The sequence below is a fragment of the Coenobita brevimanus genome, chromosome 55, assembly GCF_032717465.1.
Source record: "Coenobita brevimanus isolate Jiangsu-jjx chromosome 55, ASM3271746v2, whole genome shotgun sequence".
In the NCBI taxonomy this organism is placed as follows: Eukaryota; Metazoa; Arthropoda; class Malacostraca; order Decapoda; family Coenobitidae; genus Coenobita; species Coenobita brevimanus.
Window position 1 is genome coordinate 34,806,176 of NC_137008.1, and position 72,089 is coordinate 34,878,264.

Genomic DNA, 72,089 nt, shown 5'->3' on the forward strand with positions numbered 1-72,089 from the left:
TAATATGCTAATTTTATGCTAAACACAATTTTCTGGAAAAATATGCTAAAATTAGCATAATTATGCTAAATCTGGTCACCCTGAATTCCCATCCATTCATATGCAGATGACTCAACACTTCATAGTTCGTTCACACTCAGACATCCATTTACAAAGTCCGATATCTCTAACTCTCACCTCAGTACAGCCATCTCTTTAAATCAAGACTTATCTACGATCAGTGAATGGGGACAAAACAACCTTGTCTCATTTAATGCTAATAAAACTGAATATATACAGTTTACTAATAGGCAGGTATTGCCAGAATCGTATATTACCTTCAGTGCTACAAATATCCCCATTTCCAAAAGTATTGAAATTCTCGGCGTCTCGCTTAGCAATGCCCTCAGCTGGACCTCTCATGTTAGATCACTTGCTAGGGCCGCCTCGGGGAGACTTGGATTATTGTACAGAGTCCGTAACTTCTTCACTGACGAGCAGTTAGCTGTAATTTATGAGTCATGTGCGCTCTCAGCTTGAATGCTGCTCACCCTTGTGGAGCGGATGTGGAGAGGTTGCATTAAAACAAGTAGACAAGATTCAGAACAAAGCTGTTAGAATTTTTAATAACCCTGCTATTACTAATAAACTACCTCCCCTACAAGTAAGAAGGAATGTTGCCTCCCTTGCGTTATTTTAGATATTTCTACAGCAAATGCTCAGACGAAGTTGCGTCCATGGTGTCACCTCTCCATACCTTCCCTACTGCTACACGGGCAGCTGGCAGCGCTCATGACTGGAATGTCACTCAGCCACACTGCAGGATTTCTGCCTAAAATACCCGCCGCCGCCAGACCACTCACCCCGCCACCCCCCACCCCACCACCAAGCCACCACCACACCACCACCCCAGAAAGACACCACGGCGGGGTTAGTGACCCAGGACAAGAGGGTCACCAGGACACCTCTGTCCAGAGCCCCTCTTCCCTACAACTGTCACAACACCAGGTGAGCGGGAAGAGGCAACGACCCTGCAGGCAGGCCAGCCTGCAGCAGGTTCGGGGTGGGGCTGATCCAGAGTCAGTCCCAGGCAACACCGCGTTACAGCCACTGTACGTACCGGGGAAGGAGCGGTCACTGTACGCCCTTCGGTTGTTTCCCCCTGTGACACCGCCATCACGGCCACCGTACGTAAAGGGGGAGGGAGTGGCCACCGTACGCCCCTCAGTCACAGCCACCTCTGGGGACGGCCTCGGGGCGTTAGTTATTGAATGCGCCCCGACTAGCAGAGAGAGGAATAGTGGAACCGCGATCACGGCCACCGTACGTGACAGGGAGGGAGTGGCCACCATACGCCCCTCATCCACTATTACCTCCTACTACGGAAGTAACGCCTCAGTTACTTCCCGAAGGGCAGGCAGGCCCACGGCTACGGCCTTAGTGCATACAAGGGTAGATAGACCCTCGGCTACGGCCTCAGTACGTACCAGAGAGGGTGCTGCCCCTGTGCACCCCTCTCCTGCCTCTTCTTCCTGCGGGAGTAACACTGCATTCACGGCCACCGTACGTGACAGGGAAGGAGCGGCCACCGTACGCCCTTCAGTTACTTCCCGGCAGGTGGGCAGGCCCACGGCTACGGCCGCAGTGAGTGCAAGGGTAAGTAGACCCTCGGCTATGGCATCAGCACGCACCGGAGAGGGCGCTGCCCCTGTGCACCCCTCTCCTGCCTTTTCCTCCTTCGGGAGCAGCACCGCATTCACGGCCACCGTACGTGATGGGGAAGGAATGGCCACCATATGCTCTTCAGCTGCGAGCCCTAGGAGTCACAAAACCGCATTCACTGCCACTGTACATGATGGGGAGGGAGCGGCCACCGTACGCCCCTCATTCGTGACTCTGAAGGCTCTCCCAGAGCAGGAGGTCCCTTGTGTGGCCGACCCCTTTCCTCTCGGCTGCGTGGGACGCCCTTTGTCTCCCCACTGGAGCAGTTCCCCAGAGGTGCAGTCGGAGTGGTGGCGTGGCTCAGTCCAAGCCCTACCACCTACCCCTGGGAGGTCCCTGTCCCTGACGGACACCCGATGGAGGCGACGCCGCAGTTCACCCCTGACGGCGCTTCTTCCCGTAGGCAGCAGCAGTCCCCAGACTCCCAGGTCTGGCCAGCAGCCCCCAGGCCCAGATAACCCAGGCTCTCTCTCTCCTCGAAGCCAGAGGCGCCAGGCCCATCTCCTGCAGCTGTTCGGCCCTAGTCCTGAGGGCCACCTCACAGGTCGTGGCCCCTGGACCGGAGGGCCTCCCTGCACCCCACCGACGCGGCCCCAGTGTGAGGGCCACCTCACAGGTCGAGGCCCCCAGATCGGAGGGCCTCCCTGCACCCCAACGACGACTACTACCCGGGCAGTGACGCCCCTATGGACAGTGCGCTGCCCCCTTCAGGAAGGCTCCCTGTAGGGCCCCTCTCTCACTCCCAGGACGCACAGCAGGTGAGACCCAAGGAAAATACAGGTACATAGTGACGCTAATAAGGCTAATACAGTGAACAATCAACGCAGTAGTGCACTGTGACAAATAACAGAGTAAAGGCCCAAGTGATATATAAGTGACTAGAGTTACACTCAGTGCCCAGTGACCCAATACCTGGCAGAACAGAAAAGACCACTAACTATATACAGGAGGACATACAGAAATCGTGGGTTAAAGTCAGAGGCGTGCGGGGTTCATCAGAAACTTGTAACCTAGTGCTACTGAGACTAAGTAACTCCCGCGAGTGTCACGACCCGCATCCTACCCACTTATGGTAATATTCATTCCACCCACTCTTGGTCACGTCCTCTCCTAGTGAAACGAACTCAGTATATAAAACGCCATCTCTGCCTAGAAATAGTATCCGGGTACTGTAATATTAGCATCAAATATTCCTGTACAAGTGAAGAGTGACCTTTTGTGTATGTAATCCTACCCATTTGTATTAAAGGCTAATTCTGTGTTTTCTGTCTCCATACATATCCAATATCTCTTTGTGTATATTGTCACAGTGTAAGAGTTAAGGTAATAGATGTGTTAAGGTGTACTGCCTGGTTTTTATGTCCTATTCCTTTGTGGGTGCTTTACTTCGGGTCCAGAAAGAGGACCCCACTCAGTCGCTGGTGTTCTTAGGACAAGAGATCGGACTAAAAACACCCAGCATAACACTGGTGTCCAGCGGTGGTTCTGGATCCGAATAAAGCACGGAGGAACGATTAAAGGAAACTTGCACAATGGCAGCCAAACGTCACATCCAATTGCCAAAATTCAACCCGGAGCAATATGACATAGATGTTTATTTGGATATGGTCAAACTCATTTTAGAAATCGGGTTCGCCTCTGACAGAGAAAAGATAGCCGTCACTCTACCTAACCTGGGGAAAATAATCGCCACTGTTGCAACAAAAGTCGTCCCAGAACTAACATGGGATCAGTTCGCCCAAATTGTGAAGCAGGCTGTTATGCCTTCCATGGGCAGAGTTGTCGCTCTCTCTCAGCTCGACGCTCTTGCCTACGACGGTAACTTGGATGACACTTTCGTCCAGGCACGGCGCCTCATCACCGTCACTTATCCCAATGCAACCACAAATACTCGGGATTTGCACACCTTCAACGCCCTGCTGAGAATTCGCCCTAGCACAGTCAGGGAGCACTTTACCATCTACGATCCCTCAGGGAATATGGATCAAGACCTACAACTCGTCCGACGCCTCCTCGCCGCCCGTCCCACACCACAACCCATACACACGGTGAGCAAATTCCCCACCACCAAAAATCAAACCACTGCCCCACCCACCCACCACGGACCCGTCTCCAATGATTCCCAGGGCTAACCCACAGAGAAAGCGCCCCAATCCCAGGGACCAGGGCAACCTCATCTCTATTAATCCCTGGAAATTCACGGCCTGCAGTCGCACCTACCTCCTGCACGACATTAGGGAACAACTCAAAGCAAGCAGACGCAGAGCCCTTACTCAGGGGCGCAGGAAGGAATCCTCTCTGGAGGACGACGCCCAGGAAGACAACGCCCCGTCCCCAGTCTACCCAGGACCAGACGACGAGGAGCACGACGACCACATCACCACTCAGCAGATGGATTTTTAGGCCCGCCCCCACACCTCCCCACGGTGGCGAGGGCCACCTCACATCACTACAGACCCCCAAATTCGCCTGAATGGGGTCAAGGCTAGACTACTGGTGGACACGGGAGCTGCCAGGTCATGCCTGTACTCTCACTTCTACTCCCGTCACATTTCCACTTTTGGCCACCTTCTCCCCACCTCAGCCAACCTCGTAGACATGGGGGATGGCCCCCTGCCTATCCGTGGGGAAACCCTGGCCCTTCGGACCGACACCCATCAACAAGTCTCCACCACTCACCCTTTCATCATATTTGACTCCACATGCTGTCAATATGACGGATACCTAGGGCTGGACCTCCTTCAAAAACTCCGCACCAAGATCGACTGTTATCAACGCCGCCTTCACTTCAGTCCAGCCCCCCCCCCCTCAGAAACAAAACAAAAAAACAAAAAAAAATGTACAACAAAACACCACCACCACCAACACCACAACCCACAAACCCCACACACACACACACCTTCCCCTAACACTCCCGTCCCCTAGCACCTCTGCACATGCAGCACCACCCCAACCTCACCCAACACACCACTCCCCCACTCCCCATCATCATCCACCCCCCCCACCTATACCAACCACCTCCCCATCTTTCCCTGCCTCGATCGCCTCCACCATCACCATCCCGCCCCATCACGAAGCTTGGGTGGAATTAAACAGACCCTCCGGTACCTCCGTCCTTTTCTCCTCAACCCTACCTACCGGACTGCTTTCCTCCTGTCTAGTATCCCCCACCTTCCTCCCCCCCCAGGTCCGAGCGATCCGTATCGCGAACCTCGCCACAACACCACTAACACTACTTAGAGGACTCATCATTGGTGACACGGAAGAAGCAAAGCCATGCCACGCACCACCTTCTCACCACCCAACCCAGCCAGACCTACCCACGCACCTATCCCTTTCCCAAACCAACAGCCTCCAACAATTACTCTTGGACTTCCAGGACCTATTCTCATCTGGCCCAACAGACCTCGGTCACACCACTTACCTCAGTCACGAGATACAGACGACCGGACTACCCATTTGCCAACCATCTCACCGCAAAAACCCTACGCAGCGAGCAGAGGAAGACCGGCAGGTCCAGGACCTTTTTTTTTTTTTTTTTTTTTATATGTGTCCGACTCTGGGCAAAGGCTCAGGACCTATTTCTTGGGGGCAGTTGCCTATTCCAAGGCCCAGTAGTCCTCCTACACCTCCACATGTCACCACTTCGGCGCTAACACCCACCGTCCATATTGAATACATGCTAGGGCTGTCTCATACAGGACTGGTGTATTGGTATTAGCGGGGGTACTTTTACGACATGTCGGCGGGTCATCTGGTAGATCAGGAAAGTCTGCTTTTAGGAAATTCAAATCTTTAAACTGTTCCCTGCCCCAGCCGAGATTCGATCCTGGGTCCATTAGGACTGCAAGCCGCCTCTCTACCGATTCAGCCACCGCTTGATGCCGGCTTTATCTCCAACTCCACCAGCCTGTGGTCCTCTCCCTTCGTACTCGTGAGAAAAAAAGACGGAACCATGCAATTCTGCATTGATTACCGCAGAGTAAATGATGTCACCATCAAGGACACCACACCCCTACCCCGAAACGACGACTCCCTCGACTCCCTGCACGGCTCCACCTGGTTCTCCACCCTCGACCTGCAATCGGGGTACTGGCAGGTCCCCGTTCACCCAGATGACAAACAAAAGACCGCCTTCTCGACCTCAAACGGGAAACACTACATATTCAATGTCCTCCTGTTAGGACTCTGTAACACCCCAGCCACGTTCTCCTGTCTGATGGAATCCGTACTAAGCGGCTTAACCTGGGAAATCTGCCTGGCCTACCTAGACGACGTCATCGTCTTCAGCCACACCTGGGCCGACCACCTCCACCGCCTCAAACAGGTGTTCCTTCGTATCCGCCAAGCAGGTCTCAAACTCAAGCCAACAAAATGCATCCTAGGCAAACGATCCGTCTCCTTCCTAGGACACGTGATCGGAGCCGAGGGCATCTCACCTGACCCCGACAAACTTGTGTGCCATTGCCGAAATCCCTGTACCACAAGACGTCCACGAAACCCAGGCCTTCCTAGGCCTTACGTCTTACTACCGACGGTTCGTGAAAGGGTTTGCAGACATAGCCAAACCACTGCATGAGCTGACAAAAAAGGGCGAACCGTTTGTCTGGACAGAAACCAGAAAGACCACATTCAACAACCTCAAATCCAAACTGATTTCAGCACCCATCATTGCTTTCCCAGACTACAACCTCCCTTTCCATCTGTATACTGACGTTTCCCTCATAGCCATAGGGGCTGTCCTTGTGCAAGTACAACACGGGCGCGAACACATCATCGCCTGCGCTAGCCGCACTCTAAATCAAGCCGAGCGAAATTACGCAGCCAGCAAACGCGAGTGCCTCGGTATAATCTGGGCTCTAGAGTACTTCTGTTCCTACATCTCCGGCACCCACGTAGTCATCATCACAGACCACAAATCACTACAATGGCTACGCCAGTCCAATACCAATAACGCCTAACTCATTCGATGGTGGGAAGCTCTCGAAGAATTCGATTTTGAAATCTCATACAGCCCAGACAAGCTTCACACTAACGCCGACGCCCTCTCCCGCCTACCCATCAAGGCCGTCTACCCAAAACCAGACCTAATTCAAATGTGGAAAGACAAACAACGCCCTACCCGGATCCCGCCACGCACATTTACCAGGCTACACCTCCATGGCGACCACCTGTACAACGCAGACGGCCACATCGTCCTCGACCCCACCTCGGCTCATGACGCTATGATACACCTCCACGCCAACAACGGCATCCACCTTGGCACCAAAAAGCTTTTACAGGCGTTCTCTGACATGTACTGGACAGCCAACCTATCCACCATTGCTAAAAACATCATCCAAACATGCCGCGCCTGTGCTTTAGAGAAAGACATCACGTGCACCCCTGGCCCCTCAGGCAAACTAACTGCACAAAAACCGTGGCAGCTGCTTTCCCTCGACGTCGTCGGCCCCCTCACACCAAAAGCAGGATACAAATATATCATCACATTCGTTGACGTCTACTCAAAATTCGTCATCGCTTGCCCTGCCAAAGACCACAATGCCGTAGCAGTAGCCGACGCCCTGGTCCGCCACGTCTTCCCTTATTTCGGCATCCCACAAGCCCTACACTCGGATAATGCCCCTGAATTCACAGGAAAAGTCTGGGAAGAACTTGCCAAAATATTCGGCTACCGCATCTCCCACTCATCCCCCTACTGGCCCCAAAGTAACAGCGTATGTGAGAAGAGTCATCGGTCCCTCCTAAAGCAAGTCAGGACCAGAATCCTGCAGACAGGCAATGACGATTGGCCCGCCCACGTCAAAATTGTTCAATGGGGGCTTAACACCTGCCCACGAGACGACGGCATAACCCCCCACGAGCGAGTATTCGGGCAATCCCCACTCTTCCTACCCCTCTGGCACCACCTATATCCTCCAACCCCTCCCTCCTCTACTGATCCCCTCCACCACCTCAAACGATGCCTCCACCACCTCCAATCCCAACAAGACCTTGCACCAGACACCAACCCCTCCAACCCCTACAAGCCGGGCAACTCAGTGGTGGTTGCACACCTGCCCATCCCCACCAAGACTTCCCCCAGGTTTGATGGCCCCTTCAAAATTATCAGGATCCCTAACCCTTACCAGGTTGTCACAGATCACCATGGACAACCGCGCACCTACCAAAACCGCCACAAGCGCCACTTCCACCCCTCCAACAAGGACCACCCTCACACCCACACGCCCTGCACCTCTCCACGCACACCTGGCCCACCGGCGTCTTCCCAGAATTACCCCCCTGATTCCTACTCCTACTCCTTCTCACCCCCACCCTCCACATCCCCCACGAGCACGCCACCTCCCACCTAACCCACACCCACCTCCCCAACCCCCCACGACGACACCAACCTCCAACCCCACAACCCCGCCCCTGACCAACCCACACCTAACCCTCTCTCTCTACCACCAGATCCTGCACCACCACCCTCACCGCCCACAACGCAACCTCCACCACACCAACTTAGCCGACCAACACCCAACATCACCACGCCACCCTCACCCATCACAGACCACCCGCACAACTGCCAAAGCACCACCCCACCCACTACGCCACCTTCCAACCCACCACGTGCAACCACTCCACCACGTGAACCCGCAGCCCGTCCACCTACACCCCCCTTACCCCACGACCATTCTCACTACACACGACACACTGCACCCCCTCCGGCTACCCCACCCGCTCCCGGCCATACCCCCTTACCCCACGACCATTCTCACTACACACGACACACTGCACCCCCTCCCGCTACCCCACCCGCCCCCGGCCATACCCCCTCACCACCACGTGCTCGCCCACCTTCACCACCAACACCCACCCTCACCACCACTACCACCAGATCGGGATGCCTTTCACGCCCACCCTCCAGGTACACCCCAACCCCACCACCCACCACCCACAAGACCCCCCACTCCCCACCTCAATCCACCCCCACCCCAAACACCACCTCCTTCACCCTACACCTCCACGAGGCAAAATGGAATCTCCCCAAATCCCAATTCCCCAAAGCACAACGCTCCTCCCACCCACCCAGACCTCATAAAAACCCCATACTCCCCTCACTCGCCAGCATCCAACTCCTACCTCCGCACCAAGCACAACCACCCGAGATGAGCATTGAACGGATCCACTGGCAGCCCCACGACCGCCTACAGGTCAGGCTCAGGAGAACATACCAGCTTCTCCGGATCCTCTGCCAGACCGACAGCCCATCCTCCCTCCGGCTTACCCTCAACCCACACCGAGAGTCGAACACCACCACCCTCCACTGGACCAACTTCCTCCGACACCTCACCCCGGCCCACCAAACATCCACCACCACAACATACCACATCCAGTCACGGGGCTGTGACTTTTTCGACATGGAGGGTGGTAAAATACCCACCGCCGCCTGACCACTCACCCCGCCACCCCCCACCCCACCACCAAGCCACCACCACACCTAGAAGACACCACGGCAGGGTTAGTGACCCAGGCAAGAGGGTCACCAGGACACCTCTGTCCAGAGCCCCTCTTCCCTGCAACTGTCACAACACCAGGTGAGCGGGAAGAGGCAACGACCCTGCAGGCAGGCCAGCCTGCAGCAGGTTTGGGGTGTGGCTGACCCAGAGTCAGTCCCAGGCAACACCGCGGTACGGCCACCGTACGTACCGGGGAAGGAGCAGTCACTGTATGCCCTTCGGTTGTTTCCCCCTGTGACACCGCCATCACAGCCACCGTATGTGAAGGGGGAGGGAGTGGCCACCGTACGCCCCTCAGTCACAGCCACCTCTGGGGACGGCCTCGGGGCCTTAGTTATTGAACGCACCCTGACTGGCAGAGAGAGGAATAGTGGAACCGCGATCACGCCCACCGTACGTGACGGGGAGGGAGTGGCCACCATACGCCCCTCATCCATTATTACCTCCTACTACGGAAGTAACGCCTCAGTTACTTCCTGATGGGCAGGCAGGCCCACGGCTACGGCCTTAGTGCATACAAGGGTAGATAGACCCTCGGCTACGGCCTTAGTGCATACAAGGGTAGATAGACCCTCGGCTACGGCCTTAGTGCATACAAGGGTAGATAGACCCTCGGCTACGGCCTCAGTACGTACTGGAGAGGGCGCTGCCCCTGTACACCCCACTCCTGCCTCTTCCTCCTGCGGGAGTAACACCGCATTCATGGCCACCGTACGTGACGGGCAAGGAGCGGCCACTGTATGCCCTTCAGTTACTTCCCAGCAGGTGGGCAGGCCCACGGCTACGGCCACACTGCGTGCAAGGGTAAGTAGACCCTCCGTTATGGCCTCAGCACGCACCAGAGAGGGCGCTGCCCCTGTGCACCCCTCTCCTGCTTTTTCGACCTTCGGGAGCAGCACCCCGTTCACGGCCACCGTACGTGACGGGGAAGGAGCGGCCACCGTACGCTCTTCAGCTGCGAGCCCTAGGAGTCACGAAACCGCGTTCATGGCCACCGTATGTGACGGGGAGGGAGCAGCCACCGTACGCCCCTCATTCGTGACTCTGAAGGCCCTCCCAGAGCAGGAGGTCCCTCGCGCGGCCGACCCCTTTCCTCTCGGCTGCGTGGGATGCCCTTTGTCTCCCCACTGGAGCAGTTCCCTGGAGGTGCTGTCAGATTGGTGGCGTGGGCCAGTCCAAGCCCTACCACCTACCCCTGGGAGGTCCCTGTCCCTGACGGACACCCGATGGAGGCGACGCCGCAGTTCACCCCTGACGGCACTTCTTCCCGTAGGCGGCCGCAGTCCCCGGACTCCCAGTTCTGGCCAGCAGCCTCCAGGCCCAGATAACCCAGGCTCCCTCTCTACTCGGAGCCAGAGGCGCCAGGCCTGCCTCCTGCAGCTGTTCGGCCCTAGTCCCGAGGGCCACCTCACAGGTTGAGGCCCCCAGACCAGAGGGCCTCCCTGCACCCCACCGATGCGGCCCCAGTGTGAGGGCCGCCTCACAGGTCGAGGCCCCCAGATCGGAGGGCCTCCCTGCACCCCAACTACGACTACCACCCGGGCAGTGACGCCTCTATGGACAGTGCGCTGCCCCCTTCAGGAGGGCTCCCCGTAGGGCCCCTCTCTCACTCCCAGGACGCGCAGCAGGTGAGACACAAGGAAAATACAGGTACACAGTGACACTAATAAGGCTAATACAGTGAACAATCAACGCAGTAGTGCACTGTGACAAATAACAGAGTAAAGGCCCAAGTGATATATAAGTGACTAGAGTTACACTCAGTGCCCAGTGACCCGATACCTGGCAGAACAGAAAAGACCACTAACTATATACAGGAGGACATATAGAAATCGTAGCTTAAAGTCAGAGGCGTGCGGGGTTCATCAGAAACTTGTGACCTAGTGCTACTGCGACTAAGTAACTCCCGCGAGTGTCGCGACCCGCATCCTACCCACTTATGGTAATATTCATTCCCCCCACTCTTGGTCACGTCCTCTCCTAGTGAAACGAACTCAGTATATAAAACGCCATCTCTGCCTAGAAATAGTATCCGGGTACTGTAATATTAGCATCAAATATTCCTGTACAAGTGAAGAGTGACCTATTGTGTGTGTAATCCTACCCATTTGTATTAAAGGCTAATTCTGTGTTTTCTGTCTCCATACATATCCAATATCTCTTTGTGTATATTGTCACGGTGTAAGAGTTAAGGTAATAGATGTGTTAAGGTGTACTGCCTGGTTTTTATGTCCTGTTCCTTTGTGGGTGCTTTACTTCGGGTCCAGAAAGAGGACCCCGCTCGGTCGCTTGTGTTCTTAGGACAAGAGGTCGGACTAAAAACACCCAGCATAACACTGCCTATCAGAGTTCTTTCATTCTCCGAGCTGCATCTCTCTGGAGCTCGCTTCGCCAGAGCTGTTTCCCTCCATACTTCAACCTATTGCTGTTCAAGTCTAACTGTTATAGATATTTTATGAACAGAGGACACCAGTAATCTGGTGCATGTTTTTTTTTTTTAATTCATTTGTTTTTCCTTCCTCTGTTCTGTTATTTACAAAAAGAAAAAAAAAAAAAAATCGGTTCTGAATTATTCGTTCTAAACGGTTTTGAGGGGTCTATCTATCTTGGTCTCCGTGCATTATATTTACTAACTCGTTATATTTCTCACTGGTCGAACGTCTGCTTGGTTACCAGGGTTGCCAGGTGCGCGCGTTTCGCGCCAGATTGGGCGACTTTGGAAGATGATTTGCGCTTAAATTTGAACGGATGCGCGTTGCGCTTTTTTGGGCGCTTTTTGAAATGACTGAGAGAGTATTGGGCGATTTTGTGTTATGGATACTATGTTCATCAAAATAATAAAAAAAGTAAGAAGACACAACGTATGCCTGATACTCGTATGACTCAGTACTCCTTGCCCTGCCTCTCCCCAAACGCATTGTGAAGCCCCAGCCAATTAGCATCTGTACCTGACCTGCCTTTCCATGACCCCAAGTGTGTGTGTGTGTGTTAGCCTTTTGTTTTAATCCTGAATCCTCCAGACTCAAGGCTACGCCTTTCTAGTGAGTGTAAATTTAGTCTTCTTAGTCTCTCTTCATATGAAAAGTTCTGAATATCAATGTATAATTTTTGTCATTCTTCACTGTGTATTTTCGAACGAATATAAGTCCATCCCTATAAGTTGCTACTACAGCGCTAATGTCCATCACTTATGTGTTGTACAATTAGCACCAGAGTCATAATGACCACCCTGTTCCTCCCCTACATCTACCTCTTTGTCTGAACGCCTCACACCCTTTACCAAGCCAGCCCATCCAACCCTGATCCCATAATTACTGACGACGCAAAGCTCTCTTTCTGCCCCATCTGCCACTCCATACCTTCTGTATTATCCTTCTCTCTCTCTCTCTCTCTCATCCAGATTGAAGTCCACTGTCTCCACTCATCCTGTTATCCCCCTACCCCTCCCTGGAGTCACAGGCGCAGCCGTCTGACCCTCTCTCACCTGACCCCACTCCTCTGGTCTGACTTTTCGACCGCCACCTACTACTACAACTACCAACACACACACACACACACACACTACGGGCTAATAATAGAAAAGAATGACAATAACTGGCTCTCACCACTCCCAAGACTGATGGAGGAGGTGTGTGTGTGTGTGTGTGTGTGTGTGTGTGTGTGTGTGTGTGTGTGTGTGTGTGTGTGTGTGTGTGTGTCATTTGCTGTCTGCGCTTTTGGGCGCGTTTTCGGGATGGATTGGGCGCCAACAGCACCCACCGACCTGGCAACAAATCATTCCGCCAATCAGTCCTTGGCAGATTAAGACAAGCTGGACTGTGACGCTTTATTTACTATCTGATCTACTTAATTTTGGAGATCTGTAAATACTATAGCTCCTAAGGGAAATTTCTCCCTCGTAGCTATGATGGTGATGATGATGGATAGCTGTGATGATGATGGTGGTGGTTGCTGTTCATAAACGACTCTCATTTGAGCAAGTGGTGTGTGGTGTGACGGGGCCATCAAGCACTTGCTCCAAAAGCAAAGCGTGGTTCAGAGATTGCTCTAATTTGGATATGCGCTGAACGTTCCCATCGGACTGCTGGGTTCTTGTATTTCTATATACGTTCATTTCCTGAACATGTTCCTACCACCTCAGTATATTTCCTCTTCATTCATTCAGCAATGTCAGACTTAGTTTCTTACAGCCTTTTCTTCAACTGAAAAGTTCTAAAACTCATGTTACAGTAGACCCTCACTTTACTAGATCCAGCTAGACTGGATAGCCTACAGTATCGGAAATTACGGGCACTCTGAAGGCCTCTGGACAACTCTGGACCTTGCATTTGAGGTATACTGACTGTTACATGGGGCGTTTGATGCAGGCCTACCGGTTTACTCCCCACATGTGGGGTAACTCAGAACGTAGTTACTAACGTTGACAGCAGTTTTCCCCACCCACTTAGGCTAGGTTGAGGAGAAGCAGTTGAAAAAGAGCAAAATGCAGTTCACTCTGCATGGCATCCTAGAGGACAAAACAAGGGAAGTTATGAAGAAAATGGAAGGCGTGAGGAAGCTGCCGCTGCTGCCCCAAGAAAAATTGGACAAACTGGTGTTTTAGTGGCACATAGAGGAGTGAGCTGAGGGTGTCCCCGTGCATGGCCTGACCAACATGCAGCACAAAGGCTTGCTACTCACCTTGGAGCCGAAGGTTTCAACTGTAGTGATTAGTGGCTATAGAGGTTTAGGAGGTGCCATGGCACCGTTAACTGAAGAGATGCTCAGCACCAATTTCAGTGTTGTGGAGCCATTTGTTCAGCATCTTCAGAAGCTGATGCAGGACAAGGGCCTGCACGAGTTACAAATTTACAATGCCAACGAAACTGAGCTCTTCTGGTGTGCTCTCCCTTTAAATACCCAGGCTTAAAGGATATATTATAATTTTAGAGATCTTTTGGAACATACATGTATATATATATATCTGTATCTGCAGTATATATATATCTATATATATTTGATACATAGATTTACATACATGTATATATATGTATATACTGTATATCCGGGTGGCAGATAGAGGAAGGCCTTGCAGATATACGAAATACCGTCTTTGACAGCACGAACCATGGGACCCCCTACAGATATACAGGGCTCCACCGAATATACTGAATATGGTAGCACAAAAATTATATCTCACCAGAAACTTTGTGGCAGGATGGCAACACTCCAGGGCATAAGACAGTGAAAGAGCATCTCTCCACTCTGGCCTGCATCAATGTTGGTGACTCTCATTGCCTACAGCTATTAATAGTGGGTAAGGACAAACGACCTAGGTCACTCAAGGACATCATGGCAAAGCTTCCTGTGGAGTACCATGGGAACAAGTCTGCCTGGTTTACCCAGGATATCCTTCATGCCTAGTTCCACCACAGCTTTGACCCTTCCATGAGGAGCACCAAGAAGCTAAGACATAGGGCCTGACAACATGAAAGCAGTGCTGCTGCTGGATATCACACCAGTCCATCCTTCCTCCACCAAACTCTCCAGCAAGGATGGCTGAATCAAGGTTTTGCTCCTGTCAGCCTATACCACTGTCCTTATCCAGACACGGAGTTATTGAGTGCAAAGAGGCACTAAAGAAACCTCTACCTGCAACAGTGCCTCATTGTGACTGAGGATGGGATGGACCAGGAAGATTATAAGGACATCAGAGGCAAGAAAACCCTGCATAACTTCAACAAATACATCATCAAGAATGCCATCTGAACTGGGCTGTGTGGAAGAAAGTGTCTCTTGCCATGTTCAAGAACAGGTGGTGTAAACTCCTCTGAACCTCCAAGGCTCTAGCACCACTCTATGATTTTGAGGGGTTTGAGCCACCAAGGATGGCAGAAATGTTGGCAGCCGCAGGGCAGGGGGAGCCTGCTGGATGAGGATGCTGAAGTTCCTGGCTACCATTACCAGACGGAAGAGAAGACTGCTGTTGAACGCAACAATACAAGCCACAGGCAAAGAAGGAAGATGAAGAGGAGGAGGAGAGTGGAGGCACCTGGACTATTTTCAGCAGCTGGCATTGCTGATGCAGACACAATCCTTACCATCATAGAGTTGATGGGCTTATTGCCCACCAGCACGAGGTGAAGTGGCTCATCCGGTTGAAGCTAACGTTGCTGCAGCAGCCAAGGAAAGTCCAGGCTACGATCTCCCAGTTTTTTATGCCTCTGCCCCATCATGCTGCCAAGAGAATCTGTACAGTCACAGACCTCCAATGTGTCAGCAGCATCAACATCCTCATCCAGCATTCACACAGCCTTAGGATTCAGCATTACAGCTTCCAGGACCACAACCCTGTGCACCTCAGGACTCTACATACTAGATGTGACACCACAGTCACTAGAACACCAGAAACCATCTTTGCCAACAACGATGATGATTGACAATTAACTCAGTCTACAGCATATAAGAAGAGTGGGAGTGTGAGCAGTCTACATCTGCTAGTGTACAATATATGGTTTCCTTCTCTTTTAACCCCAACTTGGTCCTTTCCCCTTCAGGACTGTTCAGCTGTTATAAAAGGCTATAGCAATACTATCCTAGTCATAAGACATGCTATGACATGAGTGTTAAATTATGGGCCGTTAGTATAATTTTTAGTACTAGAATACGCTATTTTACTCTTTTATTTTGCATGATGTGGATCCCACTCCATGTCGGGGGGGGTGATCAGATATACAGGATCAGCTTATTGGATTGGACTTGCCCCAACTGATCAAGTACAGTGACAGTCCGCTGTACATAACCATTCCTCTATTCTTCTATGCCTCCAGCTATCCCCAAGAAATTCCTCTCTACAATCTGAAGCCAAGAGAGTCCAAATCAGTGCCCATAATTCATCCCTACATAGAGACAATGAAACAATATTTGAGAGGCTGTTCAGTAGAAAACAAGCAGTAATTATCTTGAGCTGAGACTGGTTTCACCACAATCTTTTGAGATGCACTGAACACACCTGAGGATAAGAATAAAGCTGACTGGATGTAGTTATTGTTTCTTATAAATATGAGCACTGCTGATTTGTTAACACCAGTGCTGAAACTATTTCAAATACTCAATATTCACTGATTGTCAGTATAAGTAGCACATATTTATTTTCTTAATTTAACATTTGTTGACTCCTACAAGTGGAAGGCAAATGGGTAGTCATACTATTCAAGCAAAAATACCATCTGAATTAAACCAAACCCCAGAATGTAATTAGTGTGGGACAGATATGTGGCAGCTCATATACTACGTGGAGCAGGGCAGGCAGGGACAAGGAGATGGCTGAGCTAAGGTATAACGGGCAAGCTACAGCATGCTGGGAGCTGGGTGATGTCACTGCACAGATATGCTAAGCTTCTGTGCTCAAACTTAACTGCAAAATCAATGGGTTCTACCACACAACTGGCAAAGGGGTATTAAATGATGGTGCTGTGTAATCAATGATCAAGTAATTCTAATCGATCAATATCAATGGATCACTGTACTGCATCTATCCATTTGCATCCTCTGTCAGCTCCTCTATTTCCTCAACTTCTCTACTGTATTTACCCACACATCAGTAGTCATATTAAACTATCTTCTTGACATTCTACATCCCTTACCTTTAAGCTTGCCCACATACATTTATTTCATCATCAGTGTCTCTGTATGACTATACCATCTATGCAAATCTATCCATTTGCATCCTTTGTCAACTCCTCTATTTCCTCAACATCTGTACTGTATTTACACACACATCTGTAGTTATATTAAGCTGTCTTCATGACATTCTACATCCCTTACTCTTAAGCTTGCCCACATACACCTGTTTCATCATCAATGTCTCTGTATGGCTATACCATCTACTCAAAATCTTTTATATTCTGAATGAAGTAATTCCTTATTCTACATCTGCAAACCACGTATACTGCACCTGTCCCCTTCGCAATACCACATTTCTGTTTCACACCTTATCTTAATACAGTACTGGTTCTGATACACCTGCATTTAATCCTCTTACTGTTTTTGAGGTCAGTTTTCTGTGTCTAAACAAATCCCTCATATACAAAGAACAGGACCCTCTTCTTCCATGAGCAGCTCTACTTTCCACTTCCTCTTCATTCTACTCTCTCTTTTCTATCACTGCACCAAGGTACTTAAATTCTTTCACTAATACATTCCACTCACCAATGCATCAAACTAGGCCAAAATAAGCATACCATAGAAGACAGAAAGTACATACACTTGTTTCCAATGCAATAAATTATTTATCCCCAAATGAAGACTTCTCTAAGAAAAAGATAGTAAACAGAAGTCATCAAGTTCACTGTCAAACTCATGTCATTACCATACTATCAAATGCTTGGACTTATAAGGGGTCTTCAGACCTACTTCATACATCTATGTGTATTGTTATAATATGCATAAGTGTATGAAGTAGGTATAAAATAAAAAAAAACTGCAGTGATTTTCTTATAATATGTAAAGAAAAATATTTAACATACAGTACTTTTATGAACATAAACAGTTAATAATTCACATACATGACAGTCATAGATTATTATCACAGAAAGATACAGGATAAAAGTTCTCATATCTGACTTACATGGAGTCATGAGTTTGCTTTCTTGCAGTAATCATCAGTTCTCACTCTAATAACATCATACGTACAATACACTCAACTTTACCTAATTTCAGTTACTGAATATACTTGGCTGGATAATACCCAATGGACAAATGCTCCAATTGCTTTAAAAAAGCAACATAACTGGAGGAAAACTCAAACACAAGTACAGAACAGTATAAAGAGTTTAAAAAAATTGGAGGATTTTCAACACTAAGATAGCCCACCATATGACATGATGTACATACACAGAGTCAGATAAGAGGACCTTTTTCTTTGCTGAATAGATGAAAATTAATATGTTGTGGCTGTCTTAATAGATGCCGCATTAAGCCCAAAACAAGGCACAGATACTACATACTGCCAGAATTATTAATTTCCCCCACTGGGGGTAGGGGGGTTTCAAGAATACTCCCCTAGTATCCCTGCTTGTTGTATGAGGCAACTAAAAGGGTTGGTGGTAGGTTAGTGCCCCACCTCGTAAAAATAACTAACTAAACAAGCGAACAATTGGCTTGGGAAAAGGGAAGAGTTCCAGAGGACAGGAAGTCAGGTATAACTGCTCCTTTATACAAAAGAAAAGGGAAGAGTGAAGTATGTGGTAACCATAGGAGTATTTGCCTTCTTAGTGTGACCAGAAAAATATATGGTATCATACTCTTTGATAGGGTTAGGCATAACAGAGGAGCTAGGGGGATTTAGGAAGGGAAAATGGTGTGTAGATCAGATATTTGTTCTAAGATGTTTAGTGGAGAAGTACTGTATCTAAAGAAGGGAAAGAAAGTGTATGCTGCCTTCATGGACTTGGAGAAAGCATATGGCAGAGTAGATAGGAAAGGTATGTGGAAGGTATTAAAAATATATGGAGTGGATGGGAAATTGTTGAGTGCTGTGGAGAGTATGTATGAGGGAGCTAAGGCCACAGTCCGAGTGGATGGTGTGCTGAGTGAGTTCTTTAATCTAACTGTGGGATTGAAACAGAGATGTGTGATGCCTCCATAGCTGTTAAACAAAAAACATGGATGGAGTTGTAAAGGAGGTGCAAGGTAGGGCAATGGATGTGGGGGTGGCTCTAATGAATCTGGCTCTAATGAGGGTGAGGTGTGGAAGATTCCGGTGTTGCTGTTTGCTGATGATGCAGTATTGTTGAGTGAAGATGAATGGGAGCTGCAAGGTTTGGTGAATGAATTTGGGACAGTGTGTAAGAAGAGGAATCTGAAACTTAATGTAAACAAGAGTAAAGTTATGGTGTTTGAGAGGAATGAAGCCACAGAATGCACAGTGAGGTTGGATGGTGAGGATATGGAGAGTGTGAGCGCATTCAAGCACTTGGGTAATGTGATGAGTAAGGATGGAAGTTTGGGGGATGAAGTGCTTGAAAGGGTACAGCAGGGAAGGAAGGTTGTTGGTTCACTGAAAGTGTTGATGAGAAATAGGGAGGTGAGTATGGAAGTTATGAAGCCAATGCATGATAGTACTGTGATCCCTACCCTGACATATGGAAGCGAGGCGTGGACCTTGCTAGAGGGGAACAAGTCAAGAATGAGAGCAGTGGAAATGAGTCACCTGAGAGAAGAATGTGGAGTGACACAGAGGGGCAGGCTGACGAATGAAGAAGTGAAAGAACGTTGTGGGGTGGCTGTGGATGTGACTGAGAAAATAAGGAGAAATACACTGAGGTGGTTTGGACATGTGGAGAGAATGGAAAATGAAAGACTGACAAAGAGAGTATATGTAGGTGATGTGGGGGGGGAGGGGGAGAGGGAGGGAGAGACTAAAGATGAGGTGGAGGGAAGGAGTTGAGAGGTATGTGAGGGTGGGGGGAGTGACCTGGGGGGAGGGCAGTCAAACGGTGGGTGACAGAGCTACATGGAGGCGTTTTGTCTGCGGCCGCACTCTGCAGGATTAGGGCGTCGGGCTATAAATAGATAGATAGATTTTGCGGGCAATGCAGAATGCTCCAATATGGGTGTTTTTTCAAAATATTATGCTCTAACTTTTCTCATTCATTTACAGTGAGTCCCCTGCCTAATAATGAGGCCACAAAATACTTTGTGATGTTGTTCAAATGTATTGTGGAGTTGGCTATATATGTCAAGAGATGAAGATTTATCAGCTTTACACACATGCACGAATATTTCTTGACTTATACTTTATTGAAATACTCCCAGTGGTCACCAGCAAAAGTATTAAAAGAAAAAAGTAAGATATTCGTCAAAGAGACTGCGGTTCCCACGGACAGAGATTGCAGGTAAAAGGAAAAAATTTGGCAAAGAATCTATAATGCAGAAACTTTTCATTATCTGAGATGAAAATAATAAAATGTCTAAAGTATAAACCATTTACTACGTTGGGTGGTAACCATATAACGTAATTTTTGCGCCTGGTGGTTTAGTGGGTAATTATTGCACTCCAGTCAGATTGAGCCAGTGTAGGTTTATATCCAAGGGGTGGTTGGGGTTGATTGCTCATGTAATGCCACTCAGGGATATGTGAGGCTGGTGACTCTCATCTTAAATGTCGGGACCAACTGCCTAGCCTCGGGCTCCTATGCTCTTCATGGGGCAGTGTAGGACTGGATGATGATGATGATGATGATGATAATGATGATTATTATTTAGAGATGATATGAATAATATGGCTTATATTTCACAAATACCAACCATTATAACCACTGCTAGAATCAGTTACTTATAGAGTAAATAACAATCAGCACAGCTAAGGAGCTATATTAGTATCTGTCTTGATACGAACTCACACCATCGCAAAGTCATGGATATTGCTGTCAAGTCACATTAGCAGATTTATCCGCTGTAAAAACATACTGAATTCAGTCCCGGCTCCAGAGCTCCAAGGTGCCTGGAGTACGAGCGTTTGTCAACAGACTTTTGTCAACATTTAATATGACACACTTTATATGTGCTGTGGCTAATTGCAGGTCAGACTCGAGCAAAGATAACAAGAAGAGTGCGAGAGATGTCAGAGACTGGGCCAAGTTCCCATCTGGCAAGAGAGAACCAATGAGAAGAAAAGTGTGAGAAACATCAGAGAATACTGTACATGTGGGTGTGTTTTGATCTGCAGAACATGTCGCACCGCAGGTAGCGACTATCTAGTGAAACAACTTTTTTTTCTTTTAATGCCTTTGCTGATGACCACTGAGAGTATCTGAATAAAAGTATAAATCAAGAAATATTCACACATGTGTAAAACCAGTAAATCTTCATCTTTTGACGTATGTAGCCAACACCACAAAACATTCTACACAACATCATAAAGTAGTTTGTCAATTAGGCACAGGAACTCACCTTAAATGAATGGGAAAAATTAGTACATATTATTATTGTGAAAAAACACTGGTATGGGATAATTCTGAATTGCTCGCAAAATAAAACTGGAAATCAGAAATTCTGGCAGTATGTAGTACAGGCATCTGTGCCTTACTATAAATCCTCCTATTAGCATGCCATAGCAATATAACAATGTTTTGATATTTCTAAATGGAGATGCACAAATACAGCTCAATCCCAGACATCCGAAAACCAGCTAACCCGGATTATCAGACAACTGGGAAAACTCATGGCCTGGCAAATATGTAAATAAAACTACATGTGTGTGCCACTTTGAATGCTCACCCCTGCATGGGATAGTAAAGCATCACATAAGGCTGGGTAAAGTTGAGTGATGTGAAGTGAAGGCATTTCTGGACAAAGTTGTTTGTTAATCTCCTTCCCAAACCTCTTCCCCTTCTCTAATTCAGATACCCTCTATACCCCACAAATCACCAATCAGCTTACTGCCGCTAATCAGTAAACAAGTGCTCTTGCAATTGCGTTGTCGTGTCGTGATAGTGATTTGTATACTCCATGATTCCTAAAGTACAAACTAATCTTGAGTGCACTGTGCTCACCTTGAAACAGAAGCTGGACATATGCAACAGAATTTAAAAAGTGAACACTACAAGACATTACTAAAGAACTGAATGTAGGAAATTCCACGATTTAAGATATCAAGTCTCAGAGACCCAAGCTCAAGGACATTTTAGTGAAAAGCAAGATAATAAACCCAATGAAAAAAGGCATATTCTTCATCAGCCAAAACTGTGTGATACCGGTGCGGTTTTCTACCTAACAAACTGTCCCTAACCACCAACGAGCTTGCAATACATTATCTTACAGTATCTTCGGAAATCCATTCTGTTAAATATTATTCATTGTTTTCTTCATAAAAACATGGAAATATAAACTAAAGAAATAAATACTGAGCATTTAATAAAATGATTTTGGAAAGCAGTGTTGTACAGTAGAATTATCAAGACTCCCATACTTAAATGTGTGTGTATGGCTGAAGCCCGCCAATTTATTCCTCATATGACTGCTGTCACTTCACCCCTCACTCACCACAGCTGTTCTGCAGATGATGCACTAAATATATATGAAATGCAAGCACTGCAATTTTATTAAAAAACAAAAAAAAAAAAAAAAACTTCATTTCTATCAGCTACATTTTATCTCCTCTGCCAGCGCAAATGTGTTCTAAGACAAATTTATACGTCATCTTAAAAAGCATTTGCAAATGCATTCTAAGATAAATTGATATGTCATCTTAAAACGCAGCTGCAAATGTGTTCTGAGATGATTTCGTAGGTCATTTTAGAACACATTTGCAAATGCATTAGAAGATGAATTTATACATCATCTTAGAATGCATCTGCTTCGGCAGAGAAGATAAAATCTACCTGATAGAAATGCAAGTTTGTTTTGTTGGATAAAAATATCACTCTTGCAATTCACAGATATATGTTGCATCATCTGCAAAACAGCTGAGTGGTGAGTGAGGGGTGAAGTGACAGTGGTCAGGTGAGTGAATAAACTGGCGGGCCGCGGCTGCACACACGTGTGAATATGGGAGCCATGATAAAAAGTGTGAATATGGGAGCCATGATAATTGTACTGTACAATGCTTCTTGCCAAAATCAGTTCAATAAATGCTCAAGACTTTCTTCTGTTTAGTTTTCCATGCTTTAAGAATAACAAAAATATTTTTAACATTATGAACATACAGTACTGCACTGTGTGCGATTTGCACTACTGCAAGACAGTGCAATCACGTGAGTTATGTCTATTGAGTGTGTTTAAGAGGGGGGATTATGTTTCAAATGGAACTGTTTGTATGGCCATGGACACAAGTGGTATTGTATATAATGCAATGATATAGCCTATGTACAAGAGTATACATCGGTCAACCGTGAAAAATCGGTAACCAGGAAGGTGAATTCCCCAAGCTTTCCGGTTAACTGGGATTGTACTGTATATGACTTTCAACAAACAGTATCATGTACAGTAATTACATTTTATATATACAGTATACATATATAAATGCAGTATATATATAATCTCTGAATGAAGATTTTTTTTTTCCTGCTAATACCTTATGATTTCATTTATCTTATGACAGAGAAGCCCAGACTGCAGAACTAAGTCAATTAACATCCAGAGCCTGAGGATGTCTTTTTTTCCTTTAATGCAGCTAATGTTACATAATTATTTTATGAAGCAGCAGTTAAAAAAGAAGCATATCCCTAACTGGAAGCAATATGTTACAGTAATAGATCTAAAACTACTACTTTTCATTTTCTCAATACACTGTGCAGGAAAAGTGATTACTAAGCTCAGAAAGAAATGTCCATAGGCTGTAGTGATTTCTGTGGATGGTGAGTTACAGCTCAGGTTCTGTCAAATGAAAATGCATTTCATATTTACGCACTCCAGGGGTTAAAGCTCTCTCTCACAGAATATGGCAATGGGTAAAAGACCAATGACAATATCAATAAGGAACAATGTAAAGAATACTGTAGTAGCCATTGTTAAAGCCATCCTTCACAGAATGTAACTGTAGGTAAGTTGTTGGTTATTGTTGTTGTTCTAAAACCCTAGTCTGTCTGATCAAGCAGACCCATCAACTGCAGGCAACCAATTGCTCCTGGTACATCCCATGCAGTGAACCAATGTTCCTGGGTGACTGACAGCACCTTACCACAGCAAGATGCAGGAACTAATGCAGAGGTTTGGTTCCTGAAAGGACATCGCACTTACGTCTCTCCACCCAGTTAAAAGGGGCATCATAGTAAGCTCCACGTCCCCCTGTTTTTGGTTATATGTTTCTTGGGTTACAAGAAATGAGTAGGCTTGTCCTTGGTGTACAGCCACCTGAAGTGGAAGGAACAGTAACAAACAGTGATCAGAAAGATGGGGGAAATAGGTAGAAAGGAGAGCAGACGCAGAAATAGAATGATGGACATGATGTAAGAAGTGGGCTGCACTACATCGAGTTAGCAGATGATGGGCGCCCCCACTTACCAACAGGTAATAACAGATAATGAGAAGAATATAATATAATCTTAAAAGCAATGTTTTAAACACTCTTTTACCTTTACTGCAAAGTTTTGTTGCTGTGTGTGCAGCATTTTTAAACAGCAGAAATATCCAGATAAAGAAAACTCATGTCCAAAAACCTTCACTTTCCAAAAAAATTCTTGATGTGGTAGGGGTGTCAGTATCACTGATCTTCATACAATCAACTAATAACTGAACTTTTTTTTTTTTTTTTTTGGGGGGGGGGATATATACAAGAACAGATAATAAATTACAAATACAAGGTCTATCTATCTATCTGTCTATTGCCAGATGCCTTAATCCCATAAGGGGTGACCACAAACAAATCTCCTCCTTGTTGCCCTGTCCCCCACCATTTCACTGCCCTGACCCCGGGTCACACCTCCCTCTCTCATATACTGTACCTCTCCACTCCATCCCTCCATCTCACCCTTCCATTTCACTGCCTTGCTCCCAGCTCACCCCCCCCCCTCTTTCATATACTGTACCTCTTCACTCCATCCCTCCATCTCATCCTTGGCCTCTCCTTCCCCCTCACTCACATACACTCTCCTTGTCAGTTTCTAGCTCTCCATCCTCTCCACATGGCCAAACCACCTCAATGTGCTTCTCCTAATGCTTCCTATCACATCCACATCCACACCACAATGCTCCTTCACTTATCATTTGTCAGTTTGTCTCTCCATGTGACTTCACCATATTTACAGTTACTTATACTGCAGGCTATTTGTTACATGGCTTTCACATTAGTTACCATCAAAATTGTACTTTTCAGAAAACTCAGTTTTCCATAAAGCCTTTGGATCAAAAATTTCAGATCTGTGAGTTTGCACTGTAGTGAATACTTGTACATATCTATCTGAACTTCACTAAATCTATGGACTAAGAGTACTGTAGTAAGTACAGTTCACCAAGATGTGTTGTTGTTGTCCAGCTGCCCTGATTCCTAGTTTACAGGCTGTACAGTTGCCCAAAGAAGTGATGGCATATTATCCAGAAGATTTCAGTCAGTGATAATGCACGTAATATTCCTAATACTGTATCTTTACAAGATGAAACCTATTTTGTAAAACTGTAACAGAAAACAATAACTAAGTGCCAAAGTAGCTGTACATTTCAAAACTGGAAGAAGTAATTAATTAACTACGATAACGGGAAATCCTCAAATGGAACTACTGTACAGTCATTCATTGCCAGACGCCATGTATCCCAGACAGGGTGGCCAAGGGCTTAGAGTTTATTGTTTTACAGGGAGGGGCACTAATCCTCCACCAACCCCACTTGACACGTAGGGAGAACGTTATGCCAACAATATCTGGTGTTCCCAGGAGGTCAGCCATCCAAGTACTAACCAGACCCAACGTAGTAGCAGAAAGCAACTGTACAGTCAATCCTCGTAAATCGTGGCAATTTGGGTATGGACCACTGCCGTGATTTATGAATTCCATGATTCATGAATAATAACTCCTAAGTGAAAAATTAATTAGGGTCTGGACTTTGGCCAACTCACACCCACAGCACCCTACCTATACCTATCTAGGCACCATCAAACACAATCATACAAATTTTTAGGAATATTCAGTGCTTGTATTAAGGGATCTCACCTTAATCCTATGACAAAATTGCTTGAGTGAATGGAGTGGGGTGGTGTTGGGAAGAACTTAGAACCTCTCAGCACTTGTTCATCCCAAACTCTTTCACCAGCTTTGAAAACTTCTCTCCCCTCTCAACACGACAAATGAGCTCCAAATGTTGACTGTACGACAACTGTGGCAGCTTCTTGATGCCATACAGCTTAGAGCGCTTCATTGGGGGGTCAGGAGGGGCAATGACAGGTAGGAGGCAGGGGGAAGTTGCATAAAAAAGGCAGGTAACTCTTGTACTCCACGGCGACGATCTGTAGTGTGCGGACTGGCGGAACAAGAACAACAACAACATGGCGGCATTAGTATGCACATATGCCACCAGGGATGCGTGGTGATTGGTTATTGGGTCGCGATTTTCAGTTTGAATGCCGCAGTTTATGGTTCTCCTCGGAAAAGGCCCACTTGGGTGCCTAGATCCGTGATTTTTGTGACTTAACAGTGATTTAAGATCGCCGGCAGTCTGACGGCCACCTAGCCGTGATTTACAAATCCGTGATTTATGAACACACGATTTACGAGGATTGAGTGTAATTGAAAAATCAGAACTATCGCGTGGGGTTAGTCAAGAATAATTTGCAGAGTTTAAATCTAGTATGGTAACAAGTAATAATTTTTCAGTAACCTAAGACTGAAAAGAAAAGCACTTCAATAATCAATTAATTTCAAACATTATTATTTATAGAATAATTTCTGCTAGAGTACTAATGAATGATATAAAGTCTATTTCTGTTTCTGTTAGCTCCACGGTTGACAGCAGAAAGCAGAAAAGCAGTGTTAGTTAGTAGGATATTTAAACCACATCACACACCTAAAGTTTTCAGTAAGTTTGTGTGACATGATCAGAGAAAATGCCGCAAGGGCAGCCTGGACTCACGCACAAAGGAATACATTCCCATGGATTTTATTTGCCCCGGAAACTAGTTATATTTGTATAAATTGCATACCATCATTTTTGCTGATGTTTATACTATACGATAAGCTAATAAAAACACATGAAACTGATGAGTAAAAGTACAGTGGACATACCAAAATGCTGTGATAATAATGTGTTTCCATAGTGAAAGTAACTTCCCAAAACTCTACCGCAATATTTTGCCTGCACCGTGCAAGAGCTAAGCATATGTCTATACACAGAATTTCACGAGCTTTCACGTGGTGTCTTCGGAAATTTGATACGGCCAATAGTTTTCGAGTAAATCACCAAAAATTGCTCATGCATACCCCCCCCCACACTGAAAGCCGAGAGAAAGCCAACTATTTAAGACTGTTGGCTTTGAAATAGACACCCTCCCCTAAGACACAGCACAGATTGACACACTTCAAGCTAAACTTAATTTTTGGTGAATATTTTTGTCCAAAATTGCCTAACTGGCATCACTTCTGACCAACACTGACAAGTGCATCCTGGTCCATCATCCGTTCCTCTTCAGCCTAACACCATTTTGGCTCGTTTTGCGTCACTGTGCGCGAGGGGGTTAAATGGCTCATCAACAAACACAAATGCAGGCAACTATTACTTGAGACAGGCAATTATTACACTGCATTTGACCAGTTTTCTAATAAGAAAAATCTATAGAAGACTTAGGATAAGCCCAAGGTCTACAGTATTAGTTAACAAATAAAAAAAGAACCTTGAAAATTTGCCAAGTGTCAGAGCTCCTTGGAGAATGCAAAACTTTTGTCAAAGCCTAGTATCCTCAGTGCATAAATGACTGGTAGGAGTACTGTATTAAATTAAGGGATTCATAAACAAATTTGCCATGTTCAAAACTTCTATATCAGTATTTTCTGTTAAGCAGAACAAAGCTGTTTATTTAAAAAGAAAGATATTAGAGAATAAAAGTGAAGCATAGTATGTGCTGTTGTACTGGATGAACTGTAAACTCATGTTTTGGGTCTCTTTATTGCCTAATGAAAGAGAAAAAAGTAAATTCTGCCATTCTTCCTTACAACTGAATTTTTTTTTTCAACAATGGGGAATAAGTGAATAGGGTGCTCACCATCCACTCACTCAATGTAGTGCTGCTCTCAGGTGTCAGCCCTTTCCTCTCCTCCATCCTTCTTTCCTTCCATCCCCATCTGTCTTTCTTTCCTTCATTTTTCCTTGTCCTTCTGCCTGTGGGTGACTACACTGAGTGACAAGCCAAATGGTTTCCTATATACAAGGAAACCATTTACTATGCTCGGTGGTAACCATAAAAAAATTTTGGCGCCTGGTGGTTTGGTGGATAATTACAGCACTCCAATCAGATTGAGTCAGTGAAGGTTTATATCCAAGGGATGGTTGGGGTTTACTGTTCATGTAATGCCACTCAGGGATGAGTGAGGCTGGACACTCCCATCTTAAATGTCAGACCAACTTGCCTTGCCCCGGGCTCCTACACTCCTCATAGGGCAACGTAGGACTGGATGATGGATGGATGGATTATGATTATTATAACCAAAAGGTAATGGACGGTGGGGGGCTGCTCACCATCCACTCACTTGAAGTAGAGCTGCTCCTAGGTGACTGCCCTTTCCTCTCTTCCTTCCTTCTTCTTCTTTCTTTCTTTCCTTCATTCTTTCCTCCTCCTTATGCCTACAAGTGACTCTACACTTCCTCTTCTGTCTTTTTTTTTTCCTTCATTCTTTCCTCTTCCTTCTGCCTATGGGTGACTCTACACTAAGTAACAAGCCAAATGGTTTCCTGTACACAAGAAAACCATTTACTATGCTGGGAAATAACCACATATCCAGATTATGGCGCCTGGTGGTTTAGTGCGTAATTAAGGCACTCCAATCGGATTGAGTCCGTGCAGGTTTATATCCAAGGGATGGTTGGAGATAATTGCTCACATAATGCCAATCAGGGATGAGTGAGGCTGGTCACTCTCAGCTTAAATGTCAGGACCAACTTGCCTAGCCCCGGGCTCCTAAGCTTCTCATGGGGCAACACAGCATTAGATGATGATGATGATGATGATGATGATGATGATGATGATGATGATGATAACCGAGAGGAAGAGATGTAACACGAGGAAGAATGCCTAGAAAAGTCTGGCTGCAACCACGAGTAGGCTGTTTTTACCAAAAAATAATTTCACTGTTGTTACATCCTTATTGCTGCTATATCACCACCAAAGCATTTGAAAATCAAGTAGTGCATTGCATGCACAAGAATTTTCCTCAATTGGCCTTTGAAACTAGATTGTTTGTATTGAAATCCTGGGACATAAATATGCTGTCAGGCCCTTACTAATGAAGGATCAACTTATGAAAAATCCCCAGATACGAAAAAAATTTGTGAGGGGTGGGGCTGTCAGTCATAGCAAGGAAGGATGGGGGTAGGTGAAGACACTGACAAAGAGGTGAGGTGATAACTGCAGTTGAGGGAAGGGTAAAGGAGACATGGAGACAAAAATGGGCTTCAGTCTGAAAGAGAGAGAGAGAGAGAGAGAGAGAGAGAGAGAGAGAGAGAGAGAATAAGAATAAGAGTTGGACTTATTAAAAAAAAAAAAGAAAAACAACTTATGAAAGACCTTTTAGAACCAATTATTTTCATAAGTTGGGACTGCCTGTATCAAGAACATTGGGGTATACTGCATGACATATTACATTACATATTCAAATCCAGAAAACACATCTTACAATGTTACTTTCTACTATACAATTCCCACGTGTTATTCATTTTACATGAATAACACGTGTAAATGTATTTTATTTGATTTGACATGATGATGGTACAGAATTTTTACCTTATATTCAGCAAGTTGTCACTGAATGCTTAGTAGTGCAGACTGACAGAAGCAATCTGAAACTCTGCCATAACTTCTTGGGGCAATTGTACAACTGGAAAGATGTAGATAATGAATACAGAAACACCAAACAAATGCTCAGAGGCCACTAACAAAGCTACACTGATTGAGTGTCTGTGATATGTAAGTGAGATGCCTGTGTTAAGTGTGCTCCTATGTGAGGACATGCTCGGACTGCACTTAAAGTTGAGGTGGTGCTGTGCTTTGTATTTAATTATTGTTCAAACTGGCCAGTACACCAAAATCCAATCTTATCTCTGGGGAAGGGTTGCTTCTGAGGGATTTTATCTGGAAGATATCTTTTGGCTAGATTTCTAATTTAGGGTTAATGAAGATGAGAGACTGCAAAGAAGTGCTAAAGATTTTTACAAAGACTAATGGAATGATATAGAAAATTGTGACAGGGGGTGATAAAGTGTAGTATACCTGTGCAGGTATATGAATCAGTTGAGGCATCTGCCTTCACAAGACACAAGCTTCTGGTGATTCTGAATTAAGAGTAATTTTTGTTATGAAATACCACAGTAAATTATATGAAAGCTAAGAGTCATGATTTCAGAACACTGTGGAATTAGGGGTGATACTGAACTGATTATCAGTTGAAATGCATATATTTATACCATTATTTAGTGACTATCTTGAATATGGGTATCACTTGTCAGTTTTATATATATATGCAATGCTGGAAATGAACAACCCATATCATAATAACACAGCCCACAAGAAGTCTTATCTACTAACCATTAATCAAATGCATAAATACAAGTTTTTTGTAATGTTACACTGATGTATTCATGGTAAAATCTTGAATGCACACACAAACACAAAAAAGTAACATTTTCTAAAGCCCATTAATAATTTTAGAGTTTCATGATGAATTCTAAATCCAAGCTGTCTAAAACAATGTAGGATAAACAACAGATAATTTAGATTCTGTACTGCACATTACAAACTGCACATGTATGTGCAGATGAGGAATTATAAATGTGTAAATGCACTACCTGATTTGATATTACATACTGATACCTGCAGCTACTGAAGTAGATTTTACATATGAATAAAGACATAACAAAAAAGTATACTTGAAGCTATCAACAGGCAAGTGCCCAATTTGTATCATCTACTATCATTATCAGCTGTCCTCTGGTTCAACACTATTTGATCAAATGCCTCACGAAGGAGTTTGAGGCTTCTCCGTACTGTATTAGCATCTCTCTTATAATCTTGCAACATAATGTTCAATTCATCAACCTGTAAAAAAGAAAGCATTTTTGCAGTCATTAAACATTCATTTAGTACCAACCATTTATCAGGTACTGCACAAATACATGAATCAAAACTATTACAAAAGTGATCACTGTAAGATCTGAACCTGAAATGTCTAAATTTCCCAGGTTACAAACGTATCCCCAAGTAGGTCAACTGTTTCTCACTAAAAAATGTACAGATTCAGAATACTTTTAATTCATGTATATGTGGGGCTACTTATACAATACATATCTCTCAACATCAGAAAAATATTTTCTAGACACTGTTTTATCATTCATTATCTTTACCTTATCCCTAAATCCTGCCTAATAGAAAATATGAATTTTGATCTCGAAATAAACATTATTCTATTGGTAAATAGGAAACTACCACAACTGTGTCTAGTGATATCATTACATGTACTATGATTATCATCATCATCATCATCATATGATGCTTGGTTTCCACCTATGGTCATAAGAAATATCTTCAAGTTACTTATATCCTCACATACCTCTCACACCCATGAATACACTCCTCTTCCTTCTCTCTCAACACTGGACACACAATGCCCACTTACCACACTTCTCTTCCTTCTTTCTCACCTACAGATGCACAACCCTCATTTACCACACTTCTCTTCCTTCTCTCTCACCACTAGATGCACAACTCTCATTTACCACACTTTTCTTTCTCTCACCACTGGACACTCTTGTTTACCATACACATCTATCTTCTCTCTCACAATGATCACACAACTCTCATTTACCACACTCCTCTTCCTTCTTCCTCAAAATGGACACACACAACCCTCATTTACCACACTCTTCTTCCTTCTCTCTCACCAATGCCCACACAACCCTCACTTACCATGGCTAATTCCTTCTGGCAGGTTAGCATGCTACTGAAAACTACACTACCACAAAAGTACTGGAAAACTACTACAAATGCCGTGTAGCTTTTCACTCCACAGCAAGAGTCATAATTTTTCTGTTTACCTAAAAAAGTATCCCTACACACCTTGTCAACACATAATGTTACAACAAGGTACAGCAGAACCTACATTAACATATGCATTGATAATTCTTGTCATCATCACCACCATCATCATCATCATGACCTCTTTCCCACTCAAAGATGGGGTAAGGTAGAGTACTGAATGCAAGAAAAAACATGGGAGAGATAAAAACTAAATAGCAACCCAAATGAAATGGGCCATGCACTCACTGGAACACCATTCATGCCCTGAAATCCTTACTCCACATCAAAGGCATAGCTTCAACATATACAGTAATCCCTCATTTATCAGGACATGCAGTATCCAGACCTGTTCATTATTTGGATACTGGACCTTGGCTCTATTACACCATCATCTGAATTTACTTGCTATTATCCAGACGTAAAAGTCCCCTTGGCTGGCCAGCTGAAATGTTCAAAAATTTGGTATTGTGGCCGCTGGGCTGAAGTTGTGAGAGGGAAATAGGCAATAAACCACAACCAGGGCTAAAATGTCCATCCGCCCCTGTACTGAATGGTCAAAGTTGTGCACTGGTCCAATCTCTCCCAGCAAACCTCCAACACCCAAGTAATACGACTGTAACCCACATGTGGTGTCAAAACGTCCGTATGCATCCCCACCAAACATCCAACATTGTGCGGCAACCTGGCTAAGTCATTCCTAACTGCCACCATGCATCAAACACAGACCACAAGCCATGAGTACACGTTCATTGACAGCAGCCGTCCGCCTCTCTACCGAATGTCCAAAGTTGCCCGGTCACCGCGAGTTTTGTTTCCGAATGCCCACCATGCGTCTAACAGACCGCAAGCCACGAGTAAATGTACGGTAAAAGTGCCCGTCTGCCTTGTAAAAGAAGGATGAAAATCCTGCCCACAGCCTCGCTTCTCCCCCCCCCCCTCTCGTCCCTCCTTTATATCGTCCCGGTTCCCCCCTCACTCACTCCCCTACTCCGTGCTGACAGCAGACTTGTGATTTTTTTTTTTTTTTTGTGATTTATTTGAATAATATTGGTCGTACTGAAATTCTGAAGTGCCCACGAAAAAGCTCATGAAATTCTGTGTCTAAACATGTGCTTAATTCTCGGCAGGTGCTGGCAAATTATGCACTCCGATGGTGGGAAGTTATACGAAGGTAAGTTTTACTCTTGACCACTATTTATTGTCACCACATTTCTGTGCTTTTACTCATCAGTTTTCTGTTTTTATTTGCTTATCTTATAGTATAAACACCAACAAAGATGATGGTATACCATTTATACCAAATTAACTAATTTCTGGCAGCATATATGGCCAGGGGAGTGAAAGATAAAAATGGTAGATTACTAGTGGAGAAGGGAGAAAAAGTGAGCAGATGGAGAGAACACTTTAAGGAATTGCTGAACATAGAGGATGGACGTAATGCGAGTATAAGTGGCTGGGGAATGGCTGGGAGAAGGAGGGAGGTGAGAAGACAGGAAGAAATCAGTAGGATAGAAGTTGTGGAAGCAATGAAGAAAGTTAAATTGGGGAAAGCCCCGGGAATTGATGGAGTGTGTGGTGAAATGCTGAAGCAAGGGGGATAGTAGTAGAATGGATGTGGAAGTTGTGCAGATTGGCCTGGGAGGAAGGTAGAGACCCGGAGGATTGGAAGTCAGGTATAATTATTCCCTTGTACAAAGGAAAAGGGGAAAAAGAAGTGTGTGGTAATCATAGGGGCATTTGTCTTCTTAGTATAATAGGAAAAGTGTATCGTAGGATACTTATTAACAAAGTTAGAGAAAGAACAGAGAAATTAGTTGGAGAAGAACAGGGAGGCTTTAGGAAGGGAAGAGGTTGTGTAGATCAGATATTCATTCTTAGATCTTTAGTGGAAAAGTTTCTAGAGAAGGGAGAGAAGTTGTATGCGGCTCTCATGGATTTGGAGAAAGCATATGACAGGGTGGATAGACAAGGATTGTGGAAGGTGTTAAGAATATATGGAGTAGATGGGAAGTTGTTGAATGCTGTGAAGAGTATGTACGATGGTGCGAAGGCTGCAGTGCGTGTAGATGGTGAGCTAAGTGAATTTTTCTCTTTGAAAGTTGGGTTGAAACAGGGATGTGTCATGTCTCCATGGTTGTTCAATCTGTACATGGATGGGGTAATAAAAGAGGTACAAGGTAGGGTAGTGGATGTTGGAGTGGCCCTGGTGAGAGAGGATAGTGTTTGGAAACTCCCTGTACTGTTGTTTGCAGATGATACTGTGTTGTTGAGTGAAGACGAAGGGGAGCTGCAAGGCTTGGTGGATGAGTTTGGGAGAGTGTGTAAGAAACGGAATCTAAAGGTGAATGTAGGGAAGAGTAAAGTGATGGTCTTTGAGAGAGGTGAAGTCAGTGAATGTACAGCGAGGTTGGATGGTGAGGAATTGGAAAATGTGAGTACGTTTATGTACTTGGGTAGTGTGATGAGTAAGGATGGAGGTTTGGAGGGCGAAGTGCTTGACAGGGTACAGCAGGGAAGAAAGGTTGCTGGTTCTTTGAAAGCAGTGATAAGAAACAGGGAAGTGAGCATGGAAGTGAAAAAGTTACTACATGACAGTATTGTGATACCAACTCTAACGTATGGAAGTGAAGCTTGGACGTTGTTGGAAGGACACAAGTCAAGAGTGAGAGCAGTGGAAATGAGTTATTTAAGGGGAGCCTGTGGAGTCACATGGAGAGACAGGCTGACGAATGAGGATATAAAGGAGCATTGTGGGGTGGATGTGGATGTGATAGGAAGCGTTATGAGGAACACACTGAGGTGGTTTGGCCATGTGGAGAGGATGGAGGGTGAATGACTGATGAAAAGAGTGTATGTGAGTGAGGCGGAGGGGGGAAGAGGGAGGGGGAGGCCGAGGATGAGATGGAGGGATGGGGTGGAGAGGTATATGAGAGAGGGAGGTGTGAGCTGGGAGCAGGGCAGTGAAATGGCGGGGGACAGGGCAACTTGGAGATGATTTGTTTGTGGCCACCCCAAACGGGATTGAGGCGTCTGGCAATAGATAGACAGATAGAGATATATGGCCATGGAATCTTTTTGTGGCCTGGGAGCAGTTATCACTGGTGTCAGATCACCGATTTTCCAACCATTCTGAGGTTTTTTGTGGATGTCTGTTATTTATGCACTGTTTCCTTGGTCTTTAGCATCAATATAGATAATCCTATGTGTGTTCTGATGTCTAAATATGAATCAATGACCTGATAACAGTGCCATAATTAGGAGGGGTACTGTACATACAGTAGTGCATAGGCTGGATGTTTCTTGATTCTCAGTGTTTCTTTTTCATGGTTTTCTTGATGTTTGGCATTACTCTGGACATTCCTATGTGTTTTGATGTCTAAATATGGCAAATTGACCTAAAAACGGTGCCAACATTAGGAGAGGTATTGTACATACAGCAGTGTATAGGCAGGGTGTTTTTTGGTTTCATTTTTTTTTTTTTGACATGTGAAGAGAATGGAGAATGAAAGACTGACTACGAGGGTGTATGTAGGTGAGGTGGAGGGAAGAGAGGGAGGGGTAGACTGAGGATGAGGTGGAGGGATGGAGTTGAGAGGTATATGAGGGAGGGGGGGTGAGTTGGGGGGAGAGTAGTCAAATGGTGGGTGACAAAGCGACTTGGAGGCGTTTTGTCTGTGGCCACCCTTTGCAGGATTAGGGCGTTGGGCTATAGACAGATAGATTTTTTTTTTTAATGTTTTTTTTGGTGTTTAGCATTACTTTGGAATTCCTACATGTCTTTTGATGCCTAAATATGGCAGACTGACCTGAAAACAGTGCCAAGATTAGGAGGGGTAGTGTGCATACAGTAGTGGATACGTAGGATGTTTTTTTTTTTTTTATAGCATTAATTTGGATATTCCTAGGTGTGGTTTGATGTCTAAATATGCCTGAATGACCAGAAGACACTGTCAAAGTAAGGTGATGTACTGTACAAATAGGTTAGATATAGGTCAGAGGTTGGGTATAGGTAGGGTCTGGGTATAGTTGGAGGATATTGTTCATGATCTGGACATTGTCAATACTCAGACATGCCTTTGGCTCTATTATGTCGGATAATTGAGTGATTACTGTACCTATTTCAAAATACTGTACCTAACTTATCAGACAACTCAAAACAAGGATATCAAGTTAAATATCGAGTGTCATCCCATGTTATGCACTCCTTTGTACAAAGTTCATTGAACTAGCCTGATCCTTTGTCAGTTTCCTAGTCCCATAGCCTCAGTTAGTTTTCAATTTCACTTTTGTTATAAAGGCTCCAATATGTTTGAATGTATTGGCCTGGGTCACCTAATGGCGGCTCTCCAAGCAGCTCGATCCCTAGCAGCCTCCCTATTCAGTCCCTTATCCCTGAGGTCACACTCTTTGACCTCATCCCAGGTCTTTTTCGGTCTGCCTCTCGCAACCCTAACACGAGGTTTACATTTCTCACCTTCCTCACCTTATTGTAATCCCCCATCCTTTCCACATGCCCTGATCATCTCAATCTACCCTTCCTCATCACAAGACCATACAAAGATCCCTTAGCATGGAGGGAGACCCCTCCAATGTCAGAAGAGGTAACGGCTCCCTGAACTTCTTCCAACCACCCTTCACTCTAGCCACAGAGCTAGCTCCAGCCCATCTCCGGCACATAACGTCTCCCAAGTAACAAGACTCTTCCACATAATCGAGACTCTCACCAGCAAGATTAGTTCTTTCATGACTTACAATCTCCACATGCTCTCCCCAACACACTGCACACACAAAATCTGCATTATCTCAGTCTACCTCTAATGCCACAACATCTTTTATGCACACATTTATCAAATAAATTGCACAAGATGGAATTAGAGTAATCCCTCAATTATCCAGACCCTCTGTAACCGGTCATGCTCCATATATGAGCATTAGAACTTGACTCTAATAGGTCTGTATCTGGATTTATTTGTCTGTAGCCTGACAAAAAAAGTTCTGGCACTGATGGCCAGCCGGCCTACCAAGCAAAACAAGTCCACTGAGTGGCTCACCGCCCTCTCTGTCCACGTGCAGGTAATAGGCCGAAACTCACAAGCAGCACAAAAAAGGCTGTCAGGCTTCCTACCAAATGGTCAAAATCCTCTAGCCACCCTAATCACCAGAAACATACCAGCAATGAGCAATGAAAACAGATCGTATACCGCAAATTGAGCGAGATGGCTGTCCGGATCCCTAACGACTGGTCGAAATCCCCCAGCTGCCCGGATTTATCAGAAACTCCCGGCCGCGCACGACAATCTGCCTCCTTACCGAAAGGTCAAAGTCCCATCGCCATCCAGATTACTCAGGCACTCCTAGGGCCCATGATGAAAGGGGACCCAGTGTTTCTGCCAAATTGCGACATTTGCCTAGGTAAGTCAAAAGGACCCTTGCGCTCGTTGGTCAGTGTGCCACTTTTTGCTTGCATACTCACAGCCAAGCGCGGGTAGAGACATGACAACACCAGTACTACTGCAGCTCAGTTCCCGCCTTTGTCTCTCCGCATGTGGATGTGCTTGGCCGAGGTAAAACAATGGCAGCTTCCATTGTTACATTTGTGGTGGTGCCCTACCTTCTGCAGGCCTTAATCCTCCTCTGTGGTGTTCTGTGTGTGTGATAATGTCCCCACCATCACCCAAGAAACGCAAGAGGAGGGTTTTGACTCTGGAGAAAAAGCGTGAGATATTTGGCAAGGTTGACGTGGGCTGGCCAACTTCATTCATTTTGCATGAATATGACTTGGCCCGTTCAACCTAGTTTGATATCAAGAAATCACAGAACAAGCTGACTCAGTATGGACAGGACTACGGCGATACCACTTGAAAAGGCGACCGGAAAGTGATGCCCCTGCCCTGCCACGCCAGCATCGACCAGTCGACTTTGGTTTGGTTCTGCCAGCAACGAGGTGCCAGTGTGCTTGTATGTGGGACCAAATTGATGGCTGCAGCCAAGAAGTTTGCATGCCTGCATAACGTGCACAACTTCAAGGCATCCGAGGGTTGGCTCTTCTGAATCAAACCAGCACGGACGTACTGGCTGTATGGCACATGGCATGGCTTTGGACCCGGCAGTGGAGGATGTTGTGCCGTTTTGCCAGAAAGTGCACTGCCTCATCAAGGAGGGCCTTGCTCTCGGTCAAGTATACAAATCTGACGAAACTAACCAGTTCTTCCACTCCTTGCCCACCAACACCCCAGCAGAGAAGACGGAGACGACTGTGCTTGGTCGGAAGTTGTCCAAACATGTGTTGGTGTTGTGCTGTGCCAATGCTAACAGGATGCACCACCTCAAACCTGTTATTGCTGGACGTGCAAAGCAGCCATGTTGTCTCTGTGGGCTGATGGACACCCTGCTGGTTGTGTGGTACCATTCTGTGAAGGCATGGTTTGTACAAAGATCTTCAGAGACTGGCTCCACAGACACTTTGTCAAGGAGGTTAACTGTTATCAAATGGAGGAACTTGATATCCCTAGCGGCCAAGTGGCGGCTCTCCTGATCCTCAACAATACCCCTGTGGGTTCGTCGGAGAAGGATCTGGTCGCTGATAACAGCCGCATTATGTGCATGTTTCTGCCATCTAAAACGAATGCTCTCATTCAACCAATGGACCAAGGTGTTATCAAGGCAGCCAAGAGACTGTACTGTCGGAGGTTCCTCAACGAGGTGATTGTGGCGCTTGAAGACAAGGAAGGGGTCAACATATTTGGGGAGTGGACCTTGAAGAATCTGAGATGTTACAACATCATGTCTTTGGTGTTCAACTGGGTCAGTGCTTGGAAGGAAGTCTCCATCAAAACCTTGGAAAGTGGTTGGGCTTGTCTCATTCTGGGATGAGAAGCTGTGCATGACTTTGAAGGATTTAACATGGACGATTTCCACCTTTGGCTCCAAAACGAAAGTGAGGATGTGGACATCGACGACATGAGGGACTGATTGAATGACAATGGCGGTGATCCAGGTTATTAGACGTTGTCTGATGAGGAGATCGCTGCTGCTGTTTCTGCTGGGCTGATAAAGGAATGCGATGAGGACGAGGACCCTGACTCTGGCCACCCCACCACTTCATCACTTTCTAATCTTGGTGCGCTACGGGTTGGCACTGAGAAGGTGCTCAAATATACCGAGCACCCTCATTGCAACAGAGAGTTGGTGCCACTCAAGCTGGCGATGGAGCTGAGGGCAGTCAGGAACACTGTCATGCTCCGACAGAATCGCCACACCCACCGTCAAATGAAGACCACCTCCTTCTTCAAGCCTGCCACCCCCACGTGTGCCAGTCTCTTTTCCCCACCACCACCATCACCCTCTTGACCCCAGTCTTCACTCTCGGACCCACAACCAAGCACATCGACAACCGGTGAGTCACCGTTGGACACGGGCGTGCAGCTGTCTTCAGAGAGTCCTTAGGTGGGTAGGGCTCCAACACCTTGCCACACATTCCTGCTCATCGGCCGGCTTAAGCAGGTGGAGAAGGAGGAGGAGTTTTGACTTTTGCTAAGTGACAGTGTTAGCCACTAGACAAAATGTGATACCTGTAGACCTGCCGCAGCCTGGTGGGTTACAATGCCTGTTTGCCATTCACTTGGTGGTAAGTCTATTATGTTTTTTTTTTTTTATAATACTGTAATTTCTAATGTTTATGCACTGATTTCTTAGCGTTAAGGATTAGACTGCATATTGTAATGCGTGTTTTGCTGTTCAAAAACAGCCGAAAGACCACAGAACACTACCAAAATTAGGAAGGGTACTGTGCATACATGTAGTTTTGTTGGTGTTTAAGCAATGCTTTCTTAGTATTTTGGATTATATTGCATAATGCAACTGTCTGGAGGTAAAAAAATAGCTGAAAGACTACACAACATCGACAAAATTAGGAGAGGGTACAGTGCACATTGGCAGTTTTTTTTTTTCTTAGTGTTTAGGATTATACTGCATATTCCAATGTGTTTTGACATCCAAAAAGAGCCGAAGGACCACAGAAGACTGCCAAAATTAGGAGGGGTACTGTACATATTAGTAAGGTTGTGCATATTTGCATTTTTTTTTTTTTTAACGCATTGTTTTCTTAGTGTTTAGGATTACTGTTTACTGCATATTCCAATGTGTGTTCTGATGTCTAGAAAGAGTTGAAAGACCACACAACTCTGACAAAATCTGGAGGGGTACAGTGCATATAGGTGGGATTTTTGCATATATATATATATATATACATATATATATTTTATGCAGTGTTTTTTTAGTGTTTAGGATTTTATTGCATAATGCAACATGTATTTTGATGTCAAAATGCAGCTAAAAGACTGCAGAACACTGACCAAATTAGGAGGGGTACTGTGCACATTGGTAAGGCTTCTTCTTTTTTTTTTTTTTTTTTTTTTTTTTTTTAAGGATTATACTGCATATTCCAATGTGTGTTTTGATGTCTAAAAAGAGCTGAAGGAGTACAGAACACTGCCAAGTTAGGAGGGGTACAGTACATATTGGTAGGGTTGTGCATATCATTTTTTTGTTGTTTTTTGCTTATTCCTTGTTTTCCTAGTGTTTAAGACTATACTGCAAAATCCAAAGTGTGTTTTGACATACAAAAAAAGCCAAAAGACCGCAGAACACTGCCAAAATTAGGAGGGGTACTGTGCATATTAGCAGGGTTTATTTTGTTTTTCTGTTTTTCCTTGTCTTTTATGTGTGCGGCGTGTCGGGAAGAGCAGGTGGAGATTGTCAGGCATGAAAGGATTGAACTTGCTGGTGAGTCTCTTGACTGTGTGGAAGAGTTTTGTGTGCTGGAGATGGAGCTGGAGCTAGCTCTGAGGTTAGAGTGAGAGGTGGTTGGAAGAAGTTCAGGGAGCTGTTGCCTCTCCTGACACTGCGAGGACTCTCCCTACGTGCTAAGGGGTCCTTGTATGCAGCATGTGCTAGAAGTGTAATACTGCATGGTAGTGGGACCTGGGCAGCAGAGGAGGAGGATATTCGCAGGCTCAGACATACAGAAATGAGAATGATTAGGTGGATGTGCAGTGTGTCCCTGTGTGCAAGGCCTGGGGGCTGGGTTTAATATGGAAGAGTTGAGAGGTAGGATGGGACTGGAGTGTACTGGTGTTGTGATAAGGAGAAGTAGACTTAGGTGATTTGGGCATGTGGAGAGAATGAGGGATGATAATTGGGTGCAGAAGGTTAGAAGTGTTAATATTGGGGGTGGGGTTGTGAGGGATAGACCGAGAAAGACGTGGGATGAGGTCATTAAGTGTGACCTCAGGGTTAAGGGACTGAACAGGGAGGCTGCAATAGATCGTGCAGCATGGAGAGTCGCCCTAAGTGACCAAGCCAACCCATGCAAGCATGTTGGAGCCTTCAAAAATGAAACGAAACGAAACATAGGTGGGGGTGCTCACCACCCACTCACTCAAGGTAGTGCTGCTGTGGGTGTCTGCCCTTTCCTCTCTTCTGTCCTTCCTCTTCTGTCTTTCTTTCCTTCATTCTTTCCTCTTTCTTCTGCCTACAGGTGACTTTAAACTCCCTCTTCTGTCTTTCCTTTGCTGTTTCCTCTTCCTTCTGCCTGTAGGTGCCTCTATACAGAGTGACAAGCCAAATGGTTTCCTGTATACCAGGAAACCATTCACTGCACTAGGTGGTAACCACATAACCAAATTATGAAGCCTGGTGGTTTAGTGGGTAATTACGGTGCTCTAATCGGATTGAGCTGGTGTAGGTTTATATCCAAGGGATGGTTGGGGTTTACTGCTTCCATAATGCCACTCAGGGATGAGTGAGGCTGGTCACTCTCATCTTAACCCTTTAACCGCGGGTATTGTTTTGGTCTGACTGTCCTCTCCCGCGGGGGTTTCAGCCAAATGTAAACAAACCTTTAAACCTTAATAACTCTGCACAGAATAAAGCTAGAGAAAAAAATAAGGTACCATTAGAAAGTACTAACCTTCAGCTTTCCATTGATGTAGGTTTCATGACTTTGTTGACTTTCACAGGACGGGCAGTGCCGTTAGAAGTGAGGGGTGTAAAATCACTATTTTTCGCTCACACACCATTACCAAATGCCAACCTCATTCTGATAATAATACTATAAACATGTATGAACACTGGACATACGATAAACACCCACTCTGTGTTCACTGAGGCAGGTAAAAGGCACTGTAATTACCCGCACTTCACTGCCACATCAGCGGTGTTGTAATCACTATTTTTCGCTCACACACCATTACCAAATGCCAACCTCATTCTGATAATAATGCAATAAACATATATGAACACTGAACATACGATAAACACCCACTCTGTGTTCACTGAGGCAGGTAAAAGGCACTGTAATTGCCCGCACTTCACTGCCACATCAGCGGTGTTGTAATCACTATTTTTCGCTCACACACCATTACCAAATGCCAATCACATTCTGATAATAATACTGTAAACATATATGAACACTGCACATACGATAAACACCCACTCTGTGTTCACTGAGACAGGTAAAAGGCACTGTAATTGCCTGCACTTCACTGCCACATCAGCATGTATTGTCACTCACACAGCTGGACAGATACTGATGCGTGCTTGGTCAGGGGTGGGGTGGGGGGCCCAGGGGGTGGGAGGTGGGGCCCCAAGGGGGGGAAGAGGGAGGTGGGGGTCGGCTGGAGTGAAAGAACTTAATAGCTACTCTCCCTTGAAACAATTGGCGCACGGAAAAAACGCGGGGTATTCAAAATATTCACAAACATTCGAGAATGACACCCGCGGTTTGGTCCAGTTTTTGCAACGTCATTCTGGAATGACACCCGCGGTTAAAGGGTTAAGTGTCAGAACCAACTTGCCTAGCCCCAAGTTCCTACACTCCTCATGGGGTGATACGGGACTGGATGATGGACGGAAGGATTTTGTGTTTTCTTAGTGTTTAGGATTATATTGCATATTGCACTGTGTGTTTTAATGTCTAAAAGCAGTCAAAAGACCACAGAGCACTGCCAAAATTAGGAGAGATAGAGTACATATAGGCTGGGTAAAAGTAGTAAGTTGGGTATAGGTAGAGTATGGTGCACCAAAGGATAATGCTCCGTATCCGAACACTGCCCTTATTCGGATTTGCTTTTGGCTCTATTATGTCGGATAACCAAGGGATTACTGGACTCCCACACCCATGTGACAAACTGCACATGGCCACTCTCCCTCTTCTTTGACAATACTGCCACCAGCCCAAGATATCATCACTTTTGTTTTAACGTAATTTAAAACTCTGGCACGCCGATGACAATGTTCTTGTCATCCAAAAAACTCCCATAGGCCAGTCGATGATGATATTTTTGTCACTGAAGTAAAATATTTGCCAAAAATCCATTTATTGTTCAACTGCCATGGAATGTGGTTTAAAATGAGTGACAATGTCTTCCCATTTTCTCTGTGAGTCATGTGACTGCCCCAGGCTGCCACGCAGCCACCCATGCCAAAGAAAATAATGCCAGTAACTTCCAATCTCTGTTCGTGGTCAGACCCAGCTTACCGCTGCGTCCTTTTACCTGCAGTTTTCTGTGGATTTTTCATCATTTTCTCTGTCTTACTGCCTTTATATTCACTGTAAATCTTATCCATGATGGATGGAGAAACAGAAAAGTGCAAGTTCATCTTGAAAAAGGAGAAAGTTTTGAGTAAATGCCAGAAGTATGAAGGAGTGAAAATCACACCAACAAAGTTTGTGGCTGTAATGGAGGAATTTTCTGAAAGTGATTTTCAAGACCTTGACAGTACAGAAGGTGACAGTGATGTTGCGAGTGAATTGGCAGAGAGTGACACAGTAAGTAAAACAAGTGATATTGGCAGTGGTGGTGGTGTCACGCAGGAGGCTAGTGGCGAGTGTGAGGCTGGTGACGTAAGAGAGAATGGTGGTGAGGGCAGTAGTGATGGCAGGTCACCACCACCTGATGCCAACCTAAGTGGTCCCTCTACCTCCAGCAAGACTCATGCCAGTGCCCCATGTGCCCGTTTCCAATGTGCCATAGCTCCTCGTACCATTCGAGCAGATGGTTCTGCCTGGTCAACAAACAGCACTGCACTGTTTGTAGAGATTTTTACTGGGACACCAGGCTTGACTATACCAGCAACAGCCACTGCTCTTGGATTTATTCAGCTATTCATTATGAGAGATACTTGGTAAATGAAACTAACCTGCATGCAGCACAATCCTTGCACGATGCTTCCAACCCAAGGAATGAGTGGGATGAAGTGAATGTGAAAGAGATGGCAAACTTTTTGGGTATAACCATGTTAACGGGACTTGTGAAAGCCCCAAAGATGACAATGTATTGGCAAACAGGTAAAAAGTGGCATGTGCCTGCTGTCATTGCATGCATGACTTAAAAGTGATATCCTGTGAACTGCTATGTATTTTCACACGTATAACAATAGTGCAATTACTGAAGATATTACGGACAGACTCATAAAATCAGAACAGTAATGGAATACCTGACCAACCAATTCAAGACTTTCTATATTGCCAAGAAGCATCTGTCTCTAGATCAGTGTTTCTTAACCCGGGGTGCTGAAATCAATTTTAGGGGGTGCTGGAAAATGCTGCATTATATTTTTTCTTACTGGATTTGCTTCGTATTGGCAGCCTTGATTTTTTTTTTTTTTTTTTAACTATAAAATAAACTGTCAGACAGTACTTCACTTTACTTTAACCCTGCAGTAGTGTAGCAACTGCAGTCCCAGTAACCAGATGTAGAGGGGTGCTGGACTGAGACCTTATTACAAGGGGGGTGCTGAGGTCGGAAAAGGTTAAGAAACGCTGCTCTAGATGAAGGTACAATGGCACGAAGGGACCATTTAGCTTTCATGGCTTATAATCCAAATAAACTTGATAAATATGGAGTAAAGCAGTACATGCTGGCTGAATAAAAGATGGGTTATGTCTTTGATTTTGATGTGTACGCAGGAATTGGGAAACCAACCACCGAAACAGTAATGAGCTGGATTACATCACTGAGGAATAAAGGTTATCATTTATATATGGACAACTACTATGACTCAGTGGAACTTAGTGAACAGCTCCTAGAACAATTTTTTTTTTTTTTTTTTGTGCATGGAAGAAGGAACCAAAGGCCAGGAGCCCACAAACCATTCCTTCCAAGAAAAAGACAAAAACAACACAAAAGAGAGCCAAATTCAAGATCCATTCATTTCGAGATGCCTGAACACACTGTGTTTGAAACACTGGAGATCATAGGAAGTACAGACAGAGGGAGACAGTTCCAGAGTTGACCTGTTTCATAAATGAAGGACTGGGAATATGCATTAAAGAGTTGGACAGAAAAGGGATGAGAGTTTGTTGCTAGACGGGTGCTACGCGACCATCGTAGAGGTGGAGGGATGCAAGCATACAGTTCAGAGAAGCAGTGACCACTGAAGTAGCGATAGAAAAAGAGATAAAGATGCAACAGTGCGGCAAAGAGACAGACGTTGATGGGAGAGTTAATAAGACGAAAAGCCTCTGACTCCACCCTATTGAGAAGAGCTGTATGTGGGGAGCCTCCCCACACGAGACTTGTACTCTACACTGCGGCAAATAAATCCCATGTATAAAGTCAACAACTGTGCAGGGGTAAAGAAGGTGTGGAGTCGACTTTGCACACCTAATTTCTTGGAAGCAGATTTTACAAGAGACGTCATATGATCTTTCCAAGATAAGTCCCAAGAGAATGAAACCCCATGCATGTTGACGGACGATGCAGGATTATGCTATATTTTATTAAACATTAGTGGGTACTCCTATGGAAGATTTTGTTGGGTTGATACGTGTAAGAACTGAGTCTTTGATGCATTAAAAACAACAAGATTATCTTTACCCTAGTCAAAGACACAAACCAAGTCAGACATTAGGAATGCCACAGCCTCATCTCTTGTTTGTTGAAGTAGCTGCTGAGATGGACATTGCTAGAACACAATGGAAAGGTGAAGGGTGGAATCATCAGCATATGAGTGGATAGGGTTAGATGTACATCTTAGAAGGTCACTGATGAATAACAGGAAGAGAGTTGGTGATAGGACAGAGCCTTGAGGAACACCACTGTTGATAGACCTAGAAGAAGGATGTTGGTCTTCTACAACACCAGCTACAGAGTGACCAGAAAGGAAGCTATAGAAGAAGGCACAGAAAGAAGGATAGAAATCGTAAGAGGGAAGTTTGGAAATTAAAGATTTATGCTAGACTCGATCGAAAGCCTTTGAGATGATAAGTGCAATGCAAAAGCTTTTGTCAAAGTCCCGAAAGGAGGACTGTGGTCTCTCAGACTGCAGCATGGTGCGACCAAAGATCTCCTGCTAGAAGCAAAGATGAACCTGTCAGCTGATACCACTATATTCCGGCAGAAGAGCAATGTTTTCATACTTCTGTGGAAAGACAAGCGACTAGTTTTGGTAATAACAACTTGCCATTATGCAGACATGCAAGAACTAGAAAGATGACGAAAAGTAAGGAACAGAGATGGAACAACTTCACTGCAACAGGTCACTGTGAAAAACCCACAGCAATCTGTGACTATAACGATTAATGAAAAGGAGTTGATCACTTCGACCAAATGGTGAAATATTATCATTTCACTCGGAAATGCCAAAAGTGGACAAAGAAAATCGAATTCTACTTTTTGCAAATGGCTATTCATAATGCTTATGTTGTGTATAAGTACTTTTCGGCTGATGCAAAGAAACTAACATTCCTTGAGTTCCATGGGCTCTTCACTGATTCACTGATGGACGTCAAAAATGATGTGATCCCATATGCTGCACACACAGGTGAGTATGACAGTTGTGCTAGTGATGAAGTTGTGGCATTACCAGGGCCATCAGGTGTGAAGAGGTCACTCTTCTCTCTTGCACTACGAGATGAAGATTCATCATCTGATTCAGAAGAAGAGGTTGAGACAACACCTAGTGATCCTCCTGGGAAAAGACCTTGTATTGCTGATAAACCTCATTAGTTAACCCCCCCAAATTTCCCCGTTTAGAACCTGTCACAGTGACCCGATGGCACTCTGACAGGGGCAAACTGGGATGGATTTACAAATTATCTTGCTGACATTCCATGGCAGTCTATCTTCTCTAGTGTTGTCAATTCTACCCGGTCCCACATTAATGACTTAATACTAGCTGGCATGGATTTACTCATACCAAGTCAACAGTTCACTAAAAGATCGAACTCTACAAAATGGTTTGATAGCAACTGTACCAGAGCAACAGCCTAAAAGTCATTAGAATATAACTCTTACTTAAAATAAATAACATCTGAATCACTATGTCAATTTAAAATTGCTAGAAACCATGCAAAAGCTGTAACAAATCTCGCTAAATCAAACTTTCTTCAAAACCAAGCATCAAAACTACTTAATCCTAATGACAATAGAATATTTTGGTCCCCTCTCAATTTTTTCAATAATAACATTAACAAGTCGTCATCCATTCCCCCACTAAAGTCTTCAGATGGCAACATTACAAATGACCCGCTTGGGAAAGCAAACATCTTTGTCAGTACATTTGCCAGAAATTTCTACTTTAGAGGAAATCAGCCAGAACGTACCAGTACTAGAACTTGACTCTCCCGAAATTGTTCCACTTAAAATACAGACTAGATACGTAAAAATCCATCTAAGACAATTTACCAACCAAAAAAGCTCCAGGCACAGATGGAATTCCTCCAATTGTTTTGAAAAAGCATTCCCCAGAACTTGCCTCTGTTCTAGCTAAATAATGCATACGTACTTCTTCATTCCCTACTTCATGGAATGAAGACACTATCCACCCAATTCCAAAGAAAGGAAGTTCCTCTGACCCCTCTGATCATAAACTAACAGCTGTCACATCTTCTCTTGGTAAAGTACGGTGTTTGAAATTGTAGTTAATAAGCACATAGTTAAACCTTGAATTCAACAACTAAATTAGTGATAGACAATATGGTTTTTGCCACAAAAGAGCCACCATTGACATACTCACCTGCCTCATAACATCCATCAATCAACTGACCAACATGGAGAAACTCACGCAGTAGACCTTGATATTTCTAAAGCTCTCGACAGTGTGTGTCACCATGCCCTGCTGTCCAAACTCCTTTGCTATGGACTAATGTCTTGTTCCTCTGCTTTCTTCATATCTCAGCAACAGAAAAATAAAGTAGATGATGTACATTCCAATTTCCACTCAAGTAACGCCTGTGTGTCACAAGGATCAGTTCTGGTGCCAACCCTGTTCCTAATTCATATCAATGATCTCTTATCTGTCACTCACAATACCATCCATTCATATGCAGATGACTCAACACTTCACAATTTATTCACACTCAAACACCCATTTACAAAGTCTAATATCTCTCTCAACTCAGTACAGCCATCTCCATAAATCAAGACAGATTTATCTAGGATCAATGAATGGGGACAAAACAACCTTGTCTCATAGCTAGTAAAACCAAATATATACAATTTACTAACACAGATATTGCCAGATTCGCATATTACCTTCAGTGCTACTAACATTCCCATCTCTAAATGCACTGAAATCCTCAGTGTTTCACTTAACAATGCCCTCAGCTGGACCCTCATGTCAGATTACTTGCTAAAACCGCCTCAAAGAAACTTGTATTATTGTACAGAGTCCATAACTTCTTCACTGACGAGTAGTTAGCTATATTTTATAAGAGCCATGTGCGCTCTCAGCTTGAATACTGCTCACCCATGTGGAATGGATGTGTAGAGGCTGCACTAAAACAACCACACAAAATTCAGAACAAAGCTGTTGGAATTACTAATAACCCTACTATTATAATTAAATTACCTCCCCTACAAGTACGAAGGAATGTTGCCTCTCTTGCATTATTTTACAGATATTTTTATTCCAAAAGCTCAGATGAAGTTACACCCATTGTGCCACCTCTCCATGCCTTCCCTCGTGCTACACAAGCATCTGGTATTGCTCATGACTGGTATGTCACACAGCTATATTGCAGAACTTCTGCCTATCAGAATTCTTTTACTCACCGAATTGTATTTCTCTGGAACTCGCTTTCCTGGAGTTGTTTCCACCCAAACTTGAACCTACAGCTGTTCAAATCCAACTGCTGCAGGTATTTTATGAATAGTGGATGCCAGTAATCTGGTGTATGGATTATTTTTCTTTATTCATTTGTTTTTCCTTCCTCTGTTGTAAAAAAGTCTAAAGAATTTGAAGCATACCCTACTTAGCATGAAGAAATATATGAGATGCCGTGTGTCAGCTTCAATTCTGGAAAAAGGAAAAACACCAAGTATAAGTCGTGTGATGTGGCTTCATGCGCTGCACCTTGCCACAGCCTGTACCACTGCAAGAAGAAATACTGGCTGGTGAAGCACTAATGCTTCCCCACCATCCCCTCCACCTACCATCTGCTGAGCATCTCCAGGAAGTGTATTTTACTGGAGTGAGTGGAAGGGTTATACCGATCCTCAGCTAGTGGTCTACAAATATCACTGGTTGGTATGTATAAATATAATCATTGAATAGTACAGTAATCACTCTAATATCCGGATGGCCAATAACCGAACATACCCACTACCCAGACATAATCGTCCCGGGATCCAACATTCCCCCCCCCAAAAAAAACGATTTTTTCCCGTCCGTAATTTGAACTTACCACGTGTGCCTCGGGAGAGCATTGTTTTGGCGCGTCATTCCTCCGACGTCCGATAGAGCGCCCCTGCATCATCCCCACTTTCCGCCTGTCTCGCGCCGTGAGTGCACGCTCGTCATAATGGCTGCCCACGTGATCGCTTTTGTGGTGGTGCCCTACCTGCTGCAGGGCCTCCTGCTGCTCTCGGGCCTCCTCTTAGTGTGTGTGATGATGGCCCCGCCACCTAATTAAAGGAAGAGAGTGGTGTTGACTCTGGAGAAGAAACGGGAGATGTTGGAGAAAGTAGATGCGGGGTGGTCTTCTTCCCGCATTCTCCGCAAGTTTAACCTGGCCTGGTCTACTTTGTTCGATATCAAGAGGTCCCGAGACAAACTCATGCAGTACATGACTGACTTCTCGTCGAGAAGCAAACGCAACGTGGAAAGGAAGGTTATGTTTACCCCCAAGTTTGCAGAAACTGACCGATCCACGTTGATTTGGTATCGACAACAACGTGCTGCTGGTGTGATGGTACATGGAACGGAGCTGAAGGCTGCTGCTGAGAAGTTCGCCAGGCTTCACGACGCCCCAGACTTCAAGGCATCCGAGGGTTGGCTCTTCGCGTTCAAGTTGCGGCATGGCCTTACCAACCATAAAGCACATGGCGAAGCACTGGAAGCTAACGAGGATGGAGTTGACGAGTTTCGGCACAAGGTGAAGGGCTTGATCGACAGGGAGGGCCTAACTCTTGGTCAAGTCTACAACGCTAACGAAACTGGTCTATTCTATCGCTCGCTTCCAACGAACACTCTAGCCGAGGAGACGGAGAAGCGTGTACCTGGCCGCAAGCTTTCCAAGGAACGGATATCTGCTTTGTGTTGTGCCAGTGCTAACGGCATGCACCGACTTAAGCCCGTTGTTGTTGGCCGCGCAAAGCAGCCTCGGTGCCTTCATGGGGTGATGGATGTCCTTCCTGTCATCTGGTACCGTTCTTTGAAGGCATGGTTCACAGCTGTGATCTTCAAAGACTGGTTTCACCGTCACTTCGTCAAGGAGGTCATCCATTACCAGACGAAAACACTGGGAATCCTGCGCGACCAGGTAAAGGCCCTCCTTCTTCTCGACAATGGACCTGCCTACTCGTGCGACAAGGACTTGGTTGCTGAAAATGGCAGTATTAGGTGCATGTTTCTGCCACCTAATACGACTGCTCTCATGCAACCAATGGACCAAGGAGTGATCGTGGCAACAAAGCGCCTATACCGTCAGAAATTCCTGGATGAGGTGATGGTTGTTCTCGAGGACGAGGACGAGCGCAGGGAGGGACGGGACACACGAGGCAAGTGGACTTTGGAAAACCTTCGCCGCTACAACATCAAGTCTGCGCTGTACAACTGGGCTTGTGCATGGAAGGAAGTCCCTGTGAAGACTCTGGAAAATGGTTGGTCTCGTCTGCTTCTCGGAACGGATGTGGAGTACGATTTTCTAGGCTTTGACGTGGATGACTTCCATGCACGGCTACGTACGCACGGCAACGATGTAGATGTGGACGATGTTCGCGAGTGGTTGGATGACGACGAGGGTGATCCTGGGTATCAGACGTTGTCTGATATCGAGATTGCATCTTCGGTTGAAGGTGTCAGTACCGAACTTGAAGATTCCGACACTGAAGGCGACGATGATGCAGACTCCTCTCAGCAGGACACTACTCCAGCCATCCCCAAGCTGAGTGCACTCCGGAAACATCTAGAGTTCGTCCTAGACTACCTGGAACACCTGGACTGCGACAGGGAGATGGGGCCCTTGGGACTCGTGGAGGAAGAGCGTGCTTTCAGGCAGCGCATCATCAATCGTCAGAATCGTCAGTCATTGCGTCAATCAACCATTGACAGTTTTTTCAGGCCCGTGACCCCCGCTGTGCCCAGCCCTGGCTCCACTCCGTTGCCTCCCCAAGACAAGCCCTCATGCTCCGAGCCACAGCCCAGCACATCAGCCACGGTGGAGTCACCGCTCGACGTGAGTTTGCGGCTGTCTTCAGAGTCGTCTGCAGTGGGTAAGCCATCACCACGACCCAGCGATGCACCCCTAGGTCGCCTGCCAGTGATACTCTCGGACTCTGACAGTGAATAAACAGCAAGAACTTCTCCACTTGACCACACAGGAATTTTGAGTGTCGTGCAGTGAAAAAAAAAGTGTGTTGTGTTAAGGATTTAAAGTTGTGAGAGAAAAGACTCTATAGAAACAAAATTTAACGCAAACAGTCTTGTTTGTTTTGGCTTTGGAAAATTATAAGAATGGGAAAAGTTAAAGTGCAACACTTAGTAAGTTACAATGGAGCATTATTTAGACGAAAGTGCACACTGTGAAGAGAACGGACTTCTGTGTGTTATTGACTAAGTTCAGTGCAAGACTTCAGGAGCAGTGTACTGCAAGTGGTTCAGGAAATCGTTCTTACCGTCAGAGTCCGAGAGGAGGCGGTTATACATCGAGGTGGCCAGGGACTTGCTGTAAGTAGCCAGAATGTTTCATACTGTACTTTTTTCCATACTATACTTACCTCATTTCACTCTTTATTTTTTCCCATACTATACTTGGTATGAATACGGGTGTTTGTAGCCTCATGCATGTGCAGTAGGAATGTGTTTTTCTGAGTTAGGTTCGGTTAGGTTAGGTTCGGTTAGGGTCCATAAGTACCAGAATGTTTATTAATGTATGAACATACTTCTAAACCCTCATTTTATGTTTCTTTTGCATTTATTTCAGTCATTTATGTGCCTTATTGGTGTGATTTGGGTCTTAAATAGGTGCTATGCATGTCCAGAGGGAGTTGTATAGGTGTTTCTCTGAGTTTGGGTCCATAAGTACAAGTCCATAAGCTGTGGCCCAATATCTGGACAAAACCAATAACCGCACCTACCTATGGCTCTATTACGTCGGATATTGGAGTGATTACTTATATATATATATATATATATATATATATATATATATATACTGTATATATATATATATTCGTTCATGAAACTGAATTTATGAATTGCCTCCCGGGCCTGATCAAATGGTCTTGTGGGTCTTATACGGCCTGGAGGCCAGACGTTCCCCGCCCCTGCGTTATAGACTCTAACTGTTCGTGTAAGTTTTTTCCTTAGTATTTTATGCATTCATGAATGTCAGAATATGAACATCACTGTTACTAACATAGTGCATATAGCAGACAGATAAGTGTACTGTATATGCATACAGTAGGGCCCCGCAACTAACGTTTTTTGACTAGCGATTTCAGGTCTAGCGATAGGATAGAAACTGTCTTCAGCTTCATAACTAGTGACAAAACCCTCGAAACTAGTGACTCTGTGGCAATCGTTGTCTAGCAAGTGAGCTGCGAGGCATATTTCATCTCGTTTCCCTAGCGAGCGAGTCTCGTCTAGCGAGTGAGCCGCACCTATAGTAGGACTCGTCTACGTTTGCGGCTGTGGTGTGGCCCGCAACTGTGTACAGTGTTGCCACGTTTTCTATACCGTTATCTCTCTCTCTCTCTCTCTCTCTCTCTCTCCTGGCAGGAGATGTGAGCCACCCTGAGTACTTTTGATTCTTTTATAAGTTGTTTATAATTGTGCTTTCATTTGTTATTTTGGTTTTGTTATATTTAGTGATATTTATCATTTTTTGTATACGGCGAAAGATGACCCGTTATTGCAGTACCATGATTGATTTTCATTCATTCATTCTCTTTCCCCATCCTCCATCTCTCTCTCCACACCACCCCTGAGGTCAAGGCCACCGACTGGGTGTGGAAGTGTTGCCGCTCGCGAGTGAATAATGTTTTTTTTTTTTTTTTTTACTTCAGTATTGGCATATGCCTACTATTTTGTCCTACATATTAGCTTATGATTATAAATGTGATTATTCCTCGTCCTTAAAATTACGGTAAAAGCCGGTAAATGTGAGCATTTTTCCCTATAATAGCAACACCTGTACAAGCTATCCTTGTGTCTACGGAGGTACGTACTTTACCTTAGGCCAGCTGGGTGTGTCAGTGCTGCCACTCACAAGAATTATATGAATTATTTCTTTTACTTTAGATATCGGCATATTTCTTCTTTTTTCAGGCTCATTCTCTTATATGCATAACTGTAATATTATTACCCACCCTAAAACTATGCTAAAAAACATTAAAAGTGACTACAATTTCTTTTAGCAACACTGTACAATATGTATGCCATGTTTCTGTGTTACTGTATAAATATTTTAGGCATAATAAGATTACTGTTGATTCATCCATCAAAATACACAAGTGTAAGTTTTATTCATCTGAACTTATCGTATTTGTGTTGCCTTGTACATAGATAGCTTCCGTTTCACATCGCAAGTTGGGGAAACGTGGCACCATTGTACACAGGTGCGGGCCACACCACAGCCGCAAACGGAGGCGCGTCCTACTATAGCGAGCGAGTCGTATGGCATGTTTCGATTCACTATTGTCCTGCCCATCGCTATGCTAGTGCAACCTTGCCCTTTTTTTATACTTGGCTACCTCCATTGTTCATTGTTTCACTAGCCTCATGGCTTCTGTGGATGGTGGTAGAAATGGTGTGCCACCTGATAGGCCAAGAGCTTCAAATAGTGGTGGTGGAAAGATGTCTGTGAAGAAGCAGCGTGACTACAGAAAAAACATAGCTCAGAAAAAGTACAGTGTTGAACACAAGAAGAAAATCATTAAACTCATAGAAGATGGCTTGAAAACCTGTGAAATTGCGAGGCAGTTGAATGTTCCGGAATCGAGTGTGCGTAACATAAGAAGAAACAAGGACAAGGTAAAGGAAAGTTTGAAAGTAGCAGACAGATACTTCACATGTGCCAGTGATAGTTTTCACAGGGTCGCAATAGACACAACAGAAAAAAGTCAATTACTGGTAAGGACAGAGCAGTACTTAATGAGATGGATCACAAGAAGACTGAAAAACAGTGTGAGTGTTGATGGCCCACAGATCAGGGAGCAAACAAAGATGTTCTCTGAGGCAGTGTTCAGACACCAAAATGTTGCAAACCCAGAACCTTTTACCACTTCACGAGGGTGACTGCACCGATTTAAAAAACGTGATATAAAGTATGCTCTCTACCAGGGTGAAATTACTTCTGCCAATAACAGTGCTGCAACAGACTTTCCAAAGATGGCTAAGCAGATCATAGACGAGGGTGGATACAATTTGGACCAGGTTTTTAATTGTGACGAAACTGGTGTCTTGTGGAAAATATCACCAAAAGCAACTTACATCCCCCAAAAAATTAAATCAAGCCCCTGGTGGTAAGCTCAAAAAGAACCGTTCCAGTGCCTTGTTAACATGTAACGCTGCAGATGATTTTAAAATGAAGCCAGTGATCATTCATAAATATGCCAAGCCACATTCATACCCCAGTTGTGACATGTCAGATCTACCGAACTGTGTCTGGTACAGCAGCTTGTCCGGATACATGACTATGGCTTTGTCTCTGAAATGGTTTGATGACGTTTTTGTGCCTCAAATGTAGAGTTACTGTTGCTGAAAAACATGGCATTTAAAGTGGTCCTCTTTCTGGACAGTGCTCCAGGACATGCAAAATTCCTGGTCGGACATCATCCTGATGTGCTTGTGATTTTTTTTGCCACCGAACACCACCTCCAAACTCTGGCCAATAGATCAGGAAATAATAGCTAACACAAAGTTATATTTTACCACCATGCTACACAACAAGATGCGGCGAGAAACAAACAACCAAGAAGAATCACAAGGAATGGAAAATTCAGGTGATGAGGAGGTGCCAGACCAGTCAGCCGAGTCTGCCCAGACAGCCCAGTCAGCCGAGTCAGACCAGCCAGCAGCAGTGACAGCATTCTGGAGAAATTTTAAAATCAAGCAGGCATTTGATCTCTTCTGTATTGCCTGGAACAAGATCACACTTCCCACCATCAAGCATGTGTGGGCTCCTTTAATGCCCCACCTGAAAATTCAAGAAGACAGCAGGCAAACAGCAGAAGACATAATAAAGGAAACGGTGGAGGCTGCAAGAGCGGTGCCTAGTATGTCCTCTGTGTCTGAGACAGATATTAGAGCATTCTTTGGCACTCAGGATCGAGACCGAAGCATTGAAGAGATGATAGAGGACGAAAAGGATAGGGAAGAAGAAGAACCACTGATTGAGACACTCACAGAAACAGAACCTTCCATCAAGCAGCTTTCGGATGTCTTGACAACGTTGGCTGATCTCCAGGAACAGATTGAAAACTTCAAGGTGACACTCGCCAAGAAGCCCTCACTCACCATGAAAAGTTATCCCGGGTCATTGATGAAAAATACGACGCAGAGATACAAGCCAGTCAACAGGCACTCATCACTTGGTATTTTCATGGAGAAAATGAGGAACGTGAAGCTGTGAGACAAACTGTCAACGCAATTGACGAAGATGAAGAACCAGATGATGTTGCCTCACTCAGCCCATTGAACCTAACGACTATGAAGGGTTTGAAAGTGATGATGAGATACTACAAGGGATACGGAGAAAGGCTGGTACTCGAGAAGGTGGCAGTGGTGGAGAGGAGGGTGGCGATGGTGGTGGTGGCGCTTACTCCCAGTAAGCATGCGCACTCCCAACTCCCAACTCTTTCTTTCAGTAAACTGCATTCTGAGCATTTACTGCTGACTTTTTGTTGCTTTATCCTGTTAATTATAATAAGTATATAAAAATGTGACTATTCAGTGGATAAAAGTTGACAGAAATGGAAAAATAGTCAAACTTTCTAAATGTTCGAGTCTATATATTATTTTCGCTATATAAAGTTTGCCTCCAAACTAGCGGTTTCACGACTAGCGAGGTTTCATCAGTCTCTTAAGATCGTTAGTTGCAAGGCCTTACTGTACATAATAAAATTAATGTATATACAGTAATCACCCCAATATCCGATGTAATAGAGCCATAGGTAGGTGCGGTTATTGGTTTTGTCCGGATATTGGGCCACAGCTTATGGACTTGTACTTATGAACCCTAAATCAGAGAAACACCTATACAACTCCCTCTGGACATGCATAGCACTTATTTAAGACCCAAATCACACCAATAAGGCACATAAATGACTGAAATAAATGCAAAAGAAACATAAAATGAGGGTTTAGAAGTATGTTCATACATTAATAAACATTCTGGTACTTATGGACCCTAACCTAGCCTAACTCAGAAAAACACATTCCTACTGCACATGCATAGCTACTAACACCCTATTCACAACAATAAAGGACATTAAAGAGTGAAATGAGGTAAGTATAGTATGGAAAAAAGTACAGTAGAAAACATTCTGGCTACTTACAGCAAGTCCCTGGCCACCTCAATGAATAACCGCCTCCTCTCGGACTCTGACAGTAAGAACGATTTCCTGAAGCACTTGCAGTACACTGTTCCTGAAGTCTTGCACTGAACTTAGTCAATAACACACAGAAGTCCGTTCTCTTCACAGTGTGCACTTTTGTCTAAATAATGCTCCATTGTAACTTACTAAGTGTTGCACTTTAACTTTTCCCATTCTTATAATTTTCCAAAGCCAAAACAAACAAGCCTATTTACGTTAAATTTTGTTTCTATGGAGTCTTTTCTCTCACAACTTTAAATCCTTAACACAACACACTATTTTTTTCACTGCACGACACTCAAAATTCCCGTGTGGTCTAGTGGAGAAGTTCTTGCTGTTTATTCACTGTCAGAATCCGAGAGTATCACTGGCAGGCGACCTAGAGGTGCATCGCTGGGTCGTGGTGATGGTGTACCCACTGTTGACGACTCTGAAGACGGCCGCAAACTCACGTCGAGCGGTGACTTCACCGTGGCTGATGTGCTGGGCTGTGGCTCGGAGCATGAGGGCCTGTCTTGGGGAGGCAACGGAGTGGAGCCAGGGCTGGGCACAGCGGGGGTCACGGGCCTGAAAAAACTGTCAATGGTTGATTGACGCAATGACCGACGATTCTGACAATTGATGATGCGCTGCCTGAAAGCACGCTCTTCCTCCACGAGTCCCAAGGGCCCCATCTCCCTGTCGCAGTCCAGGTGTTCCAGGTAGTCTAGGACGAACTCTAGATGTTCCTGAGTGCACTCAGCTTGGGGATGGCTGGAGTAGTGTCCTGCTGAGAGGAGTCCGCATCATCGTCGCCTTCAGCGTCGGAATCTTCAAGTTCGGTACTGACACCTGCAACCGAAGACGCGATCTCGATATCAGACAACGTCTGATACCCAGGATCGCCCTCGTCGTCATCCAACCACTCACGAACATCATCCACATCTACATCGTTGCCGTGCGTACGTAGCCAGGCATGGAAGTCATCCATGTCAAAGCCTAGAAAATCGTACTCCACATCCGTTCCGAGAAGCAGACGAGACCAACCATTTTCCAGAGTCTTCACAGGGACTTCCTTCCATGCACAAGCCCAGTTGTGCAGCGCAGACTTGATGTTGTAGCGGCGAAGGTTTTCCAAAGTCCGCTTGCCTTGTGTGTCCCGTCCCTCCCTGCGCTTGTCCTCGTCCTCGAGAACAACCATCACCTCGTCCAGGAACTTCCGACGGTATAGGCACTTTGTTGCCACGATCACTCCTTGGTCCATTGGTTGCATGAGAGCAGTCGTATTAGGTGGCAGAAACATGCACCTAATACGGCCATTTTCAGTAACCAAGTCCTTGTCGCACGGGTGGGCAGGTCCATTGTCGAGAAGAAGGAGGGCCTTTACCCGGTCGCGCGGGATTCCCAGTGTCTTCGTCTGGTAATGGATGACCTCCTTGACGAAGTGACGGTGAAACCAGTCTTTGAAGATCACAGCTGTGAACCATGCCTTCAATGAACGGTACCAGACGACAGGAAGGACATCCATCACCCCACGAAGGCACCGAGGATGCTTTGCGCGGCCAACAACAATGGGCTTAAGTCGGTGCATGCCGTTAGCACTGGCACAACACAAAGCAGATATCCGTTCCTTGGAAAGCTTGCGGCCAGGTACATGCAAGCTAGAGTGTTCATTGGCAGCGAGCGATAGAATAGGCCAGTTTCGTTAGCGTTGTAGACTTCACCGAGAGTTAGGCCCTCCCTGTCGATCAAGCCCTTCACCTTGTGCCGAAACTCGTCAACTCCATCCTCGTTAGCGTCCAATGCTTCGCCATGTGCTTTACGGTTGGTAAGGCCATGCCGCAACTTGAACGCGAACAGCCAACCCTCGGATGCCTTGAAGTCTGGAGCGTCGTGAAGCCTGGCGAACTTCTCAGCAGCAGCCTTCAGCTCTGTTCCACGTACCATCACACCAGCAGCACGTTGTTGTCGATACCAAATCAACGTGGATCAGTCGATTTCTGCAAAACTTGGGGGTAAACATAACCTTCCTTTCCATGTTGCGTTTGCTTCTCGACGAGAAGTCAGCCGTGTACTGCATGAGTTTGTCTCGGGACCTCTTGATATCGAACAAAGTAGACTGGGCCAGGTTAAACTCGCGGAGAATGCGGGAAGAAGACCACCCCGCATCTACTTTCTCCAATATCTCACGTTTCTTCTCCAGAGTCAACACCACTCTCTTCCTTTTCTCAGGTGGCGGGATCATCATCACACACACTAAGAGGAGGCCCGAGAGCAGTAGGAGGCCCTGCAGCAGGTAGGACACCACCACAAAAGCCATCACGTGGGCAGCCATTACGACGAGCGACAACTAGCGGCAAGAGACAGGCGGAAAGTGGGGAGGATGCAGGGGCACTCTATCGGATGTCGGAGGAATGACGCGCCAAAACAATGCTCTCCCGCGGCGCGCGCGTTAAGTTCAAATTACGGACGCGAAAAAATCGTTTATTTTTTTTATTTTTTGGGGTTTTCAGACCATTTTGGGAATGTTGGATCCCAGGACGATTATGTCCGGGTAGTGGGGATGTTCGGTTATTGGGCGTCCGGATATTAGAGTGATTATTGTATATATATATACACACACACACACACCGCATTCGCCTAACTCATGGTTATTTCCTTCTGAACTCATGCAGTGAGTTGGAAAAATGTAAGTTACAAAAAACACACCTTATGGGGAAAAATAAATTTGATTCTGCCCTGGTGTCGGGTAGCCTAGTACAACATTACCAGAACCCTACTTAACACCACTTAAACACTAACATCCTGTCTCAGAAGTATGTATTGCATATCTAATAATGATAATAAACAATATCAAAAGACATTACATATCCTAATATGATAATAAACAATGCTGAGAAGCATTCCTTAATCCTACTGATGACAATGTTTACGTCGATGAGAGACAGGTAGCGGTTTCGGCACACAAGCCTATGGTGCCTCATGCTGCTGCTGTTAATGCTTCATCTTCAGCAACCTTACTGAGGAAGCCCTCAAAATCAGCTGCAATGATACCAGAAACTGCGTCGCTGTCGTTGTCATCTGCGTGGGAAGGGCCAGGCTGTGACTTAGGCTGTAGTTGGCAGGCTAAGTAGCATGTGATCAACTTTTTTTTTTTCTTTTTTTTAATAACAGAACGGAGGAAGGAAAAACAAATGAATAATAAAAAAATAATCTATACACCAGATTCCTGGTGTCCTCTGTTCATAAAATATCTGTAACAGTTAGACTTGAACAGCTGTGGGCTGAAATTTGGAGGGAAACAACTCTGGGGAAGTGAGTTCCAGAGAGATGCAGTTCGGGGAATGAAAGAATTCTGATAGGCAGAAGTTCTGCAACATGCCTGAGTGACATTCCAGTCATGAGCACTACCAGATGCCCGAGCAGCACGAGGGAAGGCATGGAGAGGTGGCACCATGGATGCAACTTCGTCTGAGCATTTGCCAAAAAAATATCTGCAAAATAATGCAAGCAAGGCAACATTCCTTCTTACTTGCAGGGGAGGTAGTTTATTTGTAATGGCAGGGTTGTTAATAATTCTAACAGTTTTGTTCTGAATTTTATCTAGTTGTTTTAATGCAACCTCTCCACATCCATTCCACAAGGGTGAGCAATACTGAAGCTGAGAGCGCACATGACTCTTATAAATTATAGCCAACTGATCATCAGCAAAGAAGTTACGGACTCTGTACAATAATCTGTTTCTTTGAGGCAGTTTTAGCACGTGATCTAACATGAGAGGTCCAGCTGAGGGTATTGTTAGTGAGACGCCAAGAATTTCAATACTTTTGGAGATGGGAATATTTGTGGCCCTGAAGGTAATGTACGAATCTGGCAATATCTGTCTATTGGTAAATTGTAAATACTTAGTTTTACTAGCATTAAAAGTGACAAGGTTGTTTTGTCCCCATTCACAGACTGTAGATAGGTCTTAATATATGGAGATGGCTGTACTGAGTTGAGAGGTAGAGATATTAGACTTTTTAAATGGGTGTCTGACTGTGAATGAACTATGTAGTGTTAAGTCATCTGCATATGAATGGATGGGATTGTGGGTGACGGATAAGACATCATTAATATGAACCAGAAATAGGGTTGGTGCCAGAACTGATCCCTGCGGCACACCGGCGTTAACTGAGTGGAAATTGGCATATACATCATCTACTTTACTCTTTTTTCCTGTCACTAAGATATGAAGAAATTAACCCGCCCCGTCCCGACCACTTTTCGACCACTGGTACCCCCCAATCCTGACCATTTTTCGACCTTTTTTTTTTTTGCTAAAACTTTCGCTTTTGGTCAGAAACAATGGTCGGTGGCAAAGAAATTGGTCCCCGGGGTCCCTAATTAGCTTAACCAGGTATGCCTTGGTCCCACCTGGCCCCATGTTCTCCCTAGGCGGTCTGAGCCGCAAACGTTTTCTATGGTATTATAAGTCTGGGAAACCAATGAAAGTAACTAGAAATGAATTTATTACAAACATAAAAACATGTGATAAAAGAGTATATTGGATTTTATACAAAAATAGAGCAGAAAGAAGCATTGTACCATCGAGCGAAACGAGCAAAATCGGCCAACTTGGTCACAATGAATCGCTAACATTCTAAAATCATGATACATATAATTTTTTTTACTTACATAATGCTTCTACAATAACATTATACCATTTTACATTTTATTGAACTGTTTTTACGTATTCACAGGCCTTTTGATAACATTTAGCGTAATGTTAGTGCTTATTTACGTAGTGAGTGAACTCGCTGTGACTGTTGTTTCAACTCGTATTGTGCTTTTTCTACTTACATAATACTTTTCTAATATTATTATACACTTTTCAACTTTATAGAACTGTTTTGAGATTATTTCAGGCCTTACGTAAATATATAGCGTAATAATAGCGCATAATAACACACACGGTGAAGTCACTATGACAACTATTTCAACTTACAACCTATTTTTGTACTTATATAATAATTCTCCACTAACATTGCACATGTTAACACTTGATATTTGATATCACATCATTTCTGAACTTACGATGGAACTGAGTGTCATATTTGCGCGTACTTACACAGGGAGTGTTATCGCGATATCATTTGTTTCATCTTACACTAGTATTCAACTTATAAAATACCTTACAACTAACATTACAACATCTTCCACTGTATATAATTCCTATCACATACTTACTGACCAGAATGTGGGTGTACTCGTGACATCAATTATGACAACTTACACTAATGTTCAACTTATACGTTTTATTCATGCTAACATTACACCCGTTTCCACTTTATTTCCTTGCTATCACATATTTACTGACCAGATTTACACAGTGGGTGTAGTTTTGATAACAATTCTTTCCACTTACACTAATTCTAATCTTATACATTACTTTTCTGAAAAAATAACACCCGTTGCAACTTTATATTTGACTTAGCACCTACTGACTGGCCTTACCATTATCATGAGCGTCATTTCGCCTTCCCACACAGTTTCAGTAGTGTAGGAAATTATGATACTCCTTGAAACAAGGCTGAAGGCACAACGCAACATTGCACTCGGACACACTCGTATCTTGTGTCTTTTCTCTGAGTGGATGGTCTGACTGTCGAGTGCCTACATACATGGCAGCGACGCTGGGGTTTACGACGGTTTGGTTCGGAAGGGATTGCGCTGGGATAGTGGCGTCCTGCAAGACGTAGGGGAGTCTGAGCAGCCCGGGGGGTGCGGGTGCGGTGTGTGGGTCTGTCCTGGGCATGCTTGGTGATTATTTCACGTGCCAGCTCCCTCACAAACCCCTCAAAGGTCTCGGATACTCCGGTGGTCATTGCGTGAAGGTAGTGGGCGTTCAGGACCATGATGTCGAGCAAGTGGAAAAGGAGTTTCTTGTACCACTTCATCGTGGTCCTGGCACAGTCAGCACTTGAAATCATCGAGTCTGACTGATCAACTTGCCTCATGTTCAGATTATAGGCAAGTACAGACTCTGGTTTCCATAGGTTGCGCCTCCTCTCGCTACGGTGATCCACGGAGTCTGTGCGGTGCATCAGGGGGCTGTGAACAGTTGATAGGAGGCAAACTTCCCTGTTGTGGTTCCACAGGGTTGCAAGGATGTTATTGGCCTGGAAGAAAACCACCTCGTTCTTGTCAAGTTTCCTCCCTATCTTGACCATATGGCGACGGTTTCTCTTGACTGTACCACAGACTCCGGTGTCGTGTTGGTGGAGGAACCTAGCGAGAAGAGGGCTAGTGTACCCGTTGTCCAGGTACAACACATGACCATGATGAAGGTACTCTTCTATCATTGTCTTCACCACGGCCCCAGAGAGTCCTATACTCCGATCTTCTATTATATCTGTCTGTGCGCCCGTGTACAAGACTATGTCTTGCACATAACCAGTCTTACAGTCACACATAACAAAGATCTTGAACCCGAAATGGTGTCTCTTGCTGGGTATGTACTGCCTAAAGGAAATATTGCCTCTCCACAACACAAGACTCTCGTCTATGACGAGGTCTCTGTAGGGATAAAATGAGGAGCGGAACATTTCCCGTAAATGATCAAATACCAGCCTAATTCTCCTCATTTTATCGGTGTTATTTGCATTGGCTGGATCATCTGCATCAAAAAAGTGGAGGCGGCCGAGAATATACTGAAATCAGTTACGACCCATCACCTTTCCAAAGAAAGGTGTGAGGATGATTGGGTCAGTTGTCCAGTAGGCAGGAATTTGGTTTTTCCTTACCACACCCATCAAGATAACCAGGGCCAAAAATAGGAACATCTCTGAAATAGTCACGGGATAGTCATACTGTTCGGAATGCCTGCTCGTGGTTCCCAAACGTTCACTTTCACGGCGCTGTGATTGTGAAAAATATTAGTTTGTTCAACTATGCGCCCAACAAACGCCTCACCAAAGAACAAGTTGAAAAAATCCAACCGTGACGAACCTGCATTTACACCTGGAGCCGTGCAACCTGACCGCCACTCCTCAGTGAAAGGGTGAATGATGGGAGTAAAATTACTCCCATCTTCCCAGTTCCACGTGACACCACCGTCTCCAGCCACGTCACCATCGTCCCCTTCGTCAGGGTGGGGAGGTGAGGGTGGTGGGGGAGGTTGGGGAGGTGGAGAGCGGCGCCTCTCATCACTCGCACTTCTCTTCCCTCTCCCTTTTCCTTTACCCTTTCCCTTCCCTTTCTTTCCTTTCCCCACATCCTGGGGCTGTGGGGAGGAAGTTTGGGAATATTCAGGGGCAAAAGAAGTGCTGGGGAGTGACTCAACCTCCTCTCCCCTAGGCCTACGAGCACCACGTGCTCGTGCTGCCTCCCTCACACCACTTGCCCCTTCACCTCGCACTACCCCCACACCACTCTCACTTTCACCCCGCGCTGCCGCCACAACACTTTCCCTTTCTCCCAGCAATCCCACCACACCACTTGCCACTTCTCCAGACAAAGTACTTTCACCATACCTTATGTGTCGTCTCGCCCCACCTTCTGATCCTCGTGGTGATATTTTCTCTTTTCCCAACCACGCAGCGATATCACGTCCTAGGCCTCCGTCATCCTCATCGTCCTCATCCTCGTCCTTATCAGATTCAGGATGGAGAGATAGCTGTGCACGTGGTTGGGAAGCAGGCTGGCCTTCCCTTGCCTTACGGTATGTCACATACCGCGTTTTTCGGGGCGATGGGACCTCCTCATCACTGCTACTTATTTCTTCCTCTGGCTGGACGTAATCGCGATCCACCACATCATCATCGAGTGGAGAATCACTGTCTCCAGTGAAGGCTTCCAGGACAGATGCGATTTCCTCGTCTGAGAGACCTTTCCGCGCCATGTCTGACCTGGGTCACTGCTAGCAGGTGAGTGACCGAGACAAGGGCGAGTGCGGGTCACGCGGGGTCTAGGACGCTGCCCGCCTGGCGGCAGGTAGGGGAGGCTTGGGTACCCGGGCGAAACGAAAATCTCGCGCGAATTTTGAAAATTGTGGAAATTATGAACCTTGCAATTGCAGGACGTTGAAGTACGTCCCCGGGATTAGCTGTGACAAAACATGAGGACGTGGAAGTACGTCCCCGGGACGCCGCGGGTTAAAGGAACAAAAGACGTCAGTCCACAGCAAGGGAGTTTGGATAGCAGGGAACGGTGCCATACTCTGTCGAAAGCTTTAGAAATATGAAGAGCTACTGCATGAGTTTCTCCATGTACAGTGCTCGTCAGAAGTATGGGGCGCCCTGCGTCCCTCCTGAGAAACAAACCTTTCAACATTGAAAAAACATATAAATAATGCATTTTATTTACCTTTAGTGCTTCGTAGGGTAGCCTTTACGTTTCTTCACGGACCTGAGACGTCTTGGAAGTGAAAGGGCGAGGCTCCTGAGGTGCTGGAGGGGTATTTTGTCCCAGGAGTCACGAATGGCGGCTTCCAGCTTAGGCAGAGAGCTCACGTCCTTCCCTTGGAGACTCTTCTTTACGAGGTACCAGAGGTTTTCAATCGGGTTGAGGTCTGGGCTATTTCCTGGCCAGTCTGTCATGAATGATACCTCGCAGTCACGAAGCCAATTGGTGACTGATTTGGCCTTGTGAGCAGGTGCACCGTCCTGCTGAAACACTCGTGCACCTGTTAGCTCGAAGGAGTCTGGTAAATGATCACACAGAAGCTCCAGGTAAACATCCTGATTCACTCTGAGGTTCTTGGGAAGTACAACAAGCTTCCCCAAACCCTTCCCTGAAAAACAACCCCATACCATGAGTGAATCAGGATGTTTAACTGTGCTTTCTACATACCGTGGGTCAAGTGGGTCACTACCTTTGCATGCTTCTCTGTTACAGGTAACACTAAACGTTGCCTCATCAGACCACAACACTGACAACCATTGCTCCTCACCCCAATTTAGATATTTATTAGCAAAGGCAAGCCTACGAATTCTCTGGCTGCTAGAGAGAAGAGGCCTTTTCACAGGCCTGTGACTTGTGTAACCAAGCTCATGCACCCTACGAGACACTGTTCTCACTGACACCTCACCAAACACTTCCGGGTTGCTTTCCTTAATTTTCCTTGCACTCACACAAGGATTAAACTCCACTGCACGTTTTAAAACATTAACAGACCTTGGGGAAGTTTTCCTAGGCCTACCAGACCTCGGTTTCTTTGTGGGAACTTCACCACTGTTTTCCTCCCGAAACCGCGCACACCAACGACGCACTGTCGATCGTGCCACACCAACCAATTCACTAATTTCCTTTGTCTGGTGGCCTGCCTCCTTTAGAGCAATGATCTGGGATATGATTTCACTCGATAGTTCACGGGTAGGTGCCATAACAAAGTTTTGAAGGCCAAAACACTGCGGGACACTCGGTAAAAAATGGCGCAATTTGAGAGGGACACTCGGCGGAGTTCCTCTCTCTCAGGCAGCCCGTGGGCGACTGAGGCGGGAACCAACCAGCGCGTCAGAAGGCCTCAGGCTACCGTGACGTCATGCTCGGAGCTCAAACTTATGGCTCAATTCTTACCCCCAAAAATGGGTGATTCTTTTTGGGCCATAAGTATTGCGCGCCCGGCGGACAACGCTGAATACTTCTAACGAGCACTGTAGATCAAGTGACTGATGGATGGTATGAGTTAGGAGATTGAGTATGTCATTGGTGGATCTTTCGTGGCAAAAACCATATTGTCTATTACTAATTAAGTTGTTGGATTCAAGATGTTTAACAATGTGCTTATTAATTAAAGTTTCAAATACCTTACCAAGAGAAGGTGTGACAGCTATTGGTCTGTAATCAGAGGGATCAGAGGAACTTCCTTTCTTTGGAATTGGGTGGATATTGGCTTCTTTCCATGAATTTGAGAATAAAGAAGTACGTGTGCATAGTCTGAATAATTTAGCAAGAACAGAGGCAAGTTCAGGGGAACACTTTTTCAAAACAATTGGCGGAATTCCATCTGGGCCTGGAGCTTTGTTGGTAGGTAAATTGTCTAGGATGGATTTTACTTATCTTGTCTGTATTTTACGTGGGGCAATTTCGGGAGAGTCAAGTTCTAGTACTGGGACATTCTGGCTGGTATCGTCTATGGTAGAGTTTCTGGCAAATGTACTGGCAAAAATATCTGCTTTCCCATGCGGGGTCATTTGTATTGTTGCCATCTGAAGATTTTAGTGGGGGAATGGAAGATGACTTGTTAAAGTTATTATTGAAAGAATTACGAGCTGATCAGAATATTCTATTGTCACTTGGGCTGTTAAGTAGTTCTGATGCTTGCTTTTGAAGAAAGTTTGATTTACCTAGATTTAATACAGCCTTTGCGTGATTTCTAGCAATTATAAATTGAGAGAGTGATTCAGATGTTTTTTATCTTAAGTACGAGTTATATGCTAATGACTTTTGGGATGTTGCTCTGGCACAGTTCCCATCAAACTATTTTGGAGAGTTCGATCTAATGTGAGCTGTTGACTTGGTATGAATAAATCCATACCAGCTAGTATTAAGTCGCAAATGTGGGACTGGGTGGAATTGGGATCACTAGAGAAGAAAGACTGCCATGGAATGTCAGCAAGATAATTTCTAAATCCATCCCAGTTTGTCCTATCAAAGTGCCATTGGGTCACCCTGACAGGTTCAGAATGGGAAGGTGTGGGGGGGTTAACTAATGAGGCTTTGATGAGATTGTGGTCAAAGGATCCAAGTGGTGACAGTACCTCTATTCTGTATTGATCTGGATTATTTGTCGAGAATAAATCCAAGAGATGGGCATTATGGTCAGGATTATCAGGTATTCTGGTTGGTTGCTTTATCAGCTGGGTGAGATTAAATGATTCTGCAAACAGCTCGCAATCTAGACCAGAGTCGTCAGTCCTGGCAGAATCCAATAACCATTCAACATTATCGTTTCATTTTCATTTGTTTCATTTTTTAACCCCTCCACCGCGGGCATGTTTACCGATGTTTTGCGTGTGCCGTGGGGTTATTCGGGCTCCGACAGACTCTCAAAAAATATTTGCCAAAAATCAGTTATTAGTCCTAGAATATTAAAATTATATATGCTTATGGCACATACCTTCAGCTTTCTCCTGGAATGTTTGTTGAGCCTACGTCAGTTACCGTAGGACTTGTGGAGACCTCTGAAGTTGGGTAACGAAGTCTCCACTTTACACTTCCCAACAACCCGTAATATGATTACCACAGCCAGATATTAACACTATAAACACTACTCTATGATTTTCAAGTAGTTTGGGATCCATACTCCAAAAAAAAAAACACTGTGAAAGCAATGAAAATTATGAGCGCGTCTGACCGTCGCACTTGCGCTAGTTCGCTCTTGGTACTCTGTCATTTATTCATAAAACCCCTCACACTTTATATTTCTAATACTATATAACACTTATATATATCTACAGTCTTTATCCATAAGTTTCCTTCAGTAGTATTAGTTTATTGTCACTGTAGGGATTCCATTTCTTTCAGTAAAATACGTAGCATTCACTTTCTCGTCCTGTATACTAGCATTGAGAGTAAATGTCACTTTCATCTTCACTCTCATAACTCATAGTATTCAGACATGCTAGAGTGAAACTTTCACTTTCATTACTCCTAGGGTATATACTCGTATTCTTATAATACTACTCATTTACATTTCTATTTACGTTCTCTATTTTATTTACGTTATTTACATTTCTATCTTATTTACACTGTGTTATGCACTGTCACTTGAAGTAACTTATAAAACTATTTTCCATTGTTCACGTATATTTACATTCATTACTTTCGCTTGCTGTATACACATTATTTACAATTCCACTTGCACCGTTTTACTCAATAGAAAGATCGTAGTCACTCTTTTATCAATTGTCAGCCCTTTACCTCTTTCCACACGAGGTTTAGTAGGGGGTAAAGGTCACAGGGCCCTTTGCATGGGGGTGAAAAAGTCCCTGAAGTCAGCAACACGAAACAGACATACCTCCACTTCGGAAGATGAGAGTAAACTGATAAGGGAGGGCCGGGTGGAGGCCTACTTAGGGGATATTCAGTACTACCAATGTTAGCTCTTGAAACAGCAATGTATAGCACTGAAATGATTGGCAGGAAATCTAGACAATGCATTATAAATTAGGTAGTTCCAGGTGAATGTAAATATCACTTAGGCTTCTCCCTTCCCTCCTTATATGTATATTTATTACGAAAATAGATTATACGGCATATTTCAAGGGGAAAAAAACAGCGAAAATTAGAGAACGAGTGCACGTCAGGTGTTGTCAGGTGATAATTAGCCAATTCCAGGTGTATGGCACTCTCACTTACCTTATTTCTTTCTTGTATATATTATTTGGTATAAGAATAGGGCATAGGGCTTATTTCAATGGATGAAATCAGTGAAAAATTCCAGGGAAGATTTACTTAGCGTAGCACGGCCAGGCAGGCGAGAGGATAGGGTAATGGAGGGGGGGTAGGGAGGGGAGTCAAGAATGGGGAGAAATGGCTAAATTGTCAACAATGGATGGGAGTACAGATGAGATTAGGAGTGCTGACTAGTGTTGGACATTGGCAGTACTGATAGATGATACAAGCCCCCACTTGGAAGCCCGGGTGAATTCAAAATAACACAGAATCACAAAAGCGACGCCCCGCGGTACGATCCCTTGCTCCCAAGCGTCACAAAAGTGACGCCCCGCGATTAAGGGGTTAAAGGCTCCAACATGCTTGCATGCATCGGCCTTGGTCACCTAATGGCGGCTCTCCATGCTGCACGATCCATTGCAGCCTCCCTGTTCAGTCCCTTAACCCTGAGGTCACACTTAATGACCTCGTCCCATGTCTTTCTCGGTCTACCCCTCATAACCCCCCCCCCCCAATATTAACACTTCTCACCTTCCTCATCCAATTATCATCCCCCATCCTCTCCACATGTCCAAACCATCTCAATCTACCCCTCCTCATCACAACACCAATACACTCCAGTCCCATCCTACCTCTCAACTCTTCCATCGTAAACCCAGCCCCCCCAGACCTTGGACTCAGGGACGCACTACACATCCACGAAATCATTGTCATTTCTGTGCATCTGAGCCGACGAATATCCTCCTCCTTCACTGCCCAGGTCTCACTACCATACAGCATTACACTCCTAACACATGCTGCATACAAAGACCCTTAGCACGTAGGGAGAGTCCTCTCAATGTCAGGAGAGGCAAGAGCTCCCTGAACTTCTTCCAACCACTTCTCAACCTAGCCAGAGAGCTAGATCCAGCCCCACCTCCAGCACACAACATATCTCCCAAATAACAAAAGTCTTCCGCACACTCAAGAGATTCACCAGCAAGTTCAATTCTGTCACGTCTGACAATCTCCACCTGCTCTCCCCGACATGCTGTACACATAAAATCAGCATTATCTCGCAGTCTACCTCTGATACCACTACATCTCTTATGAACCCATTTATCACAAACACTTCATAAGATGGAATTACTTCCCACGCCCTTGTGGCAAACTGCACATGGCCACTCTCCCTCGTCTTTGACGGTACCGCCACCAACCCTAGATATCATCACTTTTAGTTTTATCTGCATTTACCCTTAAGCCCTTGTGCCCCATACCATCTCTCCATTTCCGAAACCTTTCCTCCGCCTCCCTTTCACTCTCTGCAATCAACACCAAATCATCAGCATACAACAACTCCCACGGAAGTCCGTTTCTAAAGTCACGTGAAAGGGGTTCATGTACCATAATAAACAACATGGGACTCAAAACTGACTCCTGATGCACACCAGCATTCACGGAAAACTCATCACTCAAATCTCCATTCACTCTTACCTGGGTGTGAGCACCCACATACATAGCCATAACCACCCTAACCAGCCACTCCTCCAATCGAAGCTTTCTCATTGGTCACTTCACCATCTCTAGGGACTTTGTCAAGGGCCTTTTCCAAATCAACAAAAACAAAATAAAGATCCCTTCTCCTACCAATATATTTTTCCTGAATCTGTCGAACAATGAATATTGCATCAGTGGTCCCCCTACCTGGCATAAACCCAAACTGCATCTCATCAATATTCACTCTTTCTCTAATCATACCTTCTAAAACTCTCTCCATTACATTCATTATCTGATCTAAAAGCTTTATACCTCTATAATTTCCTCTTTCCAGGGCATCACCCTTCCCTTTATACACATTTACAATTACACTCTTCAGCCAATCATCTGGGACAACACATTCATAAATAATCCTATTTATCAGGTCAGTGACTGACCTCACCCCTATATCGCCTGAGGCCTTCCACATTTCGGCAATCAACCCAGACACACCTGCTGCCTTCCCCACCTTCATCCTGCCTATTGCCTCACTCACAGTAGCAGCATCAATCAAAGACCAAGGGCCAGACACTGGATCTGCTGGCTCCAAACCTTCCCTGTCCCAGTCAAACTCTTCATTCAACAACCAGTTATAATGCTCTCTCCATGCATCTTTAATATCCTCACTGTTCACCACTACCCTTCCTTCATTATTCTTCACACACTGCTCACCTATAATATCCCGATTATCCCTCTTCACCTGACCTGCCACCCTAAATATCATATTTTTCCTTTCCCCATGATTGAGGTTATCAAGTAAAAGTCTCAGTGACTCAGACTTTGCCCTGTATACCTCTCTTCTAGCCCTACGCTTGGCAGCCAAATATTCTTCTTTGCTACCACCCTTCTTCCATTCCCGGAAAAGCCTTCTTTTCTCCTTAACTGCAGCTTCTACACCCTCATCCCACCACCAGGTTACTTTATGTCTTGGTGGTCCTCTTGTCCAACCGCATGTTACATCAGTAACTCTCAAGAGATTGTTCTTGAGGGCTCTGTACTGTTCATTAACGCCTCTGTCTACAGCTCCCTGTTCAGCCACCCAAAATGGTTATTTCGGTGCTAAGGGCAAGGTTAAGGTTACTCAACTGTGTGGATATGGAATCAAATACACTGGGTTCCGAAGAAGCATTGGGGGAGCGATAAACTACACAAATATATTTGGTAATATTTTGACAATTTAGTTTATATAATGAGTAATCAAAACTGGATGAAGTGAAGTTTAAAACAGTATCAAATGCATATTGGGATTTGATGTAACAACAGGTGCCGACCTTGTTACGG